The sequence below is a fragment of the Echiichthys vipera genome (genome assembly GCF_963691815.1).
Source record: "Echiichthys vipera genome assembly, chromosome: 16".
Classification (NCBI taxonomy): Eukaryota; Metazoa; Chordata; class Actinopteri; order Perciformes; family Trachinidae; genus Echiichthys; species Echiichthys vipera.
This window is the reverse complement of record NC_139841.1, coordinates 6421778-6493866: the sequence shown is the minus strand read 5'-3', so window position 1 is coordinate 6493866 and position 72089 is coordinate 6421778. Positions and strand designations below refer to the sequence as shown.

General features: G+C 40.0%; 1 protein-coding gene across 1 annotated transcript; it reads right to left on the bottom strand.

The window, feature by feature from the left end:
• Window positions 1-16789: 16789 nt before the first annotated feature.
• st8sia3 (ST8 alpha-N-acetyl-neuraminide alpha-2,8-sialyltransferase 3) lies at window positions 16790-35725 on the bottom strand (the record flags this gene model as incomplete). The annotated part of the gene is made up of 4 exons (XM_083930210.1): window positions 16790-17072; window positions 20896-21453; window positions 22894-23013; window positions 35562-35725. The coding sequence occupies 4 exons, from the start codon at window positions 35723-35725 to the stop codon at window positions 16790-16792; spliced, it is 1125 nt and encodes a 374-aa protein (XP_083786336.1).
• Window positions 35726-72089: the final 36364 nt, after the last annotated feature.

Below are 72089 nucleotides of genomic sequence, written 5' to 3'. Positions count from 1 at the left end.
TAAGTGTTTAGTGTGAACACAGACAGAAGTAGAGTGTGATATTCCAACATGTACAGATATTTTACTGCGGTCATGAATTCTATGGAGAGATTTATAAACGTAGAGAGATCATGTGCAGATTTACGAAGATGCATGCAGTGTGTAGAGATACAAGAGATTTGTAGAAATATTACATCAAATTATAGATTTATAGGATATATGGGAGAAATATTTGTAGGAGAAACGATCAAAATGTTTTCAATATATTCAAAAAATCATAGACAATGCTTTGTAAATGTGATAGAATTGTATCCATTTTTATAATAACTCTCTCACCTCTGCCTGACAGAGAACTCTGCTCTCTCTACTGTTTTTTGTTTTTTTATATATTATTGTTATTATAGTATATTTTGCATATTTTGTTGTATGTATTATTATTTTTTTATTGTTTATAGCACACTGTGCACTGTATATATATGCACTATGTATATATTGGATTCTATTTATGTTATGTACAAAGTGTTTTATTTGCTTAACCCACTACTGCTGTTACAAAATAATGTCCCAGTCTGGGATCATTTAAGTCATTCTATTATATTCTATTAAATATAGCAGTAAATATGTATTGAACCACATATGCAGCTGTATGAACTGTATATGTGTGTGAGTGTGTGTGTGTGTGTGTGTGTGTGTGTGTGTGTGTGTGTGTGTGTGTGTGTGTGTGTGTGTGTGTGTGTGTGTGTGTGTGTGTGTGTGTGTGTGTCTGTGTGTGTGTGTGTGTGTGTGTGTTTAAATGTAATAATCTAATAATGATAATACAGTAGCCATGAATGTAATAAGGTGTCATGATGATATAGTTATACAGAACAGAAACAAAAAAGTAAACTATTAAATAAAGAGTTGAATTGAGATAAAAACAGATTTAAAGATAATTATTGGACAAAACGTGAAGGTTTTTTTTTTAACCTGGTGGTAAAATATAAATTTATTGACATATATGAAAAGCAATATGCATTCAAGAATCATAGAGAACCATATTTTGTGATCAGAACGACATGATTTTATGAAAATATACGTAAAATAAAAAGAATAAGGAGTTAATCTCAGAGATACTAAAATTAATGCAGTATAAAGAGTTGATACACACATTTGTAGACAAATGTAGACAGAAAAATAGACATTTTGAAATAATAATACAGACATATTAAAAAGACAAATACTGTATAAATATAGCGTATAGATACTAAAGATTCTACAGACAGGAGATTTATAGAGACAATACGAAAAAAGATGTGTTGATATTTCAAATACAAAGACTAGTTATAGACATAAGAGTAATATTAATGTAGTATAGTTCAGATAACACAGACACTGAAATAAACACATGTATAAACATAGAGATGAGGTCATTTATAGATAGATATTCTGAAATGTGTGGTGATAGTATAGAGATATAATACATCTGTAGAGAAATACTTGGAGGCTGTTTGTAGGGGGAAATAGGTTTATTGCATTTTAATATACAGAGATATAAAAGAGCTTTATTATGTACTCAGATAAAACATAGTAGAGATTTCGTCTGTTAAACACGTAGAGACATTTAAATTGAATTAAACTCATCAAAAACCCAATGTGTGGGTATGGTGATACATTTATTTATTTCCTTAGTTTTTTTCCGGAAATAAATCCAATTAGGATTTTGTATAATTTGGGACATAACATGTACAAATATAAGTAGGCCTAATAGCTTTTTTAAATGTTGTTTTCCGCAGATGCAGAATTTTAGAAACCCTGAGGTTATGTCTCCTATTCAACGTCTCAATATTAACATGAAGTTAGTCTAAAGTTTGATTATTTTTCATTTTTATTTACTGTTAAATTCGATTTTTCTATTTTAATATATGTGTATGATGATAAATGCTCAGCTCGTTGGTCAAGGAGTATGATTCTTTGGGTTCAATAGGTCTGAGGTTCAAATCCCGGATGAGCCCACCATACGAGACTTTAACAGACTCAAGCAAGTGTGAAAAAATGTGATACATCAAGAGAATAATACATATATGCAGGTGATATACGATTCATAAAGATTTGTAAGATTTGTAAATCTAGAATTCATTATCACATATAGAGAGAGATAATGTAGAGATGTACAGTGTATATTTAATACCATACACACAGCTGAAGATGATATTGAGATACACACAGATAAAATATATGTTCAGATGTTATTAGATTATTATTCTGGGTTTGACTGTTTAAAGATGTGAAGAACAGAAAGAAAAGAAGGATGACACACACACACACTCACACACACACACACACACACACACACACACACACACACTTCATTATGTGAATGTAATAATAATAATAATGATAATACTGCAGCCTTTTTAGTCATTTGTGGAAAAAGTGAGAAAAGTAAACACTTCAATCATCTTCCTCCTTCCCTCTATCTTCCATCTTCTCGCCCTTTTCTTCGTCCTCCTCCTCCTCCTCCTCCTTCTTCTCTTTCTCTTCTTCCTTTATTCTCTTCAAGTCTTTTCAAACTTTTGGGACCTGCTGCCTCTTTTGTTGCAGCTCCGTTGGCCGTGAAATCGGCTTCTAATGGGAACACAATGGCCGCGTGCAGAGTCGACCCGCTGTATTCAAATGTGACCGCACACCATTATCACCGCGTTCCCAACTCCACATAAACACTCATTTAACCGCCTTTCATCTCACACCTTTATGGATTTATATGATCGGTCACTGTACATTCTCCAACTGCTGTTAAACTGCAGCTGAGTGCAACAAATCAACTGAAATACATCACGATGTGACGGGTGACATGACATATCAGGCTGCAGGACTTTATGAGATTCATAACCACGATCAGATATGTGAGAAAAAGACGTCCATGCTGCCAGGTTTTATTTAAAAAAGGGTGTTGAATTCATGATTTCTCTCCTTTCATTTATTTCTGTATCTTTAAGGACAACACACACTCATCAGCCTCTGTGTGAATGTGCCAGTGTGAGCTTGCCGGCTAATTTTCAACCCTTCACCAAGATGTTGTAATAGTGACCAGCTGAGAAGCATGAATATAGAAAACAGTCAGACTCTACAACACAATCAGCAGCAAGTGCAAACCACACAGAGCGACAAGAAGAAGTGTGATGCAACAACACGAGGAGCACCATGGGGCGTCAACACATTAGGCAGGCAGAGCAGGGAGACACATAGAAATATATATTAACTAGCGATATTTATTAGAATAAGACGGTCATAGAAAGAGTTTGTGAAATGATACTTTTACACAGCACAGCACAAAGTCATAGTCTCAAAGTCTTTGCAGAAAGGTCTATACCACATTGGTAAAAAAATGAATATTTGATGTTTATTTATTTCCACAGTTTCTTTTTCTGAAATAAATAAAATTAGGATTTTGTATGATTTGGGATATAGCATGTTAGTATTGGTTATAACATTTGTAAGTATACAGTAAGTAGGCCTCATTGCTTTTTAAAATGTTGGTTTAGGCAGATGCAGGATTTTAGAAATACTGAGGTTATGTCCCCCACTCAACGCACCCCCCCCCCCCCCAATATTAACATGAAAAAAGTCTTAACTTTGATTATTTTCTATTTTTATTAACTGTTAAATTCGTATTTTCAATTTTCTGTACAATAATTAATTGGCGGCAAATCATTCGTTGGCTTTAAATCAGTCCAAATTAAGGGGACGCACTAGGAGCCCAGAACACAGTTTTTTTAATGCACTGGTCGATTTTTGGAGATTTCATCTTCCAAATGAATCAAAAGAAAACATCTAAAATATATATTTAGATGATTATTTTGCGTAGTTGTGCCTGTAGATTCCTCCTAAATGCACAAAAGGTTAGCAAAAGAGGATACCTCATTTTGCATTTTGAAACAGACAATTTCTGAAAACTTGTAATACAAAAAAGAATCGTCTTAGTTTGAGTGTTGAGAATGAAAATACTCATATAAAATACATACCAGTTCTGAGTTATTACTGAAGAACATAAACTGCTGCTAAAATCCCCAATTCCCCCTGAAAATACACAGGACATGACACTCATTTATTATTTTTATTAATTTGCAGCTACAGTTATTTAATCAGGCAATGTTTTGTATTAGAATTTTAGTAGTGTTGTCTATATGTAAATATATATATATATTTAAATGTAAGATGAACAGGAAACCCTTAATTTGATGACATTTTAAAATCTTAGTGACCGTGTGTTCACAGTTGCACAGGGCACAGATTAAACCGGTTCTAAAATGAAAAGATTATGAATGTGTTTCCCTCTGAACTTTCAAGATGAACTGCTTTGAATGTTTGAATTATTGGAATTTGAATTAGACAAGATGGAGACAAGAAAATATATTCTGGTCACAACTCGACCAGAAGGCTTTATTGTAAAACACACACATGTCAGGGTCATCAGCATGATCATTATGGAAAAAATAATATTTTCACGTCATTAAAGAGCTCATCATCGTCCCTCATTAAACTCCCTTCAGTCACAGACACGCACAAACACACACACCCACGCATACACACACACGCACACGCACACACACACACACACACACGCACACACACGCACACAAACGCACGCACACACACACACGCACACACACGCACGCACACGCACGCACACACACACACACACCCACGCATACACACACACACACACACGCACACGCACACACACACACGCACACACACACGCACGCGCACACGCACACACACACACACACACACGCTCACTCTGTATGTTTTCACAAACATCAGAGAGAACATGGCCACAGGCAGCAGCAGCTCATGCTAATTCAGATCAATATTAGTGATACATTTCCATGTGAGCTCAGTTTCCTCTCTGAGAAGCGGCTCGCTGATCCGAGGACAGCTTTACTTCTCTGTGCCCATGAGCTCACACTACCGAACGCTGTGCGTGTACACTATAATACACACACCACAGCTGTATGAGCACGCAGAGGTCACGTCGGCTGTGTTTCTCTGGACATTTGGGGACTCACTTTGTGACGTGTCCCCCATCATACACTGCTGTTTTATTTACTCTCTGTGGATGCCCATGTTTTATTTACATTGCTAGAATACTTTCCATACGTCTGTGCTGAAGTGTATTCCTATCGCTCATGTTTATTTGTATTGGGTTGTGTTTTTTTTCCACCCCGAGCACACACCACGACCAGTTCCAATCAATGTTTCATTGAAATGGTAATACGTTATTGAATCTTTATTTAAAGGGGAATAATCAGATATGTTTTTTACACAAAATTAAACAGACACACAAAGAAGAGAAAAGACAGTAGTTTCTTACCAGGACTTCATACACTTTGTCCTGTGTTAAGGTGAATCTTGTCCTCGTTTGTTCCAGTTTCTCACTGCAGGATACAACTCATGACTTGAATGCTCTTTACTAACGGAACTCTGAACACTGCTGCCATTTACAAATTTGAGAATGTAACACAAAAAAAATTACAAAATATATTTTGGGGAGAAGAAATAAAAAAAAGTGAAATGACAGCTTTAAAGCCCTGCGGCGTCTATTGTTTTTGGCCTTCTTAACTGAAATGATTTATTAACTGGAAGTGAATGAATCTGCAGAGTTGAAGAGTTCGTCTGGTAAGGTCTCACCCTGTGCTCGTGCAGAAACATTTAGAATTAAAGCTTTACTTTCTGAATCAGAAGAAGAGTGATTATGAGTGTGCGGCTTTGGTTATTAATTCTTCATGCAGTTTGACATGTTTTCAGATCACACGCTGTGACTTTAAACACTTTTCACTGCCAACCTTTGGATGTTTAAAAGTCAGCTGTTTCACTGAGTTGTATTTTGGAAAATCAAAATCAAATCAAAGTGTGTCTGTGTTTCACTTTGTGCACATATTTTAATCTGGACTCTCAAAAACACATTTTGATGCAGGAACGATCGTGGTGAAAGGAAGGACTGGACCATCAGTGCAATGGTGCAGAGGACACACAATAAATGCAGACGCAGTTCAAATCAAATACTAATAACAGAAGAACAGCTTTGACGAATACTTGATCCTGATTGGTCTGTCACGTCATTCTACAGTTATTGGTGTATAACAGACGCAGTTGTGACCTGGAGGAGCACGTCCATCAGTCAGCAGAAAGAAGTCATATTCATATTCTTACATATCAGTTCTAACGGAAAGACAAAGAAAGAAAACAGGACACAAATGAAAAGCAGTCACAGTTATGACCAATAAGATGAGCAATAATCAATAATGTTATTTCTTCTGGGTGTCTTCACACACAACGTCCCCACGACAAAGAGCACCATCACACCAGATCTGATCCTGATCCAGATAGGATCCAAATGAGTCCCCACAAGATTAAAAACACAGCAAACCCAACTGTATGTGTGTCAAATAGAGCATCATTACTATAACTATATGCTGGCTATAGTCAAATCAAGGAGACAGTTTGCTGCCAGCTCCCCTTTAACTAAGAACTACATTAAAAGAACTCTAAACTGGACTTGCAAAATGAACTTCAGTATACAAAAGCAAAAGTCTTCCCTCCCCAGCCCCCCGTTTGCTTTAGCAGGCCAGGTCAGCAATAAAAGAACACACACTGTGCTCAGGCAACATTATTTCATATGTCAAAAATATTCAAAAGCCCCAAAAACAGAGTTTGATCATATGTACCCTTGTTTTCAAAGTGATTCCCAAAATCAGGGCCCGGTCATCATTTATTAAGTGCAGGACTGAAGGAGGGGGTCCTTCTCCTCCCTGCATGATTATTTAATGTCCTCTGGCATGTTGCTCTTTTAATCATGACATTTGATTTATTGATTTCCCCTCAGCCCCAAAGACGGCGCCGACAATCAGCACGACGGCTGCAGAGCGAGGCGGCTCGTTTCTGAGTTTTCACACTTTGGATCAAAGAGGAGAAGAAGAAGAAGAAGAAGAAGAAGAAGAAGAAGAGCGGCATTAATATTTCAGATCTCCGCACGGTCGAATCAGAGATGACAGCAGATTAGCAGAGCTGCTGTATGTGCCAAAACACATCCACACAGTAGAGTTAGAGATGCAACTTTATTGATATTTTTCCAGCATGTGATGAAAGTGACTTCTCTGTGGGTTTAGACCCAATTAGTTCCTCTGTGATTGTGTGTCCGCATATTCTATTCTGTTGGTTTATAGTGTTTGTTTTTTTATGTGAAACTTGTGTCCTGTATGCGATCACCTAACCAGCATTGTTATTGTATTTTGAGTTTTTTTAATATTTAGAATAAATTATGCTTTCTTTTTTTTGACCTAAAATATTAAATTGACATATTTCCCTTTATCTGCACACACAGATACAGATAACCTGTGCATATACACATAGAACTGTATTTAATATTCATTTGCATGTCGCTTCGGACTAAAAACATTCATATGTGTACTTGTTTTCACAGTAGTTTGGATATTAGTTTTTTGTAATGTATTTAGTGTATGATTAATTTGTATTTCATTATTTAAAAAAATGAAAAGGGTTATTTACTTATTTCCTAACATATTTGCTTATGTAATAACCTTTTTATTAACCTATTTCATCTTTTGCATTATTTCTTATTTATTCCCTTAATTTCTAATTATTCATTTATTTATATTAATACTGTTTATAGGGTATTTTTTTGTTTGCAAATTTTAACAAATATAGTACAAACAGAACAGTATGCATCATGCTTGACAAAGAGAGGAGTGTGTGTTACTGTTTATACGGTGTGTTTCCCTCTCTGCTGCTGCCGTGACCCCATTTCCTCCTGAAGGAATCAATAAAGTTTTTGTCTTCATCTTTGAAATCGGACAATCACAAATCTGACATTAAACATTCTCACTAAATATGTTTGATTTGGTTTAAACCGGTTTCCTGTGCTTTTTCCAGTCAAGCTTATGATTATTTTATTTTTTGTATTTTCATATTTCAGCCAGGACTTCTTGTCCCACACAGTAAAAAAGTTTCATCGTTCCAAACAATATCTTTGTTTTTTACATCGAAAAAGGAGGTTTTAGAGGAAGAGTTTATTATTGTTATCATATAAACCAGATTATGCTATTTTTTTTTCTTTATCCCACTTTTTTATGGCATGATATAAATATTCAATCTGATAACCAATGCCAAACTGTATAATATCAAACACACGCATGTTTACAAATTGCTTCATTAAAACAAAATCCCGATCTGTGAAGCTGTGAAATCCAGTTGTTGACTCTTTTGTCACCAGCTGCTGACATGAAGCGGCTAACAGGGTCAGAGGTCAGAGGTCATCCACCCCCGGCGCACGCCATCTGACCTGGCCCATTTACATGCACGCTGACCTACATTCTTTTGACCATTGTTTCTCTTTCTGTCCCTTAAACAGCAACACTTTGAAAAGGAATTACAGTACAATTTGATTTCAACATCATAGATTTTCTGTAATTTAACATTTAAAAAAAAATGCTCATCAAAGAAGTATATCTGTACATCTTTATTTATTAGTGTTTTTTGTTGTTATTGTTGTACCAATTATTTTGATTTATCTATAAATATCATTGTGGACATTGTCGATATTTCAGATCTACTGGTAAATAATAACAATAACAGTAACATTGCTCAACAGTAAGAGATAGTGATTGATTACGACTGCAGGGACAGGAGAACTTACAGTAAGTGTATGTTCCAATGAGTAGAGGCTATTTAAACACACACACACACACACACACACACACACACACACACACATTTGTTAAAAACACATTTTTATTAGTTTAAAATACCATAATTAACTTTAATTCAAAGGATTTTTTGCAGTACCATATCAGTGATTTTTTGAATGCATCATATCTATTTATTTTTGTGTTTCCTAATTTTATGAAGAGGTTTGAAAAAGTATTTATCCACTTCATAAGAAAGATCCCTTCACTGCAGAGGGTATTCTTGTTCGCTGTGTCCACAAGTTTACAGTCAAACTTCTCTGAATTATGAAAATCACGATAAAGAAACAACTCAAAAACATTTTTGAAATCATTTCTGACAAAATTCCCTCCGACTCATTCTTCTCGCAGCACGCTTACAGTGGTTCAGAAGAGGCTCTGTGTGTGTGTGTGTGTGTGTGTGTGTGTGTGTGTGTGTGTGTGTGTGTGTGTGTGTGTGTGTGTGTGTGTGTGTGTGTGTGTGTGTGTGTGTATGAGAGAGATTTTTTTCTGTGATGAACATGTTGTCAGATCAAAGTCCTCCATGACAATCTTATCTAAAATTTTGTTGAGAGAAAAAAACAGCTCTTTCTGTCTCTGTACACAGAAGATATGAAAACACACACACGCACGCGCACACACACACACACACACACAGAGACGTACTGAGATGTAACTAAATGGAGTTGAGATATGATAGGGTAAGGTATGAGGAGCTGTACAAAGACACTGAAGTGACTTTAGACCGTTTGAAATGTAAGATACTATTGGACGATGCTGTGTGGTTGCCTTGCCATCCTGTTCTGTTTTGTTCTCCACATGTCATGTCACATGGACCGGTGTCTCCTCCCCCGCAATGGTCAAAGGTCACAGAATGGTGTCCAACGATTGTGCAATGTGGAAACATCATAGTTTAGTGTTGGTAATGTGGCATTGTAACATGCACATACACAGTACCCTGAGTCCAGAACCTCTTCACACAACGGCAACAGCAGTAAACAAGAATTCATATGGACTGAAGGTAGGTTATTGATTGGACAGTTTTGGTGATGTCATCCTGCATCATCAATGCTAAATGGAGCCACATTGGAAAACCAAACTCTGACAGAGAGCAGGTCAATCCGCTTTACGTTCCCTTTCCTATCTGTTCATTAGCATATAGAGAAATACCAGATCATGAATATTAATAATAGAGACTGCAACTGGACCTATCTGATGGAACCTAACAGTTTGTGATGAAAGCACCCTACGTATCCTGTCACAAACCGAACTTTGCTAGAGGAAAGTCAGAAGATCAATGATGTTTACGACAGTTTATTGTGTTGGAAGGACACAGGCCAATGCAACAGAAACGTATGACATTGTTTTGGAAATGGATTCTTCAATAAAGATCAACAAACTGGATCAGCTTTTTCTCTGTGGTTTATTTTGACAAAGTATTTTCCTCTGCAGACAAAAATATGTTCACCCCTGCTTCCTCACAAAGCTCAGAGTTTAGCAGGAATTACCCAGAGCCCACTGGTGCTCAGCCTTTTAGAGGAGGAGACCGGACCAGACAGGGTCACAAGGTAACAGATAAGAAGAGCTAAGCCTTGGTTGGGTGACGTCTTTAGACCAAACAAAACATGCCTTAGACATTACAATCCCCCTCTGAACTTCTCTCATCACAAGGTCTCTAACACAGGGTCCACATAGGCCATGGTCTCTAAAACAGGGTCCACATAGGCAGTTATTCACGTTATCCATTAAGCACAAACAAGCTATGCACTAGTCATATGATAAGGTTAAACAGAGGAGACACTGAACTGCTTCTGACCTGACAAAACTATGGTTATGAATTACAAATATCCAAAAATTAGGAGATCAGCCGCCTGTTATATGATGGATGCGGTCTACGTTTCTACATCTGCACTAGACCTCACCTTTATGCAAATGGAAAAAGTTCACCGCCCACCGGCCAGAGCAAACTGCTCACAAAACTATGATCCCGATGAAGGACGTCTCCATGGCAACTTGCTGTTATCGCATTGACACTCTGCAGACTGAGACACTGACTGGGTAGCAGGTCGAGGCAACTCTACAGGATGATATCACACACACATCCATGGACACTTACACAAATGTATGCAATATATGCTGTCTGTATGAACATACACATTTGGCGTTCACCTGCTTGAGTATATAGAGCGACAAAGTTTGCGTTAGAGAAGAGGTTGGATGGGTTATAAAAAAAGGACTTCCACCCAAATCAAAAGTCAACGTTGATTTATTTTAACTTACCTTACGTAAGTTATGTATGTGAGTTACTGTTACATACTTATTTTAACACAAACCACAATCTTTTTCTAAACCTATCCCAGTAGTTTTGTTGCCTAAACATAATCATACCCTGACCACTGAAAATGATGCCAACCCAGAGCGCAAATAGTGGCGCAAAGGGTCCTGACCAAGCAGTTGTATGGGACAAGTGGAAATTAAGAATGTGTTGGGACAATGTATGATAAAAGATGAGCCTTCACAAGAGTGTAGATAAAAAAAGAACACACCTTGAACCTCAAAGTATGATCTATATTGTTAAAAACAACATCCACACAAAACAAGACAGGATTCTCTTTGTCAAATTCATCATTTAATTCATTTTAATGACTAAATGATTAAATAAATACAGAGTAGATATATTTTCTTTCAAGTATCGGATGAATAAAACATATTTGTTAATCTATAGCATATGTATGTGGTTTTAGTATATATTACCCTCCACAGCGTAAGCCCCACAGACATGTCGATATGGATGGAGCCAGCCTCATTAATATCATTCAAAATGCAAAAAATATACATTCTGGAAAAATGTTACCTGATACCGGCTGATATTTTATATTACAAAAATAAGAGGTGACAAAAAAGACCAAAATAAAACAATTTACATCCTATGAACTTTAAGGAGTTTGTACTATGCTCAAGTAAAAAAAAATTACTATCTTATTAAATGGTGAGTTCAACCTTCATGCAAACAATCGTTTTGTCAAAAGTCCTGAAAATGCCATGTTTCAAGTCATAGATGCCTCATACTGGGAAAATAAACAGTAGGAAAACCAAAACAGGTGAAAGAGCTGAAAGATTACAAAAATAGCCCCAGTTCTCTCATTCTTGTGGTCTCGTTATGACAATGCAGCAAATATGTAAATGCATGAAAAGAAAGCACATGTCAAATATGATCATCCACATCTAATGAGCCTCTGTGAGGGAATTTATTCCATATGAAATGGTGTTTCACATGAAAAATTCCCTTTTTCTGTTTCGTGCTCCTGTTAAACTAAATTAACCTCTACTTGTTTCAGGGAGGATGCACCTGACCCCTTAATAATAAAAATCCTCAGACCAATGATAATTATAATAGCCTTGTTGAAGCACTGTTGATTCTTTTTATTCTTTAAGATTATCTTCCCTGCCTTTTCCTTACAGCTGGAGGCTGACCGGAAATGGGAGACCTAACCCTAACCCTAACCCTAACCGAAGGGCCGCAGGTCAGAGTCGAACCCAGGCCGGGCACCCCAAGAACTTTTGCTTTAACTACCACACCACTACCTGCGTAAAGTTTAAACTGTATATTTATGTGTCTTACAGAAGAATGCCCGGATGCAATTTCAGATTACAATGTGTGGCACATATGGATGGAAGTTATGTAGCAACAGAAATATGCATCAATCCTCACGTAAAAAAAAAAACCCACAGGGGACCAAACATCACTGAGCGTTTCATATCATTAACACTAATTAATTACAAATCACATCCTTGATGGACCTGAAAAACATTCATATCACAAAAGTGCCCCAACCGTGGAGTCAGCCGGGGTGAAAGAAAACCTGACCAAGCCCTTAACCTTACGCTGAATTCATTCCCAAAATAACCTTTTATAGTCTGATGAAAACTGCAGTACTCACTCCTTCTGTGAATAGAAGGGCTGCTGTGTGATATGATACAAAACATTTGTAGTTATTATGTACAAATTGGAGTTCATGGCTGTCAGAATATGTTGCTTTTTTTGTTCTTACGCTGTCTCATATTGGACATTAACATCACACCAACAGGCCAACAACGTGAAAATTAGGACTTCAAGATCTTCTCTTCCTGCTCAACCAGTTTCTGAACAAATGAAACATCTAATACCCACATGTCCTCATAGATATGCTTATTGTCTTTCTTCAGAGAAGGCTGCAGTGTGCTTCAGTGCGGGGCGGACATCTGGTGTGTCCTCTGTTTGTTTAAAGGTAACTATTTCTCATTAGAGTCATCGATATTCCCTTTGACTTACAACCAGCTTCATTTAAATTCCAGCGCAGTATCCCTAAGAATTAGGTTCACACTGAACAAATTTACAAACCACAGTTTGAGTCCAATGCCAACGTTCAGTACCAATGCAGGAAGTAGCGTGTCCTTCGTGTAGCGAGGGGGAAAGGAGGTCATGGCGATGGATCCAACGTTTGTGCAGAAGACCAGAGTTCCTGTTGTTGCCTTCTTCACTCGCTTTCCTTGGCCCTCGTAGTTGATGATGTAATCATATAGAGTCATTTAAGGATTGGCAATAAATCCGTTTTAAAACAACTAATACAGATTATAAAACGGGTTATGTTTTTTTTCTGTTGTGCTGCTTGAGTCCACTTGTATCTTTTCCAGTTACTATCGGAGCTAAGCTGCACACAGGGCCTATGTCCCAGCACTTCAGGTTCAAATTCTTTTAAACTCTCCAGATTCCCTGAATTATGACCTCTAGCAGCCGCAAATGTAAAAAAAATAACAGTGCACCACAACTATGCAGCCTTTTCTCCTAAAAATGACTTTCCCATGCAACAAAAAAAATTAATTCTCAATTATGTTTTGAGGGGATTTATTTTTTACCAGATGACATTTGTCTTTGATGTTGCAAAAATATATTTCTAATCAAAGTCCGTGTAGGTAAGACATCATGGTGGATGGCTCAAACAAACACAGGACCTCCACCCAGGAGACTGCTGTTGTCCGTCGTCACTGTGTCTTAATTCGCGTACCTCATTTAAATGAAGTAACAAACATAATTATTTTATGATTTTAAGTGGGTTTGTTTCAATTCACAATGTTTACCACGTGTTTAAAACTACAAGGGTTCCAACGTGTGGTCGCTGGAAAATACTTTTCCCTCCAAACGTAATTAAGAATACAGTTCTGTTGTATGGGAACATCATTTTCTAGGAGAGTTGAACCACAAGGCAATATTCTAACTCAGAACATCACTAATGATCTGATATATTTTTAAACACACAAAAATGGAGGGAAAAAGCAAAGAAATTACAACAATATAGAAGAAATAAATGGCAGCAAGTCAGCTAGCTAATATTAGTTATCTAAATAGGGCTGTCACTTTTACAAGTGAAAGACAACTAAAATGCTATTTTCTCAAATTTATTTGAACACATCCCAAAGCAAAGCATTGTAAAACTGTCTTTTTTAATAAAGTCTTGGTTCACTAACTACGTTGTTGGTGCTTCGTTTTATGTGTAAGGACTCTACTGCAGAGGTTTGGTGTTATTTTAACAATATTAGTGGTTAAAGCGCAGTGCCTGAGCTACTTAGTGTTAGCCATGTGTCTGCCTGTTAGCGTCTCTCCGGGATTTCTTTGTTAATAGGTGATCACCCAAAAAACTTGTCCTGATGGCTTATTTGATGTTTATTCCTGCCGAAAAGACCGTGGGGTCGATTTTCGCCAGAGTTACACTTAAAGGTGTGTTCAGGTTTTAAGACAGTTTACGTTAATTGTGTTACCGCGTTAGTGCTAACTTTGTTTTTACAACCAATAGGTGGAATCAAGTACATGTACAAATAACAAATACATATTTTCAGAACTTCCCAACTTCCCTTTTTCTCCAATCCCTCTCCTTTTCATTCTGTCTCCGTAGTGCTAGCTCTGGGTGCCCACAGACAGCAAGATTAACTTTTTCCTCGGTTTCTGATTCTCAGCTAGTGAAGAATATAAACGCTGATAGACTTTTGCGTCACCCAAAATTAACACAAAAACCTGCTTTGCGTTTTGGTCTGAACACACTCTACTGAGTGACAACTCAACAGCGACCCCTCGGATCAGTCAATGTGGTAATGTGACCTTACGGACAGTTACATTTTACAAAGTCAGCAAACAGCCCTAGCTTTTGACATGCAGGGTGACGAATCCAACATCCCTCTCTGTGCTTCTCCAGCTGTTAAAGGTGTCTTACGGACACACAACCTGTTTCAGTCCTATGTCCTAACAGATTATTGTTGTGCTAGTTATCACTGTGGTAAAGTGTTCAATATATGTTAAATAGTCTTCGATACCTCCGACTCCTCTTAGTTTTAACTGGCAGACGGACAAAGTTAATAACTTCCTGGTGAAGAAAGTGGAACATTTAACAGCTAAAGAACGAGATATTTCTCTCAGAAGTTGGTGGAGACCAAAATTTAGAGGTAAAACATTTCAGAATTTCATCTGCAACCAAACAGAGGAATATCTGCACTTTCAATTGTAAAGCATAGTTTACATAGTGTATGCCGTAGTGCACAGTATAGTTTTGTGTGCTGCCATTTTTAAAAATATTGACAGTAGGTTGGATATTTAAAAATGGCGGGTTTGTGCAGGATGTCCTGTGTCACACAATTCTTTCTGACCAATCAGTGGTCTGCAGTGTTTAAACTCTATGTTCTAGTATCAACAGCTGGTACCCATAAAAAGTACCAGATCCTACCCACAACTTTTGCGAACAGAAAACCAAAGAAGAGCAATGCAACGGCATTATATTCGTCAGGTGGAAACAAACACATTTCAAAAAATGGTGCTCTGGGTCTGCTGGATGTGTAAATAGATAGTCTGCTCGCACTTTAACCGTATAAACATTATAGGGTGATAAAATGTTTTGATTTTTTGCTCTGCTATCCTGAAAAACAAGTTTTACGAATAGATGCACTGAAATCCGCATGAAAAAAATCAAATGTCTCACTTAGCATGTGACCTATACTGCATATGGTTATTTCAATTCTGCACTCATTATTGTCATTATTGTATCAAAGCAAACACATGTACTATCCTGTTCTCTGCTGTTTAACAACCATTTGTAACCCAAAAGACTGTTCCTGGTAGGTCCAAATGCTTTGACATCCAACAGTGGAGAACACAGCTGTATCTTTTTTACGTCTGGAGTCAAATCTTCATTTGAAAGATGCCAATGCCACTGCTCTTTCTTTTCACACTACAGATCTCTATGTCTAACACTGGATGCATAAGAACATTTAGGTAACTCTATGTCACTATAGTCAAAATAAAATTAACCCTATTGCTGTCTTACTGAGTTAAAACACTGAAATGGCCTGTGCTGGTGGTTGTTTCGGGTACTAGTAAGATGATGAAATATGATCCAGGAGTTCCAACTTGAGGAACTGAATCATAAGGTTGAAGGGTTATCAGACGGGGGAACACTTCACAGCTGTTTATAACAACATACGACACGATTTTACAACTCTGGACAATCATTTTCCTACATTGAATCTACGAGCGATGGCCAATTTCACATGTTTGATTTGCCTACTCAGTGTGTTGCTGCATAACCACATACTGAGCCAGGTTTTTGCTAGGCCCCCCTGTGTCAGGACCTAAACTGCATCAATACAGTGACCTCATAGAAATGAAGGGGGGATCCGCCTTCTTCTTCTCATGTCAGTTTGACACAGTCAGCCTGCTGATTTGTAGCTATAGTTCTCAGAGGGATAAAAACAATAAAAGCAATCCAAGGTTTGATATTCTGCTAAAGAATAGTCCAGCTGCAGCCACCGCTTTCTAAAATTCTTGAGCAGTAGAAAATCAATACACTCCTCGTCTCTTGAGTTGGTTTGTACAAACGGTCTGTCAAACGGGGCTTTTGGGCTAAAAATGGTTTCAGAACATTTGCACCAACTTAGCCTCAGAGCCAAGATTTTGACTTTAGGCAAAACCACATGAATCCTTCCCTTGCCTGCCTCGTCGTTTTGGCTCATGGAAGCTTTGGAGAGGAGTTAGACGGAATTCTGTACCTGCCGCAGTTTTAGCCCTAAGCACAGTGGGAGAGGGAGAGCTTCAGCAGCCCCTCAGTATGCATCTTGTAGAGGAGTTTGAACTCGGCGGGCAGCTGATGGGACTCCTGCCATTTGGTGGTGAACTTGGTGCCCTTCTTGTCGTAGTAGTGGTACGGCAGCTCCTTTCCAGTGTTGGGGTCCCAGCCAAAGGGCCAGAAGCCGTACAGGTGGATCTGGTCGCACATGGAGGATGCTAGCGTGTACATCAGGATGCCGGTGCTCAGGCGCTTCGGCGACAGCTGCTTGGTTTTCCAGTAGCTGTTGAGCACAAAATGGGGAGAATAAATACATTAAATCCTTGCATTTTCAAAATGATGTTTAGTTTAAGTAAATGGGTAAAACTCCTGTTTTCAAGCCGGAATAGACCAAAGTGCAGCCCTTAAATCTTGACTGCTGCCAGCTTTTTTAATTCATTCAAATTACTTCAACTAATGTGTTTTGTTTTTTTCAGAGCGGTCACTTTCAGATTTTATGTAAATAAAAAAAGGCAATATTTCAAAGCCTCCATTTACATCAAATGCAGAGAGAAACAGTTCTTTAAAAAACCTGATCTCTATTTTCCAGTTTAATGCATTGATTTTATCATGTTTTTAGGAAGAAGTCTTTGACCAAACAATCAGCCTGTTCTCAGCAGACACGTTTTGAACAATGTACTGGACCTAAGACTTAATTCATTCATTATAATACTCATTACAGAGCACTTCATTCATCAGTACAACAGCAGATTCTTGTCATACATATCACCACTGTTGGTCACTATTAAGCTATTGTTAGTGAAACTCTTTCACTGATGTTGTGACCACAATCGGTCAGCAATCAGAGAGAGTGACTGAATGAAAACAGTATATCTGTAAGAGAAGAGAGACTAAGAGCAGCAGAGTGGTAATGATGACATGGCTGAGGACATTAGTGCTGTAAAAATCTATATTTTTCTAAATGTAACACACGAGCCATTACACTACAGGTTATGTGCATGTTGTTAAGGTTATTCTTCACCAAAAAATACATTAAACTTGATCCATACAGAGGATTTATTAGGTGACATGAATGTAGAATTTAAGTAAAGCAAAAACTCTGAGAATAATCTGTCATTGAAAGAATTGGCTTCACATGGTGTTATCTAACAAAACTAATCTGACCACTGCTGTTGCTTTCATCAGGCAGTCATGCTCTGTAGCGTCAGAGGAGAAACTCTCCCAACCGGCCTCAACAAAACCATCTCCACAAGTCCTTGAGGTGCTGAAAGCCCTCTGAGCTGCTTAAACGTGGTAATTCTTCCAGAGTAGGTAGTTTTAATGGGATTGGTGAAGATTAGGCTACTGTACGAGCTGCCTATTCTGCTGCTACAACACTAAGCACCAGTCTTAAATCCCTCTCCACACACACACAGTTACAGCTCTGTGCCATACCTTTCACTGAATGTTTCCTTATAATCCGGCTTTGGAGCCGAAATCTCCTCTTTGCCATATAGAGCACAGCTCAATACAATACAACCACACAAATGACTACAAACAGGACAGACATACAAGGGGACATTTTAAACACAGACAGAAAAATAGAGAGATGTATGGACGGACTAAAAGTTCCTGACAAATTTTGCCCAGTGAAAAAATCTGTAACATGTGCTATAATTTTTAGGATACAGCGTTGACCGTCCTCACCAGGTGTAAATGGAGCTTAATTGGGTAATTAGTTCAGTCCTCTTTGACAAACACTGAATCAGGAGTTTGAATACAACAATGTACTATCCACCCTGACCACTTCCTTATGACCTGTGTAGCATTTCTTGGACTGGGAAACGTAATTCAAACAGCATACATTTGGCAAAAACCACCAAGTAGTATTTCAACTTTATTTTTTTGGAAACAGGGTTGGCCTGGAAAATCTATTTCAACAAATACCATGACAAGACCCAAACCCAACAACTGTGCTAGTAGGTGCGTTTCCACTATGGTCGACCACCCTGAATGAGGCAGGTCTATCTCACCAAAACAAACGCCCCATAATTTGCATGTGAGTCGCTCAGGAGGCCGTTTGACCGGGTAGAAAATGGCCCTGTCAGAGAGCAGGGCCTCTGCGCTCCCCTGAGAAAAGCCTGATTGCTGATTGGATAATGCTAAGCCGGGTGTGACGTGTGGTAGCACAGATGCCACAACAACACGGTAAAGTAGAGTAGACATTTTTATCCAGTGGTGAAGAAGAGGAAAATGATCTGTGCATGCACTGGCCCGGCACTTTGCTGCCAGCTCCCTCTCCCTCACTCTCTCCCATTTACAAACACACACACACACACACACACACACACACACACACACACACACACACACACACACACACACACCACACACCACACACACACACACACACACACACACACACACACTGTAACCTTAGTACTCCAAGCGGGTTGAAGCCCTGTCTGTCAACACAAAATTTCACAGCACCTCAAATCTTTAAGGTAGAGTGTTTTCTTTCAAGTTGACATTGTGACTCATACGGGCCACCTTGCCCTGTCGGGCCTTTTTTCTGTAATGGAAACGCAGCGAGTGAACGGCCATTTGAGAGGCCACTCTTTAGGGCTAGTGGAAACACGCCTATAGAGGCCTATTCAGTCTAGCTAGTTTCAGCCTCGCTTCTAGCCTTTGCTAGCTTGGAACTGTGAACTAGGCTTAATTCGGCACGCATCAGCTCCCCCTCTTTGCCCATTTTTGTATTAGCTGGGAGCAAGCAGAGTAATAATGCAGCCAAAATGGCGTCACTGGACCCACTGGGAGCTGTCATCTAACTCCACTTCTCACTGCTATCTTAAGGAAGCCCAGCAAAACAAGCCCTTTTTGAGCTGTACAATAGCAGTGTTTTCATTCAATTGTTAAGCAAATTTATAAATGTTGCAAAAAGAGAATTGCAAATGAGTAAGTTAGTAAGTAAAGTTTATTTCTAAGGCCCATTTAAACACCAATGGTAAGATAACGAAAGTGCTGTACAAAAAGCACAAGGTGCTGTATAAAGGAAATCTAAATGTAAATTACAAAATTCAAAGAGAACATAACAAAGCCAACAATATACAGCTATGCACAAATGCTGCACTTCATTTAAGACATGATAACAGAGGAGGGGTTAGTGTGCCAAAAAGACCAGTGAATGAAAATGTGTCTTTAGCCTAGATTTAAAAACAGAGGTATCTCACAACAACTGGTTCCAAAGTTGTTGAGCAAACAACAGCAAAGATCTAAGAGACCTAGGGGCTGAGAGCCTCTGCACAAGTGCTGTGAAAGGGCCATAACGTGACCATTCAGAGCCTTGACAGCAATCAGCAGGGTCATTGGATTCTGAAGTGTACAGGGAGTCAGTGGAGAGAGGCCAGAACTAGGCTGATGTGCTTGCACTTCTTAGTGCTAGTCACCATCCTTGCAGCGGCATTTTGGACCATCTGCAGGCGATTAAATGAAGAGTGGGGAAGGCCTAAATATAGTAGTTCCATCATCTGGTTTGGAGCGAAGAAACTAAGCTACAGCGTAGTTTGTCAGAAGGGGGCGCTGTAGCCTTCACATGGCTGTAATCCTCCAGTAAATAGAGTAGAAGAAGTAGAGGAGGAAAATAAGTCACCTTGGCCATCTAACCATCCACGAGAGAAAAATGGATAGAGGTCTTCAGGAATTTGTTTCTGTTCGGTTTTTGGAAGATGCTGACAGTGGAAAACAGCTAATCAGTCATGAGTTAAATGTTTGCTGCGTTAGAATTTATTTGGCAAAGGCCATTTAGCATTGCCTCTTTTTCAACAAACACAAAAACGATTGAAGAAGTCTTATTGAATGTTTACATACATACACATATACATTTCTAATATGAAACATAAAATGCACATAAAAAATATACAGTATGTGTAGAAATAGAGCTAATACGTTACAGATGATGACCTAATTTGCCTAAGTTCTCATCACAGTGGAGCCGAATGAGGAGGATGCGGAGAATGCTTATTAATACCAAGTAAGATGTGATCCAGATACATTTTGGAGGTTAATACTGGTATTAGTATAGTGTCTTTGTTGTCAATGTAAAGAAGTGTTATTGTGTGTCTTACTTGTTGATATACTTCATGATGTTTCCAGGCCAGGCCAGCTGGACCTTCAGCTGACCCCGATGTTCCACGAAGAAGTCGACCAGCGTCCTTGTCACTGTAGCTGACGTATGAAAGAAAAATGCTGGGATCCACAGGATGGCATCGTCAAGCTTCTTGAGGCTCAGGAAGAAGTTGTTCCTGTCCTGCACAGTCAGTAAATTGTTGTAGTATTTCTCCAGGATACTGGGGTTGAAGGTGGTCATGTTGGTTCGCCGCCCCACGTCCTTCTTAAAGATCTCCGTCGGCGCAAAGTTGCAGCGGAAGACATAGTCAAACTTCTCGATCTGGGCGCCACATCGCGAGCCAGTGAGGATGCCGCTGTTGCCGACCACGGCACAGACATTGTAGTGCTTGTTGAGGATCGGCGAGACCTCAGGGAGGAGTGTACGGAAGTTCTCGCCGATGGAGAAGACGTATTTGTGGCTGGAGTAGTCGTAGTGCATCAGCTGTCCGAGTCGGACTGAGTCTCTTATCAGTGAGAAGTTGTGCGGGATGTCAATGTACTGAGAGATCTCCCTTCTGCAAGACAAAAAATACAATTAGTTCAATACTGCATCTTTACTGTAAACATCCACAGGTCAGATTAAATAATAAACCATATGTTCATAAAAATAGCATTTGCTTTGAATTGTTTTTTGCGGAGAAATCTATGACACTGACACTGAACCCCAAATGCCTCCAGATGGGTTTCCCCATTGGTGTGTGAATATGTGTGTGAACTTGTTCATTGCACAGTTCACAAAAATTACAAATAAATAAACATAAAATAATAATTATGAATAAAATGATTGTACAATTTGCAATATCTTCAGCTTAATTATCTGCCTCCACCCCAGATTTCTGGCAGCAGAAATCAACAAATATCAGTAGAACAGGACAGATAAACCCATAAATGAATAGAAGGAAGTTACAGATAAACATGAAACAAAATATTTAGATTGGCAGAAATAACTACTGAGCCATAGAAAATAAGCTGGCCTACCTTTTAAAGACAAAGTTATTTAAGGTGAATTTACGGCTCTGTTGATTCTATAGTACAATCCACAAAAAAAATGCAACTGTAATAATGACAGTGTATTAAAAAAATACCATCATGAGATTAATGTCAGTTGCGCTTTGTCCTTCTGTCCCTCAGCCCAATCATAAACAACGATTATGTATACACAGTCACTCAGATTTAATGTATAGGATTCTCAATCAGCATTCAACATGCCTAGAGTGCAGATTAATGTGGATAATGGATGATAAGGGGACTGTTGATGTTGATGCAGTTGTTATTTTGTATTGTTGCAGCTTTGTTTCTTCACCCCTTTAAACCTGATTAAACATTTTCTGATGCTTTGGAAGTGATCTCGACTCCCTGGTTTAATGAAAACTACTTCTGCTTCTACTTCTTCCACCTGACTTGGACTTGACAGGTGTGAGACTTCCTTAAGATCTGATTTGACTTAAAGGTTGTAAAGAAAAACATTAAAGTCTCAAGTGTTTGATCCACACAATGACCAATAATAGTTACAGGCAAGTCTTGGACTTGGACTTGCCCTAAAGCACTTTAGACTTGACTTTAGACCAGCTTTAAGACTCAAGACTTGACATGTACTCAACTGAAATAAGACTAGACTTGGGCTTGCCCTCAGGGACTTCAGACAAGAGTCAAGACATGTACTTGTCTCAACTGAAATAAGACTAGACTTGGACTTGTCTTAGGTGATTTGATACTTGATTTGCTTGGATAAGACTGGTGAACTGACATGACACTGGCCTCGACAAGACTTGGGGCCCTAAATTTGACTAGTCTTTCCTGACTTGGAACATAACTCAGACTTATTTCCAACTATTTTATAATTATTTTAAAGAAATTTCAGCGACATTCATGCATATTGCAAAAATAAAAAGTTTTAAAACTTGAACTCAAATAGATGTGATGAGGATTTTGGAAGGGTTGTATGTGTAACCTACTTCAGCTGTAGGAAAGCAGAGCTGTTGTAGGTCCATTTAGAGGAGTTCTGCAGGTCCTCGCTGAGAGCGTTGGTCAGAGGAGTGAAAGCTGGATCCAGATACTTCAACGCCAGCTGGGAGCTATACAGACAAGGAGGAAAAGGAGGATAAGATACAGACACCGAGGTTAACCCAGTCTCCCTGTGTAAAGAGGAAGTTGGCTTCATCCACTTGCACTTCAAAATGTTTTGAGGAGCATTTAAGCTCTTTTAAAACAAGGTTTGGAGGTAATGCAGAACATCCTCATTTACCTGCATTGCACAGCATTAAAGTCTGACAGGGTAAGAAACACAAGCAGTCAGGTTGTACTCAAGCCAACACCTTAGACAGATTATTGAAACCACTTTATTTGATCAAGTGGTTTCAGCATTTAAGTATTTAAATTAGCATTTAATTTAGCATTTAAATGTAGAAATTTTGCATCTATGGATTTCACTAATTTACTCTAAATCTTAGATAAGCGTTTACGCTTTTTCATGTTCCATTGAGGCTTAGTCCACTCGAACACCGGTATTTTTTAGACTTTTATGGCCCCTGGTTAAAAAAAAAAATCCCGTCCACACCACTGTTGTGATAAAGAAATATCTCCGTCCACATGAAACCGCAAAATCCTCCTGCATCAGCTGGTCACATCTAGAGTGCTCCACAAGTCTCCATGGATACAACTTACTGTTAACCATCGCACAGTGTGACGTCAAACAATGTTGACAAGAAACTGTGGTTTTCCTCTGTTTTCCTGTCCACACATGACTGCTGAAACCGGACTTTTCCAAAAAGTTCACCATGGACACCAGTTACAAAATAATGCAGTTTCAGGAGCCCACGACTGCGGATACATGTGGATCAAAGGCCAGACAAAATGCCAGCGTTCGTGTGGACGGCCCCTTAGAGAAAAGCAAATATTTCAAAACTACTTGCTTGGTTTTGGCTTGCACATAAATATAAATTTGATGTGGAAATAGCTTAAAAGTGAAAGTAAGATCACCCGACAGCTTGTGTTTCTGGATGTCGTTGTAGAAATTATGTCCAAATCCTCAAAAATAAAGCTTCAGCTGTGCAGTGCAGAAAATGAATGAAAATTACTGGTATTGTTTTTTCTCCATCAGTTCTACCCTTTTCACAAAGCTAAAATGCCTCCAAAAGAAGCTGATTGAAATGTACAAGTGTTTGAGCTATTCAGCGAACATACAGGGTTTTGTTCCTTTAGGAAACCAGCTGCAGTGAAAAAAAACAGATTCAAACAGAAACTTTCATTTACACTATCAGCTCAGTGTAAACGCAGACTTCACAGACTCCAATGTAGACTAAAATCAACCCAGTGCACTCTCGGAAGATGAGCAATAAGGCAGAAACTGTTGCAGAAATTCTGTCCATCTTAGCAAGTTAGTCATAGTTCATTTGAGACTCTAGAGTGAAATATTTACCCTTCAACCAAATTGGAATTCATGTACTTTCTTCACTTTCGAGATGGTTTTAAATTAATTGTCCAGTTGTTAAAATGATGTCTTATTTAATGCATTTCAAGACATCATTGACAAATCATATAACGTCACCTCATTTTCATGCGTAGTGCGCATGCGCCGCGGTGTATGCAGCCTGTTCTAGTCGCTCCTGCTTACTTTTACTTTGTTTTCAACTTTTCTCCTTTTTACTTTATCTTACTTTTTTTTTTTCTCTTTTAACATAGTTGTTTATTAAAGAATTTCCCCCCGGGGATCAATAAAGTATTCTGATTCTGATTTAAGACTCAACTGAACTACTTGATAAGATGAACACTTTTTTGCAGTGCAAGAAGCCTCACCTCTTCGAATGCAACAAGTGAGTATAATAAAACCAAGCCATAACCAGGAGATTAACAGAGTATTCATTAACATTGTCACCTTATCTATACATCTGATTTTGCGTGGAAACCTTGACATTTTAAGGTATCTGACGTATTTCTTCCAATAGTGAGGAAGCCTTTTTTTTCCTCAACTCGAAAAGGTAACAGACCGTAACTTGAAGCAGGCTTGTATCAAAGACAGCTCTTTATTTCTAGTTCCCTCTGTTTGACAAGTATAATTGGTCATATTTTAATACGAAGCCTCCTCTTGATCTGCTTCTGTTTTCCCTGTTAGTTACTGCCTTACACTGTTAATGTTATCCCCGGTGTTTATTTGTTTCGGTCGACAACACCCCTGGTCTTTTTTGGTCTTTTTTGTCCATGGTACTGTCTTTTGGTGAAATTACTTCCTACTTATGTTAGAACAACATTTAGTCGACGTTTTGTGTAAACGCAACACTCTCTGTCTTACCCAGACTCAAATGAGAAAATGGACGTCTCTGTGTATATGGTAGAGAGAAATGTCCACGATGTGTTTAGCCTAGCTTAGCACAGAGAGCAGAAGCAGAGGAAAACTGCTAGCCTAACTTCTATTATAGAAACATTAGACGAATTAGAAATATTAGAGGAAAGTTCAAATGAAACATTGTGGTTTAAGCAGTAGCTAGCTAGTCTCGAGTTCCCTTGTTTTTTACTCTCAGACCAGTCTGGTAACTAGTGGCAGAGAAAATTTGGAGAAATTTGCCCAAGCGGCTGAACCAATCAGTGTTGGTTTTGAGGCAGCTCAAATTGTGACGCAACAAGAAGCAATTGTTCATCGTAAACAACATGGAGGCTTCCACAGATGAGATGAGCACAGCTATCAATCAAGCCGCTCGCTTACACTTTTTTATCTGTGATCCATCTGTTGGAATATGGATTGGGCACCTGAAATTGGGCCTTTTATCCGTTAATTTACGTTACACAACGGAAAATATCCTCTACTCTCATGTTGTTTACTTTGCCTTGATGCTCTGTTAGTACGTCATACGCTTCGTTGATCTGATTGGTTGATTTGGCCTGTCTATCACAAATATAGGTGTTGATATACAGATGATTTATCAGCAACCAGTATTTTCGTCTCTTCCCAAAAGATCTCCAACCGAGAGTTCCCAGATGGATATGCTGAGCAAATCAGAATTATGCGAATCAATCCATCTGGTGGAGTCAGGTTAGTAGTTAGCTGTTTGTTGACTAACAACTTCTGGGAGCATTAGTGGAGCATCTCTGCCAGGTTCAAGGTCGGTCTTAACTTTAATGTAAACTAAATCTCAGCCAACTACAGGATTGATCTGTAACTAGCTTGTTATCTAACCAAATTTGGCTTTCTGATAACCAGCAGAGGATGACTCTACTAGGGGCAAAGAGAAGTTATATGTTTCTTTGAAATAAGTCATTCAGCATGAAAAAACCATTCTAACTACTAGCACTCTGCAATGTAAAATAAGAAATTAGTTTACTATCTAACAAGGTTCAACATGCTTATCTGAAAGATTGAGAGGGTCGTGTCTAGATGGTAATACCAAGTTTTGCAAGATGGTTAAGGTTAGGCAATAAGTAAATTTAAGGTTTTAAAAGACTTTTTGCAAGTTTTCACAAATCTAGGGTTATCATCTAGACATGACTGATCTGAGTTACCTGTAGGTGTATTTTTCTCTGTTAATGGAGATGGGCTAGCAGTCTTTACCTGCCTCACGTCTTTGTGGTAGGCTAGACTATACCCTAGACCTCTTCTTGTACTGAACACACAGAGAAGAAATTCATCTTCTAATGTGACACTGGGAAAGACAGACAAGGAGGATTGAAAGTTGGTATCAACAGAGAACTTGGCTCTTTAACAGTAACCTTCTGCTTTTCACTAAACATCAAAATGTCAAGGTTTCAGGTCAAGACTCTGCTATAGCAGACACAACTGGTCAAATAGTATTTGCAAGTAAATTCGGTTCATCTTGCATGAAGAACGAGGGCGGAGGAATTTACTGCGTCAGGACAGTTCAGACAGTGTCAGAAGTTTGATCACCCTGAAGCTTGATCATTCCTACACTCTGTAACTCATACTGTCCTGCGTGGCAAACCCCACCTCTGTGATGCCCGACCAGTTAAAGACAAACCTTAAAAAGTATGTATAAATACTGTTTGACCTGGATCTGATGGCAGTCAGACCTCCAGCAGCTGTATTTTGTTATTGCAGCGTTCGCCATCTTGGAAGCCAGTGAGGCTCAGCCGGAGAGGTGCAGCGCTGAATCCAGATCAGTATGATACAATTAATGAACAGAATTTGCCCAGAGGAATACAGTGGAAATACTGAAGATGCGTGCATTGCAGTTGGGAAGGGTTTCACTTTTTATCAAGACTGGATTTTTGTATTGATGTCTGACATTTCAATACATTCTATAGTTCCGAAATATGATACATATATTTTTAGCCTTTATATGCATACAAGTTATATTAGGTGCATACGATAATAAAATATAATTTGTGGGGCCTTTTGGGGCTAGATACATTGGGTTCTTTTTCATATTTTTCCCAAAATATGTAGATAATTCATGTCAGTATCAAGGAATAGAGCCTTGAATAAAATAATAAACTTTTATGGAAGATAACTACAAACTTCTTTATTAATGTCTTATAATAATAGTTTTGTGACACACTATGCCAAACTGGCTAAATTCCACAGAATGAAATTTTTTTTTACTCTCAGTATTCCTCTAAATTCATTCAATTTCATGCTGTTTCAAATCCAACACCACACCATCCAAAAGGCTTCAGAGAAAATTCAGGCTCAAAGACTCGTTGCTTTGTGTCTTGTTCATGACACAAAGAGTTTAATGCTCAGTGACCATATATAGATAGATAGATAGATAGATAGATAGATAGATAGATAGATAGATAGATAGATAGATAGATAGATAGAAGAAGGTCAAGAACAAACTCCCATAGAAAAATATAAATATATAATAAAGGAAAAGAAAGACAGAGTACATCTTTGCGTTTTGAATTAAAATGTCAGCACTCTGTATTCACCTCAGGTCAGGTTTGCGAGGCGGCCTCTCGCTGCAGGAGGAATGTAAAACAAAAACAAAAAAATAATCTCACTCTTATCTTCATCATCACCGGTGACTTTAAAATGACATTTAGCTGACAGAAAGGAATACCAAAAGAAGACTCTATAAAGACCTGGCATGCAGAGGTAAAGTGCATTTCAAATACTTAATCGATATTATGTTATTGTCACAATAAAACACCTCAAAGGCTCATTTATGCTCTCTTCATGTACAAAAATAGAGATGTTCATCTCAAACAATATAACCGTCACTGCCTACATACCTCTATGCGTACTTTACATTGGCATAGATGTTAAACAATACTGTACATCCATGAGAGGGCAGCTCAGAGTGAACACATGGTGACAGTGGAGAAGGCTGTGTTAATGTAACCCATAAATGTGTAAATACGTTTCCAATAGAATGTGAAAGTAAGTAAGTAAGTGATGTTAAAGTTTTTCTTTACCACACAATGTTTATTTTACAACGCAAAAACATTTTTAATGCTGTGTATGAATGTATAAGAAATTCTACAAGAACGTTTTGCAGAAGCAGGTCTGGAGTGAAATATCTCAACATTAGCAAATGGCACAGAATTTGGTCCAGAGGATGAATCTGAGGTGAACCTTTTTATGTGGTTTTAAAGTTGTACTCTATAAGGTTTGAAATACGTTGTTTCTGGCGGCCTCTGTGGCCTTACAATATAACTGCAGGCAAATCTGTTCTTTCAGAGCCTCCATTTTGTCACCTTCACGGTCACTATGTGTGTTGACAATTTTTTTTTTCTTTTGCTCTTTTGTAAACTTTATTGACTTTATTTTATTCTACTTTCAGTCAGAAGTTGGAATTTCTGATTTTCGATTACAAGTGAATGCAGCATAACTCTTGATGACCATCTGGGCCGACAGATCAACCGCTGTCAGCAGTGTCACTAACATGGTGGCCTATTAACATCTAGCCCACGAATGTCGCCGCAGTCACGGGCATTGGAATAATCAGCAAAAAGGCAACAAGTGCTTTCATTAGTGGGTCACATGATGAATCAACACTGTTTTAACTCACTCTTTGATAGATTTGAACTTCAACAACAAATCCTATTGACTATAGGAATGTATAAAAAACATCTTCAAGGAGGTTTTGCAACAGTAGGTCAGGACAAGTGTGAAATATCTCAACATGAATATTTGGTGCAGACATACATGCTTCCCGGGGGATGAATCGACTTTCCTATCCCCTAACTTTTGGTCTAGCGTCACTATGAAGTTGATGATTTTAGTTTCTAGTGAATATCTGAACAACTGTTGGATGAATTGCCATGAAATTTGGTTCAGATGTAGGACCTCTAGAGGAAGTGCTGTTTAAAAAGTTCTTTGTGTCTGGTTGTTCTGGTCAGTGTCCTAGTAAGGGAGCCGTAGATAAAAACATTTTTATACTTGTTTCAATAGGAGATAAGGTGTGTTTTGCAACCTCAAACCCTCCTAGGGTAATAAAAATACCAGAACTCCAGGACGAAGGACCCCTTTTAACCTAAATCAACGTCAAATCTGATCACTATTCAAACCGGAGGAGCAGTCTCTGTCGGGAGACAGAGGGACTTTCAGTAATAAAATCTAAAACAACAGAACTTTGTGTAGAAGTTTGGAAAACAGTAAAAGATTCGATGTTTCATTGCAACTGGCCGTTCAAAGACATTCTTGCAAGTGTGTAACAGTATATGCATTATTTGTATCTTGTTGTGATTATGTTTCTGTGGTTTCAGAAGTGCAAAGTCTCTGTCTAATTCCTGAAATAATTTGTGTTTTAATAATAGGCCTGTCACTATATCCAGGAGAGTGTGATGATGTGTAGTATCTGTATCTTTTAAAACTGTATGCCTAAAGATTTTGGTTAAATTGGATATCAGAAAGCTTAATAATGGAAAATCAACCAAAGATAGTTTAATCTCAGAATTAGAATTCCGGCGTAAAAAGCAGTTGATTCGCTCAGAGCCAAAGGGATGGGTTATAAACCGAGACCCCCTCCTTTTCTGAGTAGAAAAGGAAGAGACGGCTGTCTCTGCTCTCTCTCTACACCCGCTCTCTCTGCACCTCCTCTCCTGCATCTCTACCTTTTCGCACCTCTGACCCCCTCCTCTACGCCTCCTGCTGTTCGTTCCTTTGTTAACCCAAAGTTAGCAAGAGACGTTTCTTTATATTTTGTTTCTTACTAAAGTATTTCCATTTATTAATCTATTTTTATCGCGTGACTTTCTAAGTTTTCTACGACACGTTTTTATCTTTTTGAGTATAGTAAAACCCCTCGTGCTGTCTTTGCCTTTTTGTCCGGTCGAACTCGCGACTCCAGCCCCACAGAACCGATCAGAACCATTTTGTCAACCCACAAACCACCTCCAGAGGCAAGCCACCTGAAGAGTCGAATCCAAGTCGGGACGGGAGCAGACGAGACCCGCCGATCCAACCGCGCAGCTGACCCAGTCTACAAACCGAGCCGAGGTCCGCCAAACACCGGGATGCGGACCCACGGAACCTGCATCGGTACTGTAAGACTTAAGGGCGACTGTAATATCAACGGCAAAGTAAGGTTGGCCTTTTAATGCAACTCTTGGTTAAACGTTGGTGACAAATAAATTCTGATCCGAGTTCTGTTGGCCGGCTAATTAGAGCTAGCTTCAGTCCGCCAGTGATATTAGAAACCAGCCCCCCTCGAGTCTCAAGCTTCTTATATCCACATTTAACCTTTTTTCACTTGTCTATTCAGTGTTGCACTGTCCTGTATTCTCCTTGTTATGTAGTCAAATAAATGTTTATAACCATACGTCGTTGTGAGAGTCTTCCGTTCTGTGCAGAAAGTGTTGGTCACTGATAAAGGCTGTGGTACGAGTTAACGCGTTCAAGACGAGACTGATAAAATTTAACAATCAATTACTTTAAATAACTAACAGGTATTAAACCTTCACCAAAGTTTAATAAACATCCTGTCTTATTTTGGTGTAGTGCCCTTACTTCGAGGTAAAATAAATCCTAAATTTTACGAGTCAAGTTAATTCATAATAAATTCAGCGACTAATATATTTTAGCCATAATAAAAGTAGGCTCACTCTCCTACACAGACATTTATGACAAACCTTCCATGTAACAACTGCTTGAGTTGAAATATTTCAACTTGTGAGGATATGCAAATGATTTGACTTCCGCATGTTTCCCATTTCATGTTTCGCCATTCACGTCATTCGTGTCACCAGCAACAAATTTGCATCTACTCACGTCTTTGCACTGACTTTGTATGTAATCGCCTTCTAAATTAAAAAAAAAACGGCTACGGTAACCATAACATTAGAGCCAGTTAGAAATTTGATGTGATGGTGGTGCGAGAGGCAGGTCCGGGGGTCAAGTACATTTGGGAAAAACTGTTTTTCAGTGTAATCTGGCCAAATTGTTTTTCAGTGGAAAGATAGACCATCAAATGGACTAACACCCTTTCACCATGGTCCTGGTCATACACTTTCTACAACAGTACAGCATGAAACTTATATAGATTTGTTTCCTCGTCAAAATCCTGCTCTCCTTCACATCTAACTCACTCTGAGTGTAACCTTGGCCTGTGGGGAGGAAAATGATTACAGGAGGGAGGAAAATGAACGTGGCTCCTTGCTATAAATCAGATCCAAGGACAGCTCACTGGCCTCAAGAACCTTCATCAGAACGATGCTGTTCTGGCACCACACTCCCGACCTGACTGATCATGTTGGACAACAAAGATTTACAGAATGATTTTCCATGGAGCTGTACTGCACTGATCCTACTGAAATCTATTCAAAGGTATCAGACACATCTCCTGGTATCAGCAGAAATACTGTTTGGATGCAGTAAAACCAAATGTAAACACTTGCACGAAGCCTCTGACCACCTACATCAGTTCCGGAGGTGGTCAGATTCACAATCGCTTTGACAACAAACTACTAATTGAGAGCTAAAGCCCAGCCCCCTCGCTTAGCTCGCCTCTGTCCCGTAGGCTTCAGTTGCTCAATGTGTTTTCTCATAGAGAATTTCTTTCATCACTCTTTCTGAAAAGTTGAAACATGTTCCTGAGGTATTTAGTTCACATTTTAAGATAAAGGTTTGGATGGCAATGAGAACACCTCATCAATGTGTCCATGAAACCAGATGGAAGCAGCATAATCAAACACTGTGTCCTAATTCCACTCTATTCTCATTTTCATGGTATACTTGTTTCACAGTAAATGTACAAGCTGCTGTAGGGGAGAGCCGGTATGACTGAAACACGGGACGAATGAAACATGGAAAACAGTGCAAGTCTGACACGTCAAATTTCTTCAGTACGTTCAGCACAAAAGACTGACCAACCCTGTAAATTATCATGTAATGGCGTCATACCATTCAAAAGTTATCCCTGCAAACTAGTTTTTGAATGAGGTTAGTAAAATATTTTGTTCTGTGATTTCTTTTGTAATAAAACAGTTGTGCTTTCATGCCATAATAATATGACAGTACAACGGATGAATTAGTACTTAAACTTGTCCTAAAGTGTGCAGTGTCAGAGGTTTGAAGTTTAAAGGTCAAAACCTCAAAACCAAAACTCAAAACCTGTATAAATCACCAGATTAATGAAGGAATTAATAAACAAATTAATGAATGTTTTTGCAATGAATGACAACCGCTTTGAATAACATACATCAACCACTTAATCACCAAAGAGAGAAAATAAAATGCCAATAAATAACAGGATATTCAACTGTGTATCACTGAACATGACTTGGGAGGGAAATAAGTACATTAAATGAAAATGTAGCCGTTATTAAATGTATATAATCGAAATGCGCATCTTTACAATGAAGCACAGGATAACAATTTTTTTTAACTATTTATATTATGAGAAATTATGTGAAATTTTAGCAATAACGAGTGCACTAGGATGATGCCCGGTATTTTGCATAAAAACAAGAGTAAGGTCAATTGTTTCTGTTTAAAATATGCTGTTTCAAATGTCCACACCAGGGAACATTTTGAATCTGAACGACGCTCTCTAGATTATGTCCCGACCAGATGGGGAGATCGAAAGTGGCATCCGACTTATGTATTAAATTACACTTTTAACTAAGAGAATACACATTTGTGAATCATTAATCACATGATAAAAATATTTGTATACGTAACACCATCTTTGAAAAAGACGTTTAACTGAAAAGTGTTACATGCACTACGTTAGAGAGGCATACGAATGCAGATGGAGCCTTCTGTCCGTTTTTCAAACATTATTGGAGTAACTTTGAATCTGAACGACGCTCCCTAGAGGATGTTTTGCTTATTGTCCATTCCAATTTAAAGGACACAGGAAAGCATGAGTGCAGTGACGATTAGAACTTTGTTAACGTACGTCACTATTTACGCACAACATGGAAGCATAAATGAGCCTTTAGAAAATATCTGGAGGTTTTTGTTTTTTTTGAAAGGCAAGGTTTAAGCCTGTGGGCATACAAAGCTTTTTGGAGAAATCAACTACAACTCCCAGAGTGCACTGCAAGAAACATCGAAACACAGAGCTTGAAAATCTCTTATGTGCACAGCGAACAGCAGGCGAAAGCTAAAGTTTGGAAGTTTCTATTTGGAAAATTAATAATAGAAAATAAGATGATTGTTTCTGTCAATGGAGTCTGGTGGCTTTGACGACAGCATAGAAAAAAGTTACACTCCAACCGACCTCAAAGACTACAGTCGACAGCCAACTGGCATGTGCGTTCTGCATGTGAGGAAGTAACTCGCCACAGCAGCAGACGACATTAGTCTGTATTCATCATTCAAAAATGGAAACTGGAAAACGATAGATTGAAGACGCTAGTCAGCCAGCTAGTACATTAACAGCACTCAATGTTGAGAGAACAAATTATTTTTACCATGCACAAGCGAACAATCAAACAACAAGAACCATTTCTGCTAAAGAGGCTAAAAAGAAATGATCTAAATGATTTAACAATTTTGTCTTTGATCTCACAGTCTCTTGACTTTAGTTGTTTACTTTCCTCACTTCTGTTTCTCATGTACTGATTCCCTCAAGTTCAAATGCCAATCAGCAAAATAGCCGCAGGGAGCCCCGGCTGGCGCTAGCCTCCGGTGTCGTCACCGAAGTGACCCCACCTCCTCTCCTAGGGGTCATGTCCAGACAGCGGAGACTCTTCATGAAGAACATCGCACAGTGTTGAAACAAGCCGGGGACACGATAGCCGCTCTGGTGTGTTCCAGCCCCAGACAGCATGAGCAGACCTGGTGTGGATCCATGCTCGATATTTTGTTCCTCCAGCGACAGAGACTAGCTCCGGAGTCTCCATGCCCTCTGGTGTGAGGGGGTTTAGCCTCCATTCCGTGCGAGCTGGTGTGCAGGCAGGGAGTCAAGGCAGCTAGCTGGCGTTCTAACCGTGAAAAACTGCTAATGCGCTCGAGCAGCCGTGGTGAGGCGTTGAGAGCAGTGCTGACCAAACGGTGGAGGGGCAGGAAAGCACCGAGTTCGATCTGGTGTGACCAACGAAGCAGAAAAATATCCAAAGCTAGCAGCGCCCGGCTACAGAAGCTAAATAAGATCTGTCTGAGGACAGTTAAGCTAGCTAGCCCTGGACATGAGACATGCTCCGAGTGAGAAGAGGTGTTTGAATGGGCCACCTTTCACTAGCCAATCAGGATTGGCGTAATGAGATAGATGCTTCTGAGGGCTGCAGCGAGGCGTGCATCCCATAGTGAGACAATTAAAAACAAAATATTACGAAAGAGAACTGTAAAACTCTATAACCACCTAAAGAGACAGCATCCTAAACAGTCTGCTAAGAGTGAAACGGCGAGGAGACACCACACCACAGCCAGCAGAGGAAACAGGGAGCTTTAGGGAGCTTTTTTATTAAATGTCCATTGTACTTGGTAAAATTGCACAAACTGATTAAAATCTGTTCGTGAAAAAAAAAAAAAACGTGATCGTGATTTTACTGTAAAAAAAAAATTACGGACATTAAAAATGAATGTAGGCTTTTGCAAAATGGATCTATTATCAGAGTTGTGTCTGGTTATAGGGTTACACAAAGTTGGAAGCACACTTTTGTCTAACATCTCATCGTATGCTGTAGCATTACACTGTAGGGCCTATCTCAATCCATATCAGCCAAAGACCTAAGGTACACCCAGTTGTGTGGATAAGGGTGTCCGCATATATTTGTCCATATAGTGTATAAAGATGAGAATAAACCATTGAATAGGGTTTGGTCTAAGAAACTTAAGACCTATTCTTACAGTGATTAACCAAATGACAGAGAATAATGCACAAATAGTACATGAAGCAGCACAGCCTGAGGTGTCAGGCCTCTGACAGCAGAGAGGCCTCCATCTGTGTCTGATCACTGCTACACCTTTTCACTAAACACACTATATGCATGTTTCTGATTACACTGCACAAACTGAGAGACAAGTGTTTAACTATAAACTATAAAAACAACAAATAACATCATTTATGAGGATTTGAGATATGGCACAATCTGGCACATCTATGGCATAGATTTAAAAATGGCACATTAGAAGGCATATGCTGTATCAACTGTAGGTCACATTCAGCTGCTGTATCTACCCTGTCAGCATGTGGACACCTGGAATAACTAAAAATAAAATCCAATCGCTCAGCTGATCTAATGCACACCAACAGTCAGCACATATGGTCAGGCCTGGACTCACCGAAACCCCGCATGGAACATGGACAGCCTGGGTCCTCCATTAGGTCCGTATCTGGGGGTGCTGAGCAGAAAGTCCTTCTTGATGGACACGTAGCTGATGAGTGACAGGATGAGCAGCGCCACGCTGAACATAACAAGCCCCAGCGCACTAGCGATCCGCACCATCCTGCCTCTCTGCGGACACCAGCCCCGCCGGACCAGAGGATCACTGACCGGCCAGGACGAGGACACAGCGAGCACCCAGGCGCACCGCATCCGCGGCAAAGCGGGGGCGTAGACGCGAAGACGACGCGCGCTTCACGTAAATTTCAGAGTCCATGTGGGGAAGCGGTACGGTGAGGCGGCAGCGGCGACGCATGGGCGGCAAACGCAGACGCAGACACGCAAAAGGCCGAGCAGGCGAAATACGGACGCTCACACCGCGGATTCAAATGCGCTTTTAACAGAGGCCGTGCAGCCTACACAGTCCATGTGTGGAGCAAGAGTGAGGGGTAGGGGGGCCGCGTGTTTGCAGCAGATTTCATAAAATGAGGCAAGAAGGCTGCGACGCGTCTGCGGAAAAAACGACGCAGGAAGCGCGAGCGTGACGTATTGGCAGTCCATGCATCGCAGGATGGAGCGGAGGGAAGAGGGGGGGTCTTTGAGGGTTTTCTGCAGGCATGCGGGGTCAGATCACAGTCGGTCTCGTAGTCTCAAGGCGGAGAGACGAAGCGGTGACAAACGGCGCCCTGCGGGGAGAAGATGGTGGCGTCGAGCGGATGCTGCTCCCTCCTCATCTGCATCCTCGGCGTCTCTCTCCTCCTCTCTCCGGTAGTCTCATTAATTAAACCGGCGTGTCGCTTTAAGGAGACGCAGCTCTTGTATCGCGGTAATCAGATAAACAGCAACAGCAGCTTCTGAGGCGGAGCTCTGCGTCCTGATGGAGGCAGGGAGACGCAGCCAGACAGGAGAGCCACAGGGCTGCAGGGGCACATTATCAGTCTGAACCCAAACCACTCCAGAAAAAATGTGAAAAGATGTAAATACATCATTATTGTTCAAATCATAAACAGCTCTGTGAAGGGTATGGACAATATTGTTCTTTTCTGCAGGTGCTATAGGGGAGACCGGGGACAGTTGTAACACCTTGAATCTCTATCAGAATCCTGGAGTGATTCAAATCCCTCTGCACATGCTCAGTTAGATTGTCCCATGCTTACAGAAAATGAGCCACGTTTGAAACTGCTGGCAAAAGTGGGTTTTTTTGTTGTATTTTGAGGTCAAAATAACTTTTCTATCAGATATATTCAGTGTTGTGCCTCAACACGTTCAATGAACTATAGTTCATGAACTCGTTCATATTTTGGGCGAACGTGAACTGAACAAACTGTATTCTGCCTAATTGACGTTAATGTGAACGTGTTCACTCTGGTGTCTGTGAAAGGCACGCTCTCTCACTTTAACTTTGTTCAGTAGGGCGCCAGATTTCTACAGAGCCTTCCAGGTGAAACCCGGGCTAAAACACACCGTAATCAGGCCTTGATATGCCGAAAAAACACCCAAATCTGGCAACACCAGCCGCCAGTGACGCACCGCCACACGCGTCATCAAAACAAAACACAGCAAGGAGGCGTTGTATGATAATTTAAACAAGTTTTATGACCCGTTCGGTAAGGATAGGAGAAACCTTACACTTCTGTGCAAACTTTGCCCACCGGCTTTCAAAAAGAAAATCAGGACTTCAGTCACATCAACAGCAAACCTGAAACGGAACATTGAACTAAAGCACCCGGCATTTCAAGGTCTGTACAAGCAAATAAAAAAATCAAAAGACAGTCAAGACAGATTCTCGCCACAAATCCCAATAACTGTGTACAGTAGCGGCTCCGCTGTCATCTCCCAGCCACAGCTGGACGACCTGGTGGTGCAGTTTACTGACGGAGACCTGCAGCCTTTGAGTAAAGTGGAAAGCCCAGCTTTCATAAACCTCATTAAGAGGTTGCAGCCGTCCAAAAAGGTGCCATCGGTTAACAGTTAAAACTGTTAAAATAATTGGCTGTCTGTGGTCCTATATGGGCTGTGACAATCATTTAAAAAATAATAGCTTTCAGAAACATTTTGAAAAGAAGAACTATGAACGAGTTCATTTTTGGAACTGTGAACTTAGTTCATAATTTTGAATTATGAACTATGAACTTTAAAATGTGTGAACTGAACTTTGAACTAGTTCATGTAGAAAGGGAACTTTCCCAAGACTGGATGTCTTCTTTTATACCGTCCCCAAATCAAATGTCTAGAAATCCAAGTAAGGCTAGTTCACATGGGGTGAAATCATGGCTGCTGAGACAAGACTTAGACTTAGACTTAGACTTAGACCTAGACTACTCTTTATTGATCCTTTGGGATGAACTCCCACAAGGAAATTAAGATTCCAGCAGTTTACAAAAAAAACACACAAGGGAGGTATAAAAAAAATACGGTATAGGATAACCAATAAACACTTAGCTGAATAAATACAGAAAGTAAAACAATAAATAGTAAGAAATAAACTTTAAGCTAAATATATATAAAGTAGAGATATCAATACAGGTCAAATAAAATTCACGAAAAATGAAATCAGATAAGTTAAATGTAGAGAAAAGCGAAAGAGATCAAATATGCATGACTGTAAATGACAGAAGTGAGCAGTAAGGTGAAATTATTGCACTTCATTGGTGGATAAAGTTAGTGCACAAAAAAAGAAGATAAGTGTCCAGGTATGTGAGAGAGTACAAATGTTTTTATTAATATTTTTAAAAGCTCCAGGCCTACGTCAACATGCTAAGTTACGTTTTTTAGGATTTGTGTTCGACCCATGGGTTGTATTGGGATTTGTTATGTTATGTCAAGTGAACGTGCATAAAATCAAAATACAAATCTGATTGATATCACTTGACAAACTGTAAATAAAATGTAACGAGGTGAGACGACGTGCGAAAAAGTTACAGTATCATTTTGTAAAAGCGTTAAGCATTTTCCTGCATTATAATGTGACGCTTCCCCTCTGTTTTGTCATGTAGCCTAGAGTGAACAGAGTCAATCATTATTTAAAAAAGTGAATGAATAGTCACAATAACATGAACGATAGATAATCTTTTTTCATTTTGAGTATTTGATTGATTAAATATGTGTATTTTAGACAGTGGAGTGAATATATATCAATTACATTTGCAATCACATGTTTCATAAAAGCACTTGAATAGATTGTTTCAGTAGCTGACTGAATCTATTTAACAAGTTTATAATAAAGCAGATTAAATATTGCAGTGTAAATGTTTTATTAACTTATTGTAAAAATCAACTCTCCCTGATTCCCCAGCCTAACATATATATTATGTAATTATGACAGGTGAGAGCAAAGTGTTTAAGTGTTAAAGAGAGGTGGATGGATGGATCTGTAATTAATAAGTAAATATCCCTTCATTATACATATGTGTGTATAGTTTAAATGGTAAATGGACATATACTTATATAGCGCCTTTCTAGTCTTCTGACTACTCAAGGCGCTTTCACAGTGTTTGTCACATTCACCCATTCACACAGACATTCACACTGATGGCAGTGGACATCTACAGACCAACTAATCTAACCATTCACACCACATTTACACACCCATGTGCTGCACAGGGAGCAATTCAGGGTTCAGTGTCTTGCCCAAGGACACTATGACATGTGGACTGGGGGAGCTGGGGATCGAACCCCCAATCTCTCAATTGGAGGACGACCTACTCTGTCACTGAGTCACAGCCACCCCTATAAAATAAATAAATATAATATCAAATATGTATTATTTTGTGTACTGCATGTGACACTTTAAAATGATTCAGAGACTGATGGCCTGATGTAAGAGCACTGGTGTTCTGGTCTATGAAGCTATAGTGGAGGCAAACAGTACTGTCCTTATTGAACATCCCTGTGTGCTGGGCTCAGTGCTGGGCTGCCACAACAGGGTAAAGGTACTATTCCAAAAGGTTAAGCAATTCCATATTATGATCCCCACTTTATCCTAGCATTATATAATTACAGATATATAAGTCATGGATTCAACATGTCAATCATTTTACACAGCTGTTTGTTATGTTTTCACCAAAACACAAACAGAGAGACAGACAGACAGCAAGTCGCTCTACAGACACATGAAGACATCAGACAGAAAGACAGGCTGTCGTTGCTGCTGGCATTTCAGCAGTGACCTTTTCCACTGGTCTTAAAGCCTGATAGAACCTAACACACACACACACACACACACACACACACACACACACACACACACACACACACACACACACACACATACACAAATGGATCTTAAGGCTTTGTAAAGGCTGTCACACAGACATAAAGATTAAAATCCTAAAGATTAAAATCCAATGTCTCTGTTGCTACCAAACAGACACACACACACACACACACACACACACACACACACACACACACACGCACACACACACACAAACACTCACATTCTTCCCAGTCAGTGCTGCAGTGTTTCCAAATGATGCAAAAAAAAATAAACACAGAGTGACACAAATCAAACAATTTAATATCTGAACAAGAAACTGTACAGTCATCTTTCTTTATTGGCAGATATGTGGGGGTGTGTGGTGTTTGTGAGATATGGATTTTGACTGGTTACATTTGGCGATGGCTAGTGTTAATGACACCCCTATAGTGGTGCCCCTAATCCAGACCACACACTAATTCTGAGCAAGTTTTGAGCATATAGAGTGTTCACACTGGAAAATTGAGAACAGTCAGTTTGCAGCCCAAAAATATGTTAAAAGTTTGTGTTGCTGGTGTTAATGTGTTGTTAATGTACACTACTGTTGCACAATGCAATGGTCCCAGGAAATGGAATCACTCCTAATGGCTGTAAGTTAATATAAAGCTTTGAATGACTTCAGCACATCTGCACCCACAGGACATCACTAGTTTCTCACACTGCTCTGTGAAGTGTCAGAGTCCAGATCTAAACCTCATAGAGAATCTCTGGAAAACCCTCGGTAACACAGTAATGTGTAAGAAACCCACTCCAGTTAGTGAACTGTGGAAGAGAGTGAGTCAGAATGGACCAAGATCAAACCAGAGCAGTGTGAGAAACTAGTGATGTCCTGTAGGTGCAGATGTGCTGAAGTCATTCAAAGCTGTGGCCTCTACACTTCCTGTTCATTTTTGAATCCTACAGAAGAAAACATGTTGAAATCTTTTCTTCAGACACAGTGAACACTGTTCTCTAATTTTGATCAATGTTTTTTTTTCACAAAATAAAGGTTTTTGTTGAAGTGCCTTGGTTATTTATAAAAAAACATGTTAGTACAGCCGTGGTATAGACACAGCTGATATTCTATCAAAAAAGAGTATTTCAGAATTAATCAAGTATTAATGATTTGTCCTCTAATTTAGATCTCCAGTGTAGTAATCCTTCACACTGTTTACAGGATGTCCACGATATGCGAAAGGTCACTTACGCCTTCCATTCCACAAACTAAGCCTTTTGCTAACTATGCCTACATTTCGGCGTGAAGGTAGGAAAAGCACAGATGTAAAGAATAAAATGAATAGTGGCCAGTAGAAGGCATGTTGGTTAAATCTCACAGTGTCATGACTTACTGAGCCATCAGTAGTGCTCTTTAACTCTGACAAGTGGAAAAGGCCTGTTGCTCCACACTGAGCCCAGAAAAAGGATGTGATGTCACAGTTCAAATGTTGGTCATAAATACATTTATTGGTCAGATCAATCACAGACTGTAAACAGTGTGTGTGAGCAATATTGCTGTTTGTAGTCTGACTGATATGAGATTTTTGACACTGATATTGATTTTAGAGACATTTGCTGATTATCGCTATGGCAGTTATTTTTTGAACTGGAATGAAAATAGACCTTTCCTATGTGGATTGTGCACCAATATGACTCTGCAAAGGTACTCAGAAAACAAATACATAAAGAATATTTAACATTGTTATGCATTTAACATACAGTGTATTACACTGTCAACCAATTACAGAAATGAACACTGAGAAAATAATGAAAAAAACTAAAATAGATAACTAAATAAACATCACGTTCAGTATCAGTCAATACAAGAAGAATAAATGAAAATTAATGAAATAGCTATATGACACCATTTCTTTGGCAGTTTTTTCAAGCCTTTTATTATATAGAGAGACAGAAAATGGGGTGAGAGAGAGTGGGGCCTTCAGCCTCTTTACATGAGGTGACTGCTCTAACCACTGAGCCATCAAGCGCCCATGACACCATTTCCGATCAAGCATTGTTTTCTCCATTATATGCTCTGTAAAAAAAACCTTTTCATCTTAGTGCATATGGGAAAATAAAAAAGCTAATACAGAAAGATACCAGGTTTGTCAAGCTAATGACACACTTAGAATAATGCATTCTCAAACAAGATTCAGAGGCTTTATGAGTAACATGCTTCTTCAGTATGTGCAGTGAAATGCAGTGTCTGTGCGTAAGGAATCATTTTTACAATTAGAGTTAAAAGATTCTTCAAAGAATTTAAAGGATAAAAATTAAAACCTAAAAAAATACAACATATGTTAAATGGAGCCAGATGGATTGATTCGCATGATTCACATTTGCTCAGCATATCCTGAGACCTTTTGGGAAGGGGCGAAAATCTCACTTTACTGCATTTTTTTCCTTTAATTTTGCTTTATTTTACTTTTCTTCACCTCATTGCATGTTGCTGTACTGTGCAGAGACTGGAGGCCAGAGAAAGTGCCTACAACAATAAATACTTCCCTCAATTCATTTCACTTCATTTCATTGCATTCTGTACCAAACAGCCACAGCTGGAGTTTAATGCCAGATATATTATGATACAGTGCTGCGGCCAGAGACATAAAACAATAACTCTTTAGTAAAACACAAAAACTTATAACTAAATATAAAACTGCAGAAACGGTTCTTTTAGTGAAATTGACAGTGAAACAGTGAAACAAAAGAAAGTAAAAAGAGAGGGTTTGGGAATCAGTTTAATTAAGGAAACAAGAAGAGGAAAGAAAATGAGTCAGGGTGTGAGATGTGAGTGTAACAGATAGACAAGAAGTAAAATGATACTGAGAGGAGCGAGGGAGGAGATGAGGAGAGATCCAGGATAAAGATATTGGCGTATCAGCTTTTCGATAGATAAAACAGGCCATCAGGATTTGTTTTTTCTTCAGCGAACAGCTGACCCTGTAAGGACGCTTCTTCATCCCTCTTAGAGTCACCAGCTGTCACTATTTTACACTCTGTCAACAGGAAGTGGTATAAACATATGGACCACTACTCTGCCTATCACTGCTGTCATATTAGAGCATGTAATCTAATGCCCATAGTTTCACTGTGATCTGCTGAGGGGTGAAATATCTACCACTGAGAGTCCACCAAGTACAGTGGAGGTGAATGGAAGTATACTTGAGATGCTCAAAGCATTGAATAAATATACCTAAAAACAACAATAACAACTAAACAATAATGGGTCTGTCCAGGAGGTATCCCTGTTATTTTGGATTATCCACAGACATGACTGTGGACAGCAGTGTTGGGCATGTTACTTTACAAAAGTAATTAGTTACTTACTTACTAGTTACTTGTTACTTTCCCCAAAAAGTAACAGAATTAGTTACTGAGTTACAAATTAACTAGTTACTATGAAAAGTATCTTGCGTTGCTTTCAAGTACATTTTTAAATGCTCAAATGTGTCAAAGAATTTGGACCCAGCCCTCTTTAAAGGGAAACTCCCGCGTAAAATCATCCCCGGCTCTTTTTCGGCAAATACACTCATCAAATAAGCCATCATGACAATTTTTTTCATGTAACAACTATTAACGGAGAGATGTCGGAGGGTCGCTAGCAGGATTTTATTATAAGAGTGTTTTGAAAGACTTACCTTCTGGCCCCTGTACCAGCTCATCTCATAGTAAAGTCCATTCAAGTGGAATTCCACATGCATTCCAACAGGAAGGAGCCCATCGATGATTTATTTCAGCAAAACATGTAAACTTGTTGTGGCAGTTTGGTGAAATATAAATCAACAATAGATGTAAAAGGTTCGGAAAAGTCCCAGACAGGTAGAGGTATCATCAGAAAAAGCATCAGTCTCGGTGTACGGGCATTTTTTGGTGTGCCTGTGGGTACTGTGAGCCCATGGGCACTGAAGAAGAATGTTTTTGGTGCCAACAGAGTGACATTTTTCACCGTGGCCTGGAATCATTGAATACACGCTGTGTGACTGTTAAGGAGGATTCCCCATCCCTCATCAACCGCACCGTAAGGGACACTTTTTTCTCCATGTCCCCAGAATAAATTGGAAAAGGTCACCGATTCCTAAATAAATCATCAATGGGCTCCTTCCTTTTGGATTGACTTTGCTAATCGACTTGAATGGACTTTTCTATGAGAGGAGCTGGTACAGGGGCCAGTAGGTAAGTCTTTTAAAACACTATTTTAATAAACTCTGGGTTCTCTAACTATGTTGTTGGTGCTCCATTTTATGTGTAAGGTTTGCTGTACTTTTGAGCAGTATTAGTGGTTAAAAAAGAAGTTTTAATGCATTCACCATAATTCCCCAAGCTAATCCGTGTTAGCCGCATTCAATAATAGTTGTCTCGAAAAAAAAATTCAATGACTTATTTGATGAGTGTATTTGCCAAAAAAGACCCTGGGGTGATTTTGCGCCGGAATTTCTCTTACAGCTGAAGGCAGTTTGCATTTCATACAAAACATGAACACATAGTTAGCGTTTAGCTGGGTGACCTACAAGGTAAGGAAGTAACATTAGTCACATTCATATCCTAGGATTTCTCAGTAGCATATAAACAGGGATTAAATTTAGTCATACTTGTATCACAGGATAAAAGAACTGAAAGAGCAGTGTCGTGTAGTATGTCACAGGAAATGCAGGACTGATTTTATGTACACAATGCTCCTGTGTCATACAAGGTATACCAGAACCATCCTTCATGAAAAAAGCTATGATTGGACAAAATGACATGTGTTTTATCAGGGTTTTGACCTTAATAATACATTCACAATAGATGCTTCTGAATTACTGTAAAATGATTGTACTAAAATACAAGTTTGAGGCACTTGTTTTTTGTTTGAATATTTTCTTTTCATGCTACTTTATATTTCTACACCACTACAAATTAGTGGGAAAAATACTTCTTTTTACTCGACTATATTTATCTGATAACTTTAATTACTAGTTATCTTACAAATTAAGATTTTTGCTTCCCACAGATATACACCTCATCACTGCTGTTTGTAGCAGGGAGTAAATACATTCTGACCTCAGGACAAAACGCTTTGGTAGACACACAACACTGCTAGCTAGAGTTCACTCAGTGCACTCAGTTCAATTTAGTTCATCTAAAAAAAAAAAAAAAAAATCCCGTCGTCCAATTGATTGCTTGAAGAGGAGGTTTCAGTCGACCAAGATTTCCTTTGGTTCACTACAGCCCTAGCTTTCACCCAGCTGCAGTAGTCCACTGAGCACTTCCAACAAACAATGAACTCATGGATCAGGTTGATCAGACTTTCATGTGAACTCTGTGATATGAAACCAATCAGAGGAGCTCACATCTTATGAAAGAGTCGATTAATAATCAATAGTCATTAGAGCAGAGAGAAGGTTGGACGATCAGAGGCTGCAGCTCCGCCTGAGCCGGAGGAGCGTGAAATTACTGCCCTTTATGTACTGTACAAACACACACAGAAACAAGCACTCATAACAATACCAACAGCAGCATTAAGCAACATTTAAAGAAATGCTTGATAAATAGACCAGGTGAGCTTACACTTCTCATGTTGTTTCCATGTAAATTTGCCATCTGCCAGTCTGCCTTGTTACCGTTTTTTCCCCAACTAACCCTGTGTTAAATGTCATAATACTATGAATTGTGAGTCTGCAGATATACAGCCATACATTGTATTTATGTAATTACAATTAACATGTTTTGAGTTTTAAAACACTGGACAAAACACACGTATTTGTATATCTGTAAACAATGTGTATTAAAAACTCTACAGAACCTGTCCTTGGGGGCACTCAGGCATTTTGAAGAGGGCTTTCCTTGCAAGGAAATGATGTGGAATAAAGTGACACGGAGAAGCCAATATTATTGTTTCTTCATCTTTCTTGATTGACCCCAACTGACTAATTTTCCCACAATAACATAAAGTGTCACCCTCAAGCACTTGATTTGACTGTGGGTCAGCCCTAAGACCTCATGGACTTACCATGAAAGTGCAAATTAAACACAGTAATTGTTCAATAAAATGGAGCCTCTGAAACTGAAATGGCCAGTAGTTAGTAGTTTGAGTGTGGGTGAGGTGAGGGGGAGCTCAGCAGGCATAAATGAACCCTCCGGTGAACATCCAAGGTCACATTGAGGAATCCCGTTTTCACATTTCATAATTCATCATCCCAACCTCGAGATTGAAACGGTACCTCTGTGAAGATGAGTGTGTGTGTCTGTGTGTGTCTGTGTGTGTGTGTGTGTGTGTGTGTGTGTGTGTGTGTGTGTGTGTGTGTGTGTGTGTGTGTGTGTGTGTGTGTGTGTGTGTGTGTGTGTGTGTGTGTGTGTGTGTGTGTGTGTGAATGGAGTATGCTGCAGTACTTTGTTATGTCCACTGTATCGATGGAGGACAGCAGACAGACTGTACATCACTCATAGTTCAGACAGTGACCAGCAATGGACTGAGCCCTCTCATTATGGGGTGTGTGTGTGTGTGTGTGTGTGTGTGTGTGTGTGTGTGGGTGTGTGTGTGTGTGTGTGTGTGTGTGTGTTAAGACAGCGGTGAAGGACTGTGCTACAGAGCCAAATTGGCCAAACTGGGCAGACAGAGTTGGATCAGGTTGCAACTCAAAGAACCTGTAGTTCAGCTCTATGACTTTTTTCTGTGGCCAGACTCTGGTTCTACAGGGCTCTAAGAGGAAATCCGCAGTGTTCAAACCCCTAGCGCCAAATCAAAATTTGAAAGTGATTAATGAACTATTTAACTTATTCACAAATCGGTCTGAACTCTCAGTTCATTTTGGATTTCCAAAGGGCGAAGCAAAATGTCTCTGCATGCAATTATATAGACCCACAACCAACCAGGGCAACTAAATAATGTAGCAACACATACAAGTTGTTTCTTTTTTGGTTTGTTTTTCCCAAACTTTACGCATGCTTGGTCTGTTTTGAAGCAGGGAAAAATGGCAACCAGGTCACAAAGTTTCTCAAATTACAGCTAAACAGTACATTAAAAAGTGTTTCTTAAAAAAAAGTATACAAGAAATAGGCAATGCAGTAACATGATATCAAGTCATATTTGATCAGCGCTGCCTAGTTTGACAGATTGATGGACCTGCACACTGGATGGCCACGCTGTAAGTCATTGTCTTAAACCCGTCCCATGTGAGGTAAGGTCTGTCAGATCTCAAGCTGCTGGAAGTCTCTCTGAATGGGAGTGGTGCCAGCCCTACTTGCCAGCAAATGAAACATGAGTGCAGCATATTTGTCCTGTTTTCCAGGCCGGCAACAAATGAATGTGCATGCATTAAGCTCAGGAACCATGTATTCTGCATCTGTCTGACTGTTTGACAAAAGAATAAAAGCACACCCTCTGGCATAGTGAAGCCTGGTGATATACACTACTGTTCAAAAGCTTTAGGCTACCAAGGTGAGGTTGTGGAAAACAGTTTCATGTCACAGGTCATACACCATGGCAATACTGAGCACAGCAACAAGACACAAGGTAGTTGTGCCTCAGCAAAGTCTCTCCAAACACAGATTTCAGAGCAGACTGGGGTTTCAATATGTGCTGCTCAAATATTTTGGAAGAAGAACAAAGAAATGGGTCATGTTGAGGATCGTAGTTGCAGTGGCCAGCCAAGGAAACATAGTACAGCAGATGAAAGACACATCAAGCTTATTTACCATCAAAATGTGAAGATGCGCAGCAGTGCCATCATCTCAGAACTGGCAGAAACCAGGGGGACCCAGGTCCACCCATCTACTGTCCTGAGGAGTCTGGACAGAAACCAGGGGGACCCAGGTCCACCCATCTACTGTCCTGAGGAGTCTGGACAAAAACCAGTGGGACCCATGTCCACCCATCTACTGTCCTGAGGAGTCTGGACAAAAACCAGTGGGACCCATGTCCACCCATCTACTGTCCCGAGGAGTCTGGACATGAGTGGTCTTCATGGAAGACTTGCAGCCAAAAAGCCAAACCTCCGACTTGGAAACAAGGCCAAGAGTCTCAACAATGCACGAAAACATAGGAACTGGGATACAGAAAAAAGGCAGCAGGGTCTCTGGACTGATGAGTCCAAATTTTAAATATTTGGCTGCAGCAGAAGGCAGTTTTTTGCTGAAGGGCTGGAGAGCGGAACAATGATGAGTGTCTGCAGGAAACAGTGAAGCATGGTGGAGGTTCCTGGTAGGTTTGGGGCTGCATTTCTGCAAATGGAGCTGGAGATTTGGTCAGGATTAATGGTGTCCTCTATGCTGAGAAATACAGGCAGATACTTATCCATCATGCAGTACCATCAGGGAGGCGTGTGATTGGCTCCAAATGTATTCTGCAGCAGGACAATGAGACCAAACATACGGCCAATGTCATTTAGAACTATCTTCAGCGTAAAGAAGAACAGTAAGTCCTGGAAGTGATGGTATAGCCCCCAGAGAGCCCTGATGTCAACCTCATCCAGTCTGTCTGGGATCACATGAAGAGACAGAAGGTCTTGAGGAAGCCTACATCCACACAAGATCTGTGCTTAGTTCTCCAAGATGTTTGGAACAACCTACGAGCCGAGTTCCTTCAAAAACTGTGTAAAAGTGAACCTAGAAGAATTGATGCTGTTTTGAAGGCAAAGGGTGGTCACACCAAATATTTATTTGATTGAGATGTTTCTTCTGTTCAGTCACTGCATTTTGTTAATTGAGGAAAATAAACTATTAACACTTCCATTCTTAAAAGCATTCTAGTTTACAGCATTTTTTCACGCCTGCCTAAAACCTTTGAAGAGTAGTGTAGACTGGAGATCAAAATTAGAGAACAATTAATTAGTACTTGATTTATTCTGAAATATTGTTTTTTTATCATCCATAATTTGATCAAATATCCACTGTGTCTATACCACTGCTGTACTAGAATGTTTTTTCAATAACCAAGGTACTTAAACAAAAGCCTTTATGGAGTGAAAAAATAGAGAACACTTTCAGATTCCTCCCATATATTGGTGTTAATTTGACATCTGGTGACAATTGACTTCATTGTTGGACACATCCGCAGCTGGAGTTGGTCTCCAGTTCAGTGCTGAACAGGGCAATGGTCTGTCTCAGCACACAGTGTCTGGTCATTAAAGACTTTTTGGACCAAAAGCCCTCTCTGCAGTGATCAAACCTCTCATCAGCAGAAAGAATAAAAAGGCTAGACTTGTCTTTGCTGAGGAACATGTTAAGTGGACAGAAGAGAACTGGTCCAGAGGGACTTCAGTGATGAGAGGATGTTCACCCAAAGTGTGTAAAGAAGTCAGTCAAATCTGGGAGAGGAAGTGTCATGGTTTGGGGATGTTTTCTGAGTAGGAGTTGGGCCTCTTGTGGAGCTACATGGCAGGGTAATGCAAATGTTTATGTGAACCTCCTTCAGCAACATGCAACACCTTCACTGCAACTGTCTCCCAATCAGCTGCAATTTCCATGCAAGACAATGTCCCCTGTCACACTGCAAAGCAGGTGAAGCAGTTCAGCTAAGAATACTGAAACAATAAAATAACCAGCCCAGATTACAGATTTAGACCCCAGAGAGAATCTCTGGAAAACTCTTGGTAACACAGTAATGTCTAAGAAACCCACTACAGTTATTGAACTGTGGAAGAGACTGAGTCAGAATGGACCCAGATCAAACCAGAGCAGTGTGAGAAACTAGTGATGTCCTGTGGGTGCAGATGTGCTGAAGTCATTCAAAGCTGTGGCCTCTACACTTCCTGTTCATTTTTGAATCCTAGAGAAGAAAACATTGTTGAAATCTTCTCTTCTGACACAGTGAACACTGTTCTCTAACTTTTTTTTCACAAATTAAAGGTTTTTGGTAAAGTGCCTTGGTTCTTTAAAAAACAAGATAGAACAGCAGTGGTATAGCCACTCCGGATATTCTATCAAATTCTGAACAGTAAAAGATAACGGTATTTCAAAATGAATCAATTATTAATCGTTTGTGCTCTAATTTTGATCTCCAGTGTATATATGTATCAATTTGACAGTAGATGGGAAAACTGTGACGCATATTTGCTCTCCAGGGATGCAACAATTTCCAGTCGCTCCCTGGATGGACTCACCCTGACTACTGTCCAGAGCCAGACTCAAGCTGCTCAACTATGACTCTGAGTCCGTTGGCTGAACTCTGTCTTTGTATGGCTCTAGCCTGAGACTCACAGCTCTGCATGTCCAGCGGCTAAAAGGTTATTTTCTTTCTATTTCAGACCAGAGAAAAGATGAATGAGAGAATTAGGTGAGAGGAGATGGTCTCTGTGCTGCAGAACACACACCTCATTCCTCCCTCACTCATCCACGCTCCCACCCCCTTCTCCTGCTAGCCTTCCCACATTTTTTCTCTCTTTTGTCTCACTTCTCTTCCTCATCCTCACTCCACCGCTCGCTCTATCCAGTTCTCCCAGTCTCTCTCTCTCTTCATCCCTACCCCTCTCTTTCCCCTTCATCCGTCTCGCTCCCCCAATCCAGTCTTCCATTCCTCCCTCTCTTTTCGTCCTCTTTTCCTCCAGCTCTCTTTCTGCCTTCTGGCCCTCTATCATCCATTTTTTTCCCTTTCCCCTTTCACAGATCCACAATACCTGGGCAAGAATGAGGGAGAGAGAGCAGCTGTTGCCAGGCAACCCGGCTGACCAACGAAGTGTGGGAAGTGAAGGGGGGTAAAGAGAGGGAGCATCGTGGGGGAGGAGATGAAGGACTGGGAAGGAGGGACAGAAGGGAGGAAGGAGAGGAGGGAAGGAGGCTAGATGATGAGCGGGAGGAAGAGGAGGGAGAAAAGACAAGGGAGGAGGAAGGAAGGAAGTGAGGAAGAGGAAGGGGGGGGGGGGGTAAGGTGGTGGTCACTGTTCAGTGATTGCAGGAGTCGCTCCGGCCAATCAATTGCAGCAGGTGCGTGACCAGAGCTGTCCAGCATCAATCACATACACACACACACACACACTCATACACACACACACACACACACACACACACACACACACACACACACACACACAAACACACACACAGGGGAAAACTCATTCATTACAGAGGAATTTGAGAAAGTAATAAGAGAGAGAAACAGAAACAGCGTGGGCGAGACGGAGAGAAAGAGAAAACAACGAAGGGTATAAAGATGAGGAGACTTTGGCCTCAGATCAATCTGTGACTTTAAAATTTTACTGCTGTCATCAAGCTGAACACCGCAAACTAATTATGTTTATGTTTAATCAATCACGCTCATAACAATGATGTGCATTAATAAACTGCAACAGGTCAAACAGTAACAGAGAAGTCAACATCATTAGTAACAGCAGTAGCTCTAGCAGGTCACATTGAAGAATACAGTTTAGATAGTTTAGATTTTCTCTTAAACTATCTTAGAGACTGTCCTCCCCCCAAAGAAGTTGTCATTTTAGTATTCTCCAACATGCCAGGGGGCTCTACAGTAGTAGAAAACATAAATAAAGGACAGTAAGCCTACTGTTTACTACCATTGCCGGCCTACCTGGCAATGGTAGTAAACATCGATGTATAAAAGCAATGTGTTGCCATACATTTGTGTCAACTACACTGTTTATTTATATTATTGTCTCTTACCTCCAAAACAAAATGACTGTCTGTCTCAAGACGTTTAACAAACTGGACAGCCATCTTCCTCATCATAATGCTTTGAAAAGATAATCTCACTCATTTCCACACCCTCTGGCCAAATTACTCTTCTCTTCCCAGTGTGGTGGCTCTCTCAGTTACCTCATATTTAAGGTCATTTGTCTGGACATGAAGAATCATTCAGGTGTTACAGACAAACCTACTTGGTCGGTCTTCCTAGCTGTCCATGTTGAAACGAAGCTCAGCACGCGCCCAGTTACAAAAATTCAGAGGTGCACGTCTCGTCGACACTGGGCGACCATAAAGCTTGTTTTAGGAGGTGGGTGGATGATGTGTCAAAACAAACCAGACTTTCACCCAGGAGACGACTGTTGGTGTCTTGTGTGAAACCAAAAGTCAACGTTAACTTATGACAGCTTTTAACGTATGTAAGTTAACTTGTACGTTGAGTAGTAGTAGTTCATCTCGTTCTACATCATGTAACATAACAACCATACTTTTTTTTTAGCCCAAGCCACTATTGTTACTTAAACCTTACCCAGTACCTTTGTAACCTAAATCTTACCAAACAGAAACTGTTTTTGCTATATTAAAATGTTTAAACCTGCGACCATTACATTTATGTATTGAAAAGAATAGAATCTTTATTTGCCATGCAACCAGGGTTGGTACACTGCTTTAGTCACCTTAGCACAAATAACAACACAAATCACAGAAATAAAGGGCATCCATACCACATCACAAATCTCGCCAACAGAACAAAGACCATAGACAAGACACTTTATACAGCGGGACTACCACAGTAGACCACATCAAAAGTCCTTAGTGTTGAATGTTTATCTGAGGAGTGTTCTTATTGCTGAGGGGAAATAGCTGTTTTTAAAATGAGAGGATTTTGTGACAAGTGACTTAAAGCGAGTCCCTGAAGGGAGAGACCGGATAAGGTGGTTTGCTGGATAGGAGGGTTCAGAGATGATCTTATTTCCCCGTTTTGAAGTGCATTGGAGGTAAATGGATTGGATTGAGGGGAGGGAGGAGTTAATGACCCTGGAGGCCTTGGAGACAATACGCTGTATTCTATGTAGTGAGTGACTGTCAGTGTTTCTGTACCAGACTTTGATTGAGAAGGTGATGATGCTTTTGATGATGGATTGAACCGACCAGTGTTTGTGAAATCTCAACTTTTTGAGCTGTCTGAGTTAGTATAGATATTGTTTTCCTTTCTCAATGATGTGGTCTGTGTTGATGTGCAGTTTTAGATTATTGCAGATATAGGTGCCCAGAAACTTGAATGAGTCAGTGGAGATTATGGGATGGGAGTTGACATGGTTTGGGGCTATGTTTGCGTTTGAAGTCTATGGTGATTTCCAAGGTTTTTGATTTGATAAGCTGGAGGTTGCCACCTCTAGGGGCAATAACTTAGTAAATGCTCCTGTGGGTTGTGTTAGAGAGTAGGAGAAAAAGAGTTTGAGGACTTGTTATTTTAAACAAGAGGGAAGGGAAGTACTGTAATACTTTGTACCAAATATGGTTCTTCAAAGTTATGCCATAGAAGAACAAATCCTAGCAGAAGTGTGTACACTGCAACATGATATTGATGATGGTAATGTGGGTTTTGTAGGTATACTCTCATTAAAACAAACACCATGCCGGTTGACTGGGGGAAAACAAAATATATTGTTTAATGGATATGAGCTATTCAAAATACTAAAGACAGTTCTTACATTATAAAGCTGCAGTTGGCAGATCGAGTCAAATTTTGAATTTTTACAGTTCTCACACCCCTCTCCGCATAACACCGAGCTCCTCAGCTCCCTCCCATCGAGTGCTCGTCAGTGCATGTGCACCAGATTCCTGTGAACGCTCTCATCAATAAACAGCATGGGGTACACGCTACATGGAGGTAGGCTGGCTAACTCACTCATAGATAGCAACTGCTAATGTCATTTAGCATTTGCCTAGCTTCAGATGTGTGCCTGTGATATTGTAACATCTGTGGGGGGGTGGGGGGATTTGTGGATTGTGAACAAACTGTCAGCTCTTAGCTGAGTGAACAGGATGATATGGACATGATGGATTTTTGCAGAACAAACAAAACCAGATGATAAATGTTGTTTTATCTGAACATAGGGTCGGTTTCAGTGAAAATGACAAAACAAATGTTGACAACTGCAACTTTAAGTTCAGGCCGCATTGACAAAAAAACAACAAAATCATTGTCTGCATTATAAATGCAGACAATGATCCTCATGATACATGAAGCATGATTTGTTCTCTTAGATTTATAATAATATTCAACCAGAATTTTAGACAGGCACTGTCCTCTAACGCTCACTACTTTTGTATAAATAACTCTGTTGTTGTACTGGTAGCAATACAGACAACATAAGCCTCTTTCACCATAGGTTCCAGTTACAGCAAGTTTAAAACTGGAAGCTACCAGATAAAATGGCCCCCACATGGTTCTTTCCCAGAAGGAATCTAAGGTTTTTATCTAAGGTTGTTACTACTAATGTCTGTGCGGAGTTACCGAGTCCACTGGCACCAGATGAAGAGGACATATTTCCACTCTTTGAAATTATAAATATTATTTATTTCTTTTGGCTTTTGTGTCTTTCCCTGCACAAAAGTTTCTATTTTTATTTTACATTGTAGTTGTATTGTATTGTAGTAAGAATTACGGGCCCCTACTTCTGGTGCCCTTGCTTGGACCACACACATTTTTGAACTCTACAAGAGCTGTTCACAGACAGACAGACAGACATGTAAACACCTGGCAAAACACCCAGAACTGCCTGTATGTTAGTTCTCCTTACAGTTGGTGTCTTCAGGACCATATTTTGTAAAGATGACACAACCTCACACAACGAACCACGATGTGAAAACAATTCCAGCATCGCTGTGGCTGGCAACAAGTTCCAGTTCCAGTATTGGGAGTTGCAGTAGCAGAGTTGTAGACAGCAGTCCTCCCTTTCTTTGTCCCCCTCCTCTACCTCCCTCTGTCTGTCTCCTCCATTAAACTTGAGGCTCCCAGACATCAGAACTCGCCAGTTTTACTGATCAGTCTGTCTCTAAACAGTATTGATCCCTCCTTATACGAGCTACCATTGATCTGATCTGTTAGGATGATTTTACCCCATGAGATGAACACTGTAAAATATGACAAGCTCGGCAAATCATTTCACTCCATCTAACCCTGTAGTCAGAGCAGTGTGACTGTCAGTGATGTGTAATCAGTGCAGAAGCTTCCTTTGTAACATCTATCCTCTGAAGCAGCTATCTTTACAGTATAGTCCCTAAAGGTGCTGAAAGGCCAGACCCAGCCAAACTGTCTTCACCACACTGACATCAAACTGTAAGGTTTTTTTTAAGCTGCTGCTTGAAATACTCATCAGAGCAGTGATTCCCAAAGTGGGGTGTGTGGGGAGTTTTTAGATGCATTTATTTAAATGATCATAATTATTCATCTATTTATTTCATAGTTTAATTACATACATTTTTTTAATCTATAATAGTTCCTAAATCACGTTCTAGTCTAACAAACTATTAGAATCTGCAAATAAAGTAATAAATGTCTAGCTTTCTAATACATCTTCTTTCACATAGCTAGTGTAAAAAATAGGCTACATCAAATTATTATCTTTGGTGCACTACAGCTAGCCTTGTGAGCCCAACCTGATCTCCCAAACTCCATTGTATTTCACTCTCAGATCAGTCTGGTAACGTGCAACGGAGAAAATTTGGAGAACGTTGCCCAAATGACCGAACCAATCAGCGTTGGCTTTGAGGCGGATTTAAGTGAGGAAACTAGAACAGACTGTTCAGTGTAAACAACATGGAGGCTTCCACGGATGAGATGAGCAGCTATCGAGAAAGTCGCTCGCTAACACTTTTTTCTCTTGGATCCTTCTGTTGAATATGGACCGGGCTCCTGAAATTGTGCCTTTTATCCGATAATTCATAAATGGCAAATATCCTTTACCAACATGTTGTTTCCTTTCTGAGGTTTGCCTCCACGCTGTTAGTACGTCATACGCTTTGTTGATCTGATTGGTTGATTTGGCCCATATGTTGTTGATAGACAGATGGATTATCCAATCAGCAACCAGTATTTTCGCCCCTTCCCAAAAGATCTCCGAACAAGAGTTCCCAGATGGATATGCTGAGCAAATGAGAATCATGTGAATCAATACATATGGCGGAGTCAGGTTAGACTACACCACCAAATGTGTATTAATCCCTCACTTGAAATAGTCCGATCAGATGTACTACTTAGTCATGTTTCAGATACATTTGCTAAAAGCTACAATGCAGCTGTTTTAGGAAATTACAGATATTGCTTATAAATTTAAGTTTTGACAGTGTAGAGAAGTCGGAAAGTGTAGAGATGGCACAGCCTTTGGGAGCAATTTAGGGTTCAGTGTCTTGCCCAAGGACACTTGGAGACTGGAGGAGTTAGTTAGTTAGGGTTGGTGGACGACCCGCTCTATGATTAAGGTTAGGGAAATATTGTTGTTGCATCAGTTGCAGGTATGTGATGGGATTTAGATTCCACTCTCCAGGAATACAGATTTATAGCAGGTTAAAACCGCTCCAGGGCCGAGGACAGTGTGTTTTCTCATAGATTTATCAGTCTTATATCTTGAAAATGCTTAAAAAAGAAAGCTTAAAAATGTATGATACATGGGCGTCCGTGCATGTTAGATGAATTAATGTCCAATACTTACTGAATAGAAGAAATAAATCCCTGTCTTTCAAATAAAGATACATGATTTTAATTTCTGCCATCTTATCATTATAAAATCAAATGAGTAGTATTTGAGTACTGAAGTATTAATTGCTGTGAATATATCAAACCAAAGTCACCATCTCTATCTGTGGTACCTCACATTGAGATCTGCGTTGGCTTATTTTTTACAGTGTAGCGACCTGCTCATCAGGTGGAATACACAGGGACAGGCCAACACATGAGGTAGAGTGACACTGACTGAGTTCATTTCAGAAAATGTAATCTAGGATGTTTGATTACGAGATGATGAAGGTGAAAATGAAAGTAAATGTGATTGAGGGAGAGAGGGTGAGTGACAGTGAGGAGGGGGAGAGAAGAATAGATAGTGGCAGAAATATACAACAGAGAAACTCAGTAATTCACATTTTTACAATTACTCCATTTCCATCAGCTATTACCCAAATTCCCAAAAGAAATCTATTCATATTAGAAGATACAATCAATGTGAGCTGGACCAGAATGGGTAAAAAGTTTAATCATCTTAAGTAGTACAGAAAATCTGAAAAAAAATCTGATTATACGTATTCATTCTAGGTGCTGCGGAATAAAAATTGCAGTGTATTTACAGTGCAAGATATTAAGAATAGCCCCAAATCTAAATTTAAATGCCAGGGCAAACAGAAAAGTCTGACACCGTGAAGATCTTAGGTGTTTACAGTCTCACTAGAAGATCTGTGAGGCGTTACTTGGGTAAATTCTACTATGCATAATATTTTGTTAAGTGTTGTTTTCCCACATAAAAAGCACAGAGAAGGGACTGGAAGCACTTCTCTTTCCCCCTCATTGGGAAATTCTGCATCTGGCCTCACCCCGCCCTCCACTGCTTGTGCCCTCTTCTTCCCAGCCGCAGAATCTATTGGAGCTTGTGGCGTTCTCGCAGTATGGCAGCTCCAACTAGAGATGGATGGACGGACACGGAGCCAGGGCTGCCCGCCCATGGAGCTAATGTAAGTGATCTGCAACTTAGTTATAGTTTGGGTATCCTGAACCCGGCGTCTGTCAGACGAGGAATATGTTGTGTATTAAAATCGGGGACTAGCGGACGTATCAGTATGGTAAGTATAGTTAGCATCTTTTATTTGTTTCTATTGTTTCGCTCTGCTGTGTCGAAGTCGTCCCATTGAATAGTGTTTCCCATATTTGACAGCAACTGCTTTATGGATTAGTGACCTACCAACTCTTGAATCTCATATTGCAGCAATCTGCATCGACTGGAGACTCTTAAGAAAATTATTGGAGCAGCCTCATGATAATGAATTGCAACAGTCCAGCCAAGAAGTAACAAATGCATGGACTTGTTTTTCTGCATCTTTTTGAGACATGATCTCTGATTTTTGAAAAATGCAGTCCTTTTGGCAGTTTGTTTTATGTGGGAGTTAAAGGACAAATCCTCATCAAAGATAACTCAGAGATTCCTTACAGTGGCGCTGAAGGCCAGGGCAATGCTATCTATAGAGTAAGTATATCATTAGATGTTAAGTTTAAACCAAGTACAGTAACTTCAGTTTCAGTCTGAGTTTAACATCAGGAAATCGCAGGTCAACCAGGTTTTTAGGATCTTAATGCACGCTTGAAGTTGAGCTAACTGATTGGTTTCTCCTGGTTTGATCAACAGATATAATTAGGTATGATCTGCATAATATTGAAAGTCAGTGGAGTGTTTCCTAATAACATTGTCTAAAGGAAGCATATAAGGTGAAAATAATTAGTCCAAGCACAGAACCTTTTGCAACACAGTGACTAATATTGGTGTAGGCTACATGGAGGATTTGTCGTTAACATGTTAAAACTGAGAACAAGTGAGTAATGAAGTGAAAGCCGTTATATAGCCATGTGGAATATCCAATATTCATCCTGTAGAATGTGGTGTTTTCAGGTGGGAAAGATGGTGGGTTGACAACTTTTTTACCAATTCTACTACAGTATCCTGCTGCTTTCATGTTGGTTCCCTCTCAGAAATGCTTCAAGCTCTGAAAGCCTGGCCTTGACCCGTGACCATTCCCATGCCCCAAGGTGTTTGATCTCAAATTTCTTCTTCAATAGAAAGACTGTCAAATTTGTGCTGTAGAAGATAAGCCATATTGATTCAAAATAAATACTAACATTCGGGTCCTTTTCATAATGTTGTCACTTGTTGGACATATTAATGGACATGCATTGCCCTGTAGGATTACATTGCATTTTTTATCACATTTTTGCCACATGCCTCAAAACTGGACTAGTTTAAAAAAAGTGTTGTCCCCATAAGTTACATAGGCCTAAAAACCTGGGAAAATAGTTATGTTTCCCTTTAAGTGTAGGTTATTATTGTAACATATTTAGAAGTTAACACGTGGTCACTCGCCTGAAGAAGATCTTGTAGATCTAAATGTTGCCTTTATGTGAAAGAAAATGACTTTATTTATTTGGAGTTGAACAGTGTGCAGATCTCTTTGTGCCCTGCAGTCCTTACTATTCTACCAATTCCACCATCTTTCACAACTGCCTAAATAGAACTGTGGACTTAAACATTGCTTCAATTGCCAAAAGTGGATATTGTCCAAAAACTACTAAAATATGTTGTCAGTGAGCATTTTACGGATAGTTCAGTATGAGCATTTTGCAAAATTAAGCTGGGTGTCATATCTTCCAAAATGTATCAGTTGAAAATCAACTATATAACATAAAGATACACCCTACCTATTATTAAAGTACTTAGAACATTTTTAATATACTCAGTATTTCATATATACTCCAGTGGATTCGAACTTCTGCTCACCAGACTTCCCCTGTGTCCTCTGAGACCGATCCGGCCTGGGGGTTAAATAACAGAATCTGTGGACTGTAGGATGAATGAGAAACAGACATATTAATCATCTTCAGAGGAAATGACCTGTAAAAATGACAATCGATATCTATCCAAATATTAGCTGACACACCCCATCACTGCTCTGACTTTCAGACTGAATTGTTTAATCATTGACTGCAACAGCGGCACATTTTAAGTGGATATCAGTTAAGAGTGTGTCTGTCTGTTGACACACACTCCCGTTTAACAAGTTTAACCATTGATGTCCTGACTGTTTACTGACTGATTGTTGCTATCACTGTCTCTTTTAAAACAATGGCCAATGGTTGATGTATTTTATTCTACTAACAGTGCCACAATGAGGGTACAACACTCCCTCTGGAAGCCATACTAGAGGTCCTTAGTGTGGTAACATCTGGTTGTTTTGAAGAGATTCAGCTGTATCCATCTAAATATAAGTAATCAGATATGATTATTATGATAACTTATGCCTGGGGACAAAAATGTAATCAAATTGAGGCTGGAGTCAGCACAACTAAAGGCTAAAATGATGATACATAGTAGTAGTTCAGTTTTACATTATGGCAGTAGGTATTGGATGTATTCAATTGTTATCTAAAATAGTTATTAAACTTAATAGCGTTGTAGCTTAAAGGGTCCTGTTCCGAGCCTCGTATTTCTACAGCCCTGCAGTGCCATGTTCCCTGTTGTTCGAACAGTTCTGAGTTTTTAATAAACAATGTAATTGTCATTTTATCTCTTTCTTATTGATGAAAAAGGTGTCTAACTGATGAAAGAGGTGATCGTAATTGTTCACATGTTTGGCCGCTGTTGTCTGTTTTGTTTCAACAGAGAGTTTGGACCCGGAAATCATATTTTGAAAGGGTGTTACGTCAGACTTAACAGCCGGATAAGGCAGCCACAGGGCCTGCAAGCCAAGCTTGCTCCCCACGGGAGCGTACCTAAGTTCCAAGCTAGCTAGCTAGCTAGCTGACCAAGTTAAGTAACTTGATAAGTTATCGGGTGATTAAACAGGCGGCAGCTCCATTGCCGAAAAATTATGTCAATGAGGAAGTGCCAAAAATTGCAGTTTCTCAAGTGGCCACTTGATGCTGGCTCCAAAAGCGAGTCAATCCCTGTAAACTTTCATGTTAAAATGGTTAACTTTACAGCAGAAATCAACATGTTTAGAGACTGGTACAATAAAGGTTTTTGATACTATAGTCAATTTCCTGTTTGTGACAACTGTACGGGGGATGATTTTTATATATATATATATATATATATATATACACAGTATCTTACCTGTATAATTATATCAATGCCTAAACTTAAGCATAATTAAGGTTGTGACACTTGTGATCGGCCTGATAGGCGATATAAGGCACTGCCAAGATGGTGACAGCCACTGGGACCCACCCATGTTGAGCTTCATTGGGTAACGTGCCATACATTGACTTCCACTACCTCCATATTCTTTACAGTCTATGGTGTTAGCTTATCGTCCATTATCAATGATGAAATACATTTAAGTGAGGTATTTAAATTTGTCTCACAACTGACTCCAGAACATGATTAATCTTTGTTGTGGAACCGTTTATACTCCACAGTAGGGTACTATAAAATTGGAAAGTGTGTCACAGCTCCTATTTGAGTATTTCTGCACTATTTGAAGTGGATGGGAAAACCAAAACAACGGTAAAATATGTTGAAAAGCTCTGTAGAGCTGAATTAGTCACTGTGGCTTCATCACCTTTTCACAAACCAGCAGTCAATAGTTCCATTTTGAATATGAAAATATTACTGCTACTAACTTTCTGTCTTCACTGACTCTATCTCTGGCATGTATTGAGTGTTTTAGTACAGTCAATCGCACAAACCAGTGATTTATGTTGCCACGACGACTTCGGTATAAATACGTTATCAGTTGTGATTAATGGTTACAGAATGCTAACTGGCTAACTTGGGGTTGTTAGCATCCTGTGGTCTCTATCAAAAATGAGCATGAACATAGAGACATGATTTCAAAATGGCAACGACATAGACATAACATTTCCTCTCCTCTTTTTTTCTCCTCTCCTCTTCCTTGCTTTAATTTCTGTTGCTCCTCCCCTCTCCTCCTGAGATGTAGTAATATGTAGAGATGATGACCTATTGATTTCTGCTGGAGGGATGTTTGACAAGCAGCCGGCAGCTGGAACACACTCAGGTTGTAATCTCACTTGTTCAGTAATTAGCAGTTGACTTATTACGCTGAGACCGAGGCTGTGACAGTGCAGGGCTCCAGGCAGGGGCTGACTGATGCTTTTTTTTATTTGGGGGCATGTTTTGATCTTTGAGATGTTTTTCGATGGCTTTATGAATGTGTATTTTTTTTTTTATTGTTTATTCCAATTGTTCATGCCGAAAACTACAACAAATCTATTCTGTACATCAGAAAAAAGCTCTGGAAATGAAACTAGGCCATCATGGAACACCAAAAGTGTGCATGAAACCTGGATTACCGTACAGAACAGTACTACTGCTACTGTACTACTGACTGTAATTGATTCCTTTTCTGTTCACTGTAGATCAGTCGTTACATTTAACGTGTCTTGTTGTTTTTTCTTTGGCTTGGATTTATTTATTATTACCTGTATATTTATGTAATTATCACAGGAAAAGAGTATAGTATTCAAGTTAATTTTATTTCTATAGCCCAATATCACAAATCACAAATTTGTCTCAAGGGGCGCTACAATCTGTACAGTATACAACATCCTCGCTTCGGATAAAGAAACCGCTACATCATGGAAACCTGGAAAGAGGAAAGGCTACACAAACACACAAAAGCAAAACCAAAGCACATACAGAGTCCAGGTTCTAAAAATTTGCTCCAGCACATGTCGACACCGGTTGATTTATTGAATAGCAACATTTCAGTCCAACCACCATTATCTCATCAAAGTCTCCTAACTGACTGGACTCAATGAGTCACTGTTACAATGAATGTCAGGCTAGAGTTGTTAAATGCAGTAAATGCTTTATATGATTTATTACACTTTACAATGCAATGTCTGCCCTACATACAGATTAGGTTTACTGTGATGGATTATAATATAGATACATAAGTGAAAGAGAAAACTCCTAAACCAGGCGAATCTGGAACACTGAGTGGAGATTAAAGGGATTTCAAATGTGATTGAGAGCTGTGAAGATGAACACTGATGTGACAAACGCAGTCACACCTGCTGCATGCTCATCATTACTCATTTATATCTGATCCTGTCCACTAAAACTCCAGACACACACTTACACACACACACACACACACACACACACACACACACACACACACACACACACACACACACACACACACACACACACACACACACACTTTCCACAGCCCAATGTACATTTGCACATACTAAATGTACACAGATTTTAATATAAAAACACACTTAAACGAGCACACATACATACTCTCTTGTATTTGTTTGGTGTGTAGTCTTACAGACACACAAAGGCACACACACACACAAACACACACACACACACACATACACACACACACACACACACACTAACACATGCACACACACAGGACTGAGGTTCAAGGCTGATTCTGCTGTTACAAAGATAATATATGTGTGTTTTACCGAACAATCAGAGTTGATTGTTGAGATACAATCACTGTGATTAAAGGATAGCACTAGACACTAAAACAGAAGTGTAACAGTCAACACACACAAATGGTGGATATGACCCAGATCTAAAACATTGCACATCTTTGTTTCGCTTGTTTCTCCAATTTGGGTTCATTTATTTTATATTACCTGTATTTGTTACCTGATAGCACTGCACAATACTAGGATGGTGCTTTTGTCCAAAGCTACAAAGAGTGAATTCAACCATGCAGCTACCACCCTAGTGTTTCCAACAGAGCAGGTAGCAATGAGTGCTGCAGGGCCGTACGGAGACCTTTTGAGGGGCAGGGGCTCTGACCTCTCCCCTGTAGAGGCTCTGACCACAGATATGTGTATTATTTGACTGAAATATCTTTTGGGCACCATGACAGAAATGACAGACCTTTTCTTTTGCTTTATTATCTTAAACATATTTATATGTTTGTTTGGACAATCTATAACCAGGCCAGGTGCCTGACAACAGTAACAGTAAGAACGAGAACAATACTGCAGCTGGACCAGAAGCCTGTTATTAAACACAGTTTAAGGAGACTGATCATTAGGGATGGAAGGATACACGGACTCAACTCATGATTGGATTCCATTCACAATATGATGTTTGCAACAAAAAGTGATCAAATCTACAAAATATATGGGCTATTCTCTTCTCTTTTTCAAATTTAACAATGATTATTTCTGATGTATGAAATGCTTAACACTGCACAATTCCTTGTAAAAGGATATCTATATATACTGAACATAATTTTTTAAAATAACAAAAGCAATTGAATTAAAAGATATAGAAACTAAGACTTGGCCTGTGTTCATAGTTTGGAATTTACATGTTTTTGGCATGCATTTCTATATTTTCAGAAGCTGAGATCTCTGCACATTCACAAATGAGTGCGTTTACATGGACATGAATATCCAGTTTATGAGGCTTATGATCATATTGAGGATATGGTGTTTACATGAGCACAGAGAACTCAGGTTATTCATATTCCCCGTACACATGATGAATACCATTCTGTTAGCAGAGGGACTGTTTACAGAAACAAACGTCAGGAAATCTGAAACATTTACTAAAACTTAACAACTTAACTGCTAATTTCTTCTCTTCTCCGACTATCAGCAGCTCCAGCTGTCTGCTCTGAGTTCATCCTCCGTCTCTCTTCACCTGCACACACACACACACACACACACACACACACACACACACACACACACACACACACACACACACACACACACACACACAAACAGACTAGCCTCTGTAGCTTACTGAGCTTACTGGGGCGGCAGTAGCTCAGTCCATAGGTGACTTGGCTGGGAACCATAGGGTCGCTGGTTCAAGTCCCCGTGAGGACCATGTATGGAGCGTGGACTGGTGGCTGGAGAGGTGCCAGTTCATCTCCTGGGCACTGCCGAGGTGCTGTTGAGCAAGGCACCGAACCCCCAACTGCTCGGGGCGCTGGTCACATGCAGCCCCTTCGCTCTAACATCTCTCCCTAATTGCATGTATAGGCCCTGTTTGTGCATGTGTGTATTTCGGGCCTGTGTGTGTATGTATGTATAATAATAAGAGTGAAAAAAAATTAAATTTCCCCGTGCGGGACAAATATTCCTGAAATGATCTACGTAATAACTTGCTCTGCCCGACTGCCAGCCTGTGACACTGCCAGCGCGTAGGACAGGAAACCAGTGGATGAAGATACACAACTTCTTTCACTTCCAAAAGACAAAAACTGAGTTAGGACCTCTGATAAAACAGACCAGCGCGTCAAGCTGTGGCTGCACCATCTTGAGAGACTGACGGAGAATGTCAACTAACAAAACCAAAAGTAGATAGCTGCATCTGGTTTATTTTTCATCTCAACTAATTTGAATGGTCACGCATTTTAATCGATTTTTAACTTTCTCAAGATGCATCGTGACATCCCTAGCTAAAAACTCAGAACTAACCAGTAGTTAGAGCGAAACCATCAGCACAGCCTCTCTCTTTATCTGTGTTTGTGTATGTGTGTGTGTGTGTGTGTGTGTGTGTGTGTGTGTGTGTGTGTGTGTGTGTGTGTGTGTGTGTGAACGAGAATGACAGGGAGAAAGAGTGCTATGCGGCGATGAATTAAAGGAGCAATATCTATATTTCATAATCATGTTTTGTAAGCCAATCTGCCTCAAAAAAAATTTCATCTTTTCATGGGCAAAGGTGCAGTCTGAACCGGTTAGTTTTCAGTGGAGTGATGTGTAGACTCTCTGCTGCCCGATTTTGGGGGGTGTCTCGTTCCACCATTGTCGAGCCAGAATACTAAACAGACAGACTTGTAGAGAGGGTGACGCAAGCCGTTTGGCATTGGCAGAGCGTAACAGATGTGCTGGGGTCTATGGTTTGGCCATGTCCTGAATGTAGTATGGGCCCGAGCCATTCACAGCACCACATGCAAGTACCAGTGGCTTGAATCGGATTCATACGACCACCAGATAAAAGTGCAGGGTGCCGAGAAGCAGTGTAGTGTTGGAAAAGATGGGTAGGTCCTCCAGTGTCATGGAGCATGAATCTGCAGGAACGGGTCATCAAAGCGACGTTGGTCATCCAGTGTCACAACCAGGTTCTTTTCAGTCTGAGCCACTGCAGACACCACAGAGTTCTCGATTTAGGTGGAGCGGTCGTGGATGGGACATGACTTCCCTGTGAGGAAGATCACTCAGACTACTTATATACAAATGACGTCCAGAACAAAGAAGGAAATCTGGTGACGTCGTCTAAAAGTGCTAAAATAGACACTAGGTGGGTCGGGGTAATGGATGGGTCCAAATATACAGGACTATCCCCTAGTGGATAGGTGTTCTTAGCCAAACCTCAACCTTTTTTCTAATCATAACCAAGTTGTTTTGATGCCTCAACTTAACCATTGCGGTCACATAACAGTCTCTGTAAGGGGAGGGGCCGCGCCAGCCTAAAATATAACGTCATATTTTGTGAGATATGCAGTTTGTTGTGCATACACACCTGTTGACGAGAATACGTTGGGTGTGTCAATGTCAGCCAGACATGCAGAGATTGGTGCTGTCATCTCGGAGGAAAAGCCTCAGACCCCATTTCGCCCTGCCATGAACATGCAATCTGTATATCTTATCTGGATTACAAAAAAGCAAGCGCAGATGTAAATCTAACCTGGACCTACTGTCCCTCTAAACCATGACGGTGTGACAGTGAGCCGGCATGCACACTAGCAGGACGCTGAAACTGAAGCAGCTGAGTGGAATTCAGCCATCATTCGTTTTAGTACATTATTCCAACCTGGGCTTTTCCTACTGTGGAATGTCAGAATGGTCTACTTTGCTCAATAACCTGATAATCACACTGAACTTTTGTTTCACTTACCTAAAAAAAGGTTTTAGAATTTTTCTGCAGGATCTATGTGGAGTTAGTCTGCTGTTATCCAGACCAAAGTTGTTTTCTATTGAACTGTATATTTCATTACTTTGATGCTGTTTTAAGTTTGACAATCCTTTATAAATTACACTTCATATTAACATAAGAATACAAATATGAATACTAACATGAGGCCCAATGTGTATATTATGTGACACAGTTTTGTTTTCAAAATTGTAGTTTAGTACAGTCAGGGCTGCCCCTCCCTAAACGCCTCACATTATGCCCAAATGCAGCGCAACTATGCTGCCCTACAAAGCCTACAAAGTGCAGTAACTATGTAAAAAAACTAGGGTAAAAAAATGTGTTTATTGTCGCAACAAATTGTTATTTGGCACACTGATGATGGATTATGGTTTACTAGTTTGCCATTTATTAACTATTATCCAAATCAATCCTCACATCCATTCTTTGAGGCCCAAAACTGTGCAGAAGTCATGTTCTTAGGGATTTCCTAGTTACTTAGGCTTTGTAGGGCAGATTGGTTTTCTGGTGGGAGGAGCAGTTTACAAGGCCCACAAATGATCAGGTGCAGTGTCTGTTCACATGCCAAATCAAGTGAGGTAGAGAGGAGAGAGGGGAGGTCTGCCATCAACCACACGCATCGATGCAATGATTGACAACCAACAACCGACCAGTCACTGCTCAGAGCCGAGCATCAGTGCAGGTGAAGAGATGGTGACAAAAAGACAACACGAACCTGGAGCAAGCAAGAGGAAAAAAATGAAAGAAGAAGAAGCTTGAGCTTCACTTGAAGGTGAGCATGTTGTTTAAGTACGATTGTAAAACCCTGGCCATATTATAGGCTACACTTCAGCTGTAGTTATTCACGACATGAAGGAAACTCCAGTCTCTGTCCACAGGCTACTGGAGATTAAGTAGACATTAGTGTTCATTAAATGTCCTGTCAGCAATTTTATCCGCGCTCTGCATTCCCAATTATTCAGATTTCTGACTGTATGCACTGTATGCATATTTAAGTAGACAGAAGTGCATATTTAAACATTACATTTCAAAAAAACTTGTGTCTTAATTAAAGTAATTAACTGGCGGTCTCTCTCTCTCAATTTCTAATTGTCTTATTACAAAATTACACTTAGGGCCCTTTACTTTTCACCAACTGTGCAGTGTGTGTGTTTGTGTGTGTGTGTGTGTGTGTGTGTGTGTGTGTGTGTGTGTGTGTGTGTGTGTGTGTGTGTGTGTGTGTGTGTGTGTGTGTGTGTGTGCCTGTGTGTGTCCGTTACACACCACACCATCCGTGGTACTACACACCACACAAATACAAGAGTGTGTGTATGCTCCTTTTAAGTGTGTTTTTATATTAAAATCTGTGTATATTCAGTATGTGCAAATGTACATAGGGCTTTGGAAAGTGTGGGTGTGTGTGTGTGTGTGTGTGTGTGTGTGTGTGTGTGTGTGTCCTCTAACTAAATGGAACGGGTCTAATCACCTCAGAGGGAGGAACCTCTTCCCCTTCCGCCGCCTCTTAACATTAACGGATATTAACGGCCCCCAACGCTCGTCCGTTTCCTACTGAGAAATGAAATACATCACTAATGGTTTATCACAAACACGGCTAATGCTTTATGCAGACCTCTTACCATTAATAAATGATGGCATGTAAAGGGGAAGGGGTGCTGTGAGAGCTGACGGGGCCTAAAGGGGGAGAGTTGGATCAGTTTCAGATATTAAACAGAAAAAGGCGCGCTTGATTTGTCTGATTTTGTGGCGATGCAGTGATTAATCTGTTTTTACCATCTGAGTGCTCAAGAATTCAGTGATTTATTATTGTCTTTACACATCCGCGGCGATTTAATGTAATACTAATACCTCTGATTTGTGGAAATTGTTCCCTCAATTAAGTAATTCACCCTCCAATAAATTCACGTGTTCCCCTATTTAACTGAATCTCAAACTACTAATTCAGTTTTTAATTTATTAGTGAGGTTATTGCCTTCATGTTGGCTGTCCCTTCCTTAACTTACCTTGATAAAGTGAGGGTGTGGTGTTGCAACAGCTGATCCAGGGCCCTTTAATGGAGTGGTAAGGTCTGAAGCGGGTGCTATGGACCGGGTTCAGCTCTTATTTTGACAGAATGAATAAAGCGTGTTGAAATAAAGTGCTAATAGTCGGCTATAATTATATTGCCGCACTGGCATACCAACATTGTGCGCTACACAGAAGAACGTGAAATCAATATATGTAGTACATGACTTATTCATTGAATATATGTCTGCGTACGGAAAAATATCGCTGCACCGGTAGCATCAGTGTGATTTTATTTAGTATTTTTTTGAGTGCATTCCCCGCCTGAGATTGGCGCTGCCTCAGAGTGGTGCTGCAGCCCGATCTGAAGAAGAAGAAGAATTATTACTTTATTAATCCCGCAAGGGTGTGACTCTGTTATTATATTATTCAGGTTACACACATACAGGCCCGAAATACAAACAGGACCTATATACATGCAATTAATAGAGAGATGTCAGAGAGAGGGGCTGGATCGTCGCCCCGAGCAGTTGGGGGTTCGGTGCCTTGCTCAACAGCTCCTCAGCAGTGCCCAGGAGATGAACTGCCAGTCCACACTCCATTCACTGTCCACACAGTATCTGGGATTCCTCCATTAAACCACTCCTTGCCATTATAGGCTGTCTGACAGGTCCACCATTTTATGTTATTGTTTAGTGTATACCCTCAAATAGGGGTGGGCGATGTGATGATATTAGATCGTGAAGGACTAGAACGTGCTGACGATCTGCCAAGGCAGAGAGATCATAGTATCGTCTGTAGGGCACATTCTATCTATTGTTATCTATTTAGGCAGCGTATTCTTAAATGTCCATTGTATTTGGCACAACTTGGCAAAATTGCCCAAACTGATTCAAATCTGTTCAGAAAGGTTCTTTGGCCTAAAGTCTCTATTTTATATTTTCTCTTTTAGGGCTATGTTTTTACATAGGGAAATACTTTAGTTGCACTGTTCAGTAACTTGCGAAATAATTCAAAATGAATGTAGAAAAACCGTGGTAAAGTCATGATCATGATTTCACTGTAAAAACTTGATAAAATTTCTGCCATATCGCCCACCCCTGACAATAGAGAATAAAGTAGTGTCCACTGTAAACTCTGCATGACATTTTATACATGGAATTACAGCAACATTGTATTTTCTGAAGTGTGGACTGAAAAAATAGGACAGTGATCTCATCTCATCTCATCTCATCTCATCTTCAGCCTCTTATCCGGGGTCGGGTCGCGGGGGCAGCAGCTTTAGCAGGGGACCCCAAACTTCCCTTTCCCGGGCCACATTAACCAGCTCTAACTGAGGGATCCTGAGGCGTTCCCAGGCCAGTGTGGAGATATAATCTCTCCACCTAAAGTCCTCACTTTAACAGATTGTTCACCCGTTTATTTAAAAACTACCACAGAGCTTTCAGCCACATCTCACCAACCAAAGTAAGAATGATTGGTGATGCTTCACACCAGGAAAACAACTCTCGCAATGTCACATCTGCATCTTGTGGGCTTCATCAGCGGATGGTGTTTGTTTGGTTGTCACTGAGCTGTCTCCATGACAACTGAACAAGCTCCATCGGTTCTCAGGCACTGCTGAAAAAGCTAGTAGGTGGACCTCGTTTTACTAAACTACTGTTTCCAAGATAACGAATGACACTGAATATTTCTTGGTTGAATTGACATTCACCTCGGCTCATCCTGCATCATTCAGGACAGCAGACCAAAGTCCATACTGTAGAGGTCTCGTGCACTCGTGCCGTGTTTACACTACGTTGGTGTACGGCTCTGCCCGACTGGACTGTGGACGGTCGCTGTGGCATACTCAGCTGTGACATCATCTTCAAGGCAACACTCATTGAATACTTTCATCAACCAAACACATGAACATCTGTACTTCACAGTGGTGGAATTTATTTCAGGGGAGACGTTGTCATAACTGAAGCAGACTTTCTCTCAGAAAAATTTTACCTGTTCTGGCAAGAAACAGTGAGAAGATTGTGTGTCACTATAATGTACACTATTTGGTTCCTATCAATATCCTCAAAAACATCGTTGTAAGATGATTGACACATTGTTGTTCCTGAAGGGAACATAACTAAACATACTTTTTCTTTTAGATGTTTACATATTAACACTTTTACTGACTTTTCAGTGAGCGATCTCCCTTTTTCATATATATCCATACAGTATATAGAATCACAACAGACAGTTAGCTATGAAGTTTTTACAAACCTCTTGTTAAACGGTCGATCGTATTCCTATTCTTTTCCTTTCTCACTGGTTGCAGTCCAAGTTGTTTAACAAGTTTATCTGTTAGTGATCTTTTCTTAAACAGATTTAGGTTGAGAGATTTAATAGTTAACACTACAACGAGTTTGTTTTTTTTAGTTCCCAGTCACACGTAAACTGTCAATCAGAAACACAACGTGCGGGACTTGAGGAGAGATTAGGGGAGTGGTTTGGGGGCGATAGAAATCCCATGTATTCGTCCATAGAGCACAGCAAGCTGCATGTGCAACCTCTTAATGAGTGTGTCAAACCGACGGGCGATCCGAAAATCGCCCACAATCTCGTCCGAGACCTGTAAACTCGTGAGACCGGCTTTCCTCGCCTCTGAAGCAGCTTGGCTCAGCTCAGCAGACACAGAGATGAGCGATAAGATAAATATACATTATTAGCTACTAATTGACCACACAATTGTAATCATAGGATGAAAATTATAAATCAATAAAAAAATTTATTCATTTTGATGCAGAGCAGGAGGGGTGGCGCCACTGGCACTGGTCAATTGTGTGTTTGGGGACTGCCATAACAATAACCATAGCTATTGACGGTATCTTGGCTATTTATAAATCACAGGTTTGTGCAGGACATCCTGTGTCACACTAGTAACAATTCCCTCTGACCAATCAGTGGTCTGCAGTGTTTAACTCCACCTTCTAGTATCTGCTCAATGCACTTGGTATCTCAACTGAAAAAAAGTATCAGATTGTTGTGGATAATATCAACCTTTTTGAGCCATAACACGCAGCGGACACAAAACGTAATATAACATCAAAATAAGATTTAAAATGTTTTTTTTTTAACTGTAATCAGCTGCTGTGAGGAGACGAAACCTTAAATCTCAACTCTTATCCTTGTGAACACTGATTTTCAGCGCGCACACACACACACACACACACACACACACACACACAATTGACCCTCATGTCCAGTATCCTACATGCTCCCCTGTGTCCTCATTAACCCAACCTCAGAGGCCGCCATTCATCTCTCTGCCCCTGTCTCATTCCCTGTAATAACATCCTCGCCCCGTCGCCTCGTTTAACTTTTTCAATTAAAAGAGGAGGATCGCTCTATTAACCCTGCGCCTCCTCTTGCCATTTTTCCAGCGTAACGTTGTTTTGGAGTGGGCCACGGGGACGGCCCGGCAGGCAGTATTTCACCCAGAAACCAGCATGGGTCTTGGTGCGGTGACAGCGAGCGGCAGGCACGGGGGTGAGTTATGGAGCCTCGATGGAGAGGGCAAATCATAAGTTTGTGTCTGGTCCTGCTGATGATGTGTGAGGGATACAGGAGGGCAGCCTGTCTGTCTGCGTCCATCTCTACCTGTCTGTCCTTTTCTCTTTCATTTGGCTGTCTCTCTGTATCCGTCTGTCTCTCTCTCACCGTATCAGTTGTCTTACTGTTACTGTCTCACAGTCTGGTTTCTGGTTCTATAAACCTTTCTGTCTTATTTTGTCTGTCTGTGTCTGTCACAGTGGTTGTTCCTCTCTTCTGTCTCTCTACCTCTTATTTGGCATATCTACATCGCCCTCTCCTACAGGTGAGATCTATTTGTACAGTTGAAGATTTTTCATCCTTTTGTGTAACAGCCCACCTCTCCTGCTCCCTGTCACACACACCTTTCCTTTTGTCTGTTTTTATGATCACAAGCACCGGCTTTCCAGGAGGTTTCCTC